Source organism: Microtus oregoni, unplaced genomic scaffold (genome assembly GCF_018167655.1).
Source record: "Microtus oregoni isolate MIOR12 unplaced genomic scaffold, Mior012 000006F_ref0000085, whole genome shotgun sequence".
Classification (NCBI taxonomy): domain Eukaryota; kingdom Metazoa; phylum Chordata; class Mammalia; order Rodentia; family Cricetidae; genus Microtus; species Microtus oregoni.
The window spans coordinates 49137829-49209917 of NW_024543065.1; the positions used below are offsets into that span (position 1 = coordinate 49137829).

General features: G+C 42.8%; 2 protein-coding genes across 3 annotated transcripts; one reads left to right on the forward strand and one right to left on the reverse strand.

Moving 5' to 3' along the window:
• Positions 1-11535: 11535 nt before the first annotated feature.
• LOC121449605 (carcinoembryonic antigen-related cell adhesion molecule 3-like) lies at positions 11536-24630 on the forward strand. Of its 2 annotated transcripts, XM_041654166.1 has the most exons (7): positions 11536-11602; positions 12695-13054; positions 14936-15292; positions 18504-18857; positions 20112-20471; positions 23012-23359; positions 24347-24630. In XM_041654166.1, the coding sequence occupies exons 1-7, from the start codon at positions 11539-11541 to the stop codon at positions 24628-24630; spliced, it is 2127 nt and encodes a 708-aa protein (XP_041510100.1). In that variant the 5' UTR covers positions 11536-11538. The 2 variants fall into 2 exon arrangements, with proteins under 2 accessions (XP_041510100.1, XP_041510101.1); XM_041654167.1 differs by lacking the exons at positions 18504-18857; positions 23012-23359 and having other exon boundaries at positions 11539-11602.
• Positions 24631-60475: 35845 nt separating this feature from the next.
• On the reverse strand, positions 60476-69600 carry LOC121449915 (pregnancy-specific glycoprotein 22-like). The gene is made up of 5 exons (XM_041654576.1): positions 69576-69600; positions 66737-67096; positions 65198-65557; positions 63971-64203; positions 60476-60514 (listed from the first exon to the last, which is right to left on the reverse strand). The coding sequence occupies exons 1-5, from the start codon at positions 69598-69600 to the stop codon at positions 60476-60478; spliced, it is 1017 nt and encodes a 338-aa protein (XP_041510510.1).
• Between the last annotated feature and the right edge of the window lie 2489 nt (positions 69601-72089).

Here is a 72089-nt window from a genome sequence, read left to right on the forward strand (position 1 = left end):
ACTTGATCATAGTGGATATTTTTTAAATGTGTTCTTGGATATGGTTTGCCAGCATTTTATTGAGAATTTTTGCATCGATGTTCATGGGTGAGATTGGCCTGTAATTTTCTTTCTTGGTTTAGTATTCATGTGGTTTTGATATTGGGTAACTGTAGCTTCATAAAAGGGGTTTGGCAATGACTCTTCTGATTCTATTTTGTGAAATACATTAAGGAGTATAGGTATTAGCTCTTCTTGGAAGTTCTGGTAGAATTCTGCATTGAAACCATCTGTTCCTGGGCTTTTTTAGTAGGAAGTTTTTGATAACAGTTTCTAATTCTTTGCGACTTACAGGTGTATTTAAATTGTTCACCTGGTCTTGGTTTAACTTTGGTATATGGTACTGATCTAGAAAATGTCCATTTCTTTTACATTTTCCACTTCTGTGGCATACAGGCTTTTGTAGTAAGATCTAACGATTCTCTGAATTTGTACTGTGTCTGTGGTTATGTTCCCCTTTTCATTTATGATCTTATTAATTTGCAAATTCTCTCTCTGCCCTTTGATTAGTTTGGATAGGGGTTTGTCAATCTTGTTGATTTTCTCCAGGAACCAGCTTTTTGTTTCATTGATTCTTTGTTCTGTTTTCTGTATCTATTTTGTTGATTTCAGCCCTCAGTTTGATTATTTCCAGTCTTCTACTTCTCCTAGGCGAGTCTTCTTCTTTTTTTCTAGAGCTTTCAGGTGTGCTGTTAAGTCTCTAATGTGTGCTTTCTCCGTTTTCTCTATGTGGGTACTTAGTGCTATGAATTTTCTTCTTAGCACTGCTTTCATAGTGTCCCATAGGTTTGAATATGTTGTGTCTTTATTTTCATTGAATTCAAGGAAGACTTTAATTTCCTTCTTTATTTCTTCCTTGATCCAGGTGTGGTTCAGTAGTTGACTGTTCAGTTTCCATAATTTTGTGGGCTTTCTGGTGGTACAATTGTTGAATTCTAAATTTATTCCATTGTGATGTGTTAGTACACAGGTGGTTACTTCAATTTCCTTTTATCTATGGATTTTTTTTTTACAAATTATGTGATCAATTTTTGAGAAGGTTCCATGCAATGCTGAGAAGTATTTATATTCTTTCCTATTTGGGTGGAATGTTCTATAGATGTCTGTTAAGTCCATTTGTTTCATTACCTCCATTAATTCTCTTATTTCTCTGTTAAGTTTCTGTCTGGTTGACCTGTCCATTGGTGAGAGTGGAGTGTTGAAATCTCCTACTATTAGAGTGTGGGGTTTGATGTATGCTTTGAGTTCTAGTAATGTTTCTTTTATATATGTGTATGTTTTTGTATTAGGGTCATGGATATTCAGGATTGAGACTTCCTCCTGATGTATTGTTCCTGTTATGAGTATAAAGTGTCCATCTCCATCCCTTCTGATTGATTTTAGTTTAAAGACAATTTTGTTAGATATTAGGATAGCCACACCCACTTTTTTCTTTTATCTAATGGATTGGAAAGCCTTTTCCCAACCCTTTACTCAGAGGTAGTGTTTGTCTTTGAGTTAGAGGCGTGTTTCTTGTAAACAGCAGAATGTTGGATCCTGTTTTTGTATCCATTTTCTTAACCTGTGCCTTTTTATAGGTGAAGTGTGTCCATTGATATTAAGTGATATTAATGAGCAGTGGCTGCTAACTCTGGCTATTTTTTCTGGTAGTAGTGTTTGCGTGTTTCCCTTCTTTGAGTTGTGCTGGTGGAGGGTTGTTAGATGCTTGTGTTTATGGTTTATGGTTTAGTTTGTGGTTTTCCTTCTATTATTTTCTGTAAGGCTGGGTTTGTGGCTACATAATGTTTAAATCTGTTTTTGTCCTGAAATATCTTGCTTTCTCCATCGATGGTGAATGCGAGCTTTGCTGGATATAGTAGTCTGGGCTTGCATCCATGGTCTCTTAGTGTCTGTAGCACATCTGTCCAAGACCTTCTGTCTTCCCTGGTTTCTATTGAAAAGTCAGGTGTAATTCTGAAAGATATCCTTTTATATGTTACTTGACCTTTTTCTCTTGCAGCTCTTAATATTCGCTCTTTATTCTGTATGTTTTGTGTTTTGATTATTATATGGTGAGGAAATTCTCTTTTTTGATCCACTCTATTTGGTATTCTGTATGCTTCTTATACCTTCATAGGAATATCCTTCTTTAGGTTGGGAAAGTTTTCTTTCTATAATTTTGTTGAATATATTTTCTGGGCCTTTGAGCTGTAATTCTTCTCCTTTTTCTACCTCTATTATTCTTAGGTTTGTTTTTTTCACGGTGTCCCAGATTTCCTGGATGTTTTGTGTTAAGAATTTGTTGGATTTGTTATTTTCTTTAATCAATGAGTTTATTTCCTTTATAGTATCTTCGGTGTCTGAGATTCTTTCTTCTATCTCTTGTATTCTGTTGGTTATGCTTGTCTCTGTAGTTCCTGTTAGTTTACCCAGATTTTCCATATCCAGCCTTCTCTCGGTTTGTGTTTTCTTCTTTATCTCGATTTCATTTTTCAAATCTTGAACTGTTTCCATTACCTGTTTGTTTGCTTTATTGTGGTTTTCTCAGATATCTTTGAGAGATTTATTAATTTCTGCTATCTTTTTTTTGTCCTCTCCACTTCTTTACAGCAGTTTTTCACATCCTGTTTAAGTTCGTCTATTATTTTCATAATGTTATGTTTAAAGTTGATTTCTTCTACTTCTTCTAGAGTAGGTTGTTCAATTCTTCTTCTTGCGTTATCCCTGGATTCTGGTGATGTCATGTTGCCTTTCAGGTTGCTGGAGGAATTCTTGCATTGATGCCTGCCCATCTCTTCCTTCAAATGCAGCCATGAGAGTCTTGGTGTCTTGGTCCAATCTTTGCTGTGAATGACTCTCTGGGTGGATCTCCTCAGTGCAGGAGTAGGAACTGTTCCTGGGCCACGGCCAGTCTGAATGGATCTCCTCAGCACAGGAATAGGGACTCCTAGGTAGTCCAAGGACCCCTGCAGACAAAAGGGTGATCTTGGGGGGAGGGCAGGGTCATGTGGAGCAAAGCAGATCCTGCAGCAAAAGCTGAAGGTGCCCTGCACTCCCTTGCGTGGACCTTCCAGCCTGCTGGGCTGTCAGACACTCATCCCTCTTGGTGGTTAGCCTTAGTGCAGAAGCAGGAACTGTTCTTGGTTCAAGGACCTTGCAGACAATAGGGCAGACTTGGGGGAGACAGGGTGGTGTGTAACAAAGAAGCTCCTGCAGCAGGACATTAGGGGGCCCTGTGCTCCCTTCTCAGACTATCTGACCTGGGATGGCACATACTCACCTTTCTGGATGGAATTCCTTAGCACAGAAACAGGGTCACCCAGTAGTCCAAGGACCCTGCAGACAAAAGGGCAAACTTGGGGGGAGGGCAGGGTCGTGTGGAACAAAGAAGACCCTGCAGCAGAAGCTGAAGGTGCCCTGCACTCCCTTTGCGGGGACCTTCTGGTCTGCCGGGCTGGCAGACACTCACCCCTCTCATGAAATTTTTTTAAATTTCTTTTCTTTTTTTATCTCTTTTCTATGTTCTCTTAAATTTTATTTTATATTAGGATGGAGGTTGCAGGGGTAGAGGGTGGAATAAAAGGGACAAGGAGGTGAATGAGATGAAGATGCATGATGTGAAAAGAAAATAGAATAAAAATAAAAAGAAAGAACACTTTTAAAAGCATTTGAAAAAGAGTGAAAAATAAGAGTGAGATAGGGAGAGTTAAAGAATTAGAAATAGCAGCCGTGATACTGATCACAGAGGGAGGCCAAGAAGCCTCTTCTGAGAGCACTCTCCATTTCTGAGCAAAATTATTGAGCAGTCGTTTCTGGATTTGTAGCACAGTGGAAAGGGCTGATCTTTAACTTTATAGGGGCCGAGCAAAGTTTCACACTGAAAGTTTATTTCAGTGTAGAGGAAGTCACAAGGAACACGGAGGAGCCAAGTTTTGTAAACTGAGTGTAGTTGAGCCACAGCTGAGACAGCTCCTATGCTCTGTCTTAGAATGAGCTACAGGAGATGTTTTCTTGACTAACGCTGTGTCCTAACAAAGGTGCAGAGACCATGATTTGACAGTGGAGGTGAACTCAGAGAATGACTGGATTCCCCTAAAATAAGAGCTTGAGAGGGGATTAGGGTTTGTGCTGTGTTGGTGTATTGAGGCAGAGAAGGATGGAGGCTCATCAGCAGGAAGTTCTCAGTGAACAGGACATGGGGAGGAGAAGGGGAAAGCCTACTTCAAGTTTTTATCATTGCCATTATATCCTGAAGACTGATGTTTTCACCTAAGACAGGGTGACTGTCCTAATTAAAATCAGGCCAGGGTGGGCTACCGAGATGGCTGATTGGGTAAAGGCACTTGCACCAAGGCTATATTTCTGAGTCAGTCCCTAAGTTCCACAAGGCGTAGGGTTAGTGTCAAGTTCCTCATCTTCAGCCTCCATATATGTATGTTATCTTTCCCTCATTGATAAATGTATTTGCAACCATACATCAATGTTTGTTCTCTCTCTGACATACACAAAAAGACTGTGGCATTAGGCTATTTTTGTTGTCTGTCAACATGAGATTCCCTCAAAAGGCAGTGTGCTATTACGCTCATTCATTCATTCATTCATTCATTCATTTGCTCACTCACTCACTCACTCACTCACTCATCTGTTCATTCAAAAGTGTCTGAGCCTTTTCAGTACCTTGACCTTCCCCCCAAAAAGCTAAATTCTGTCCCCTAAAGCTCAGGTTACCATGGACTGGAAGGCAGACTGGCATCCCGAAGGTGAAGTCAGGGGTGAACTGGAATCCAGTCCATCACATATGGAGACTGAGGATGGACACAGCTGCTGAGAGCACAGGGCACAGCTTTCCACCATATGTAAGGGGTACAAGATTCCTCTTTCTTTCATTCTAGCCTCACTTTTACTCCTTTAAAAGAAAATTTCAAAGTTTATCTATTTACTGGTGTTTTGTCTGCATGTGTGTCTGAATACAACATGTGTGCATGCAGTACCTGCAGAGTCCTAAAGAGGGCATCAGATCTCCCAGAAATGTAGTTACAGGCCATGGTGAGCAGCCATATGGGTGCTGGGAATTGAACCCAAGTCCTTTCAAGGAGCAGCCAGTGCTCTTAACCAATAAGCCTTCTCTCTAGCTGCTAGTCTCACATTCTTTCTCCCCCTGCTCTGTTTTTATTTAAATAACATTTTTCATTTATTTTATTTACCAACCAGTTTACCCTCCTTCTTTTTCTCCCATCTCCCTTTTTCCCATCTACCTCTTTCTTTTCCTCCAGATTCATTCAGAAAGGGACAGGCCTCCCATGGGCTTGCACAAAGCATGGATCATCAAGTTGAGGCAGGGTTGAACTCCTCCCCTCATGCTGAGTCAGGCCATGTAAACTAGCATGGGGAACAGGTTGCCAAAAGTCAGCTAAGCACCAGGGAGAGGTCCTGCTCTCACTGTTAGAAGCCTTACTAAGACACCCAGCTATGCGATTGTCACACACATGCAGAGGACATAGGCAGGTTTCCTGACTATTGGTCCAGAGTCAGTGAGCTCCTGTGAGGTCAGGGTTTCTCCAACAGGACCCCTGGCTAGTACAATCCCTCCTCCTTTTCACAAGACTCATGGAGCTCTGTGTAGTACTCGTCTATGGATCTCTACGTCTGCTTCCATCAGTTACTGGATAGAGTATCTCTGATGGCAATTAGGAAGTCACCAATTTGCTTACAGTAGATAGCCAGTCTAGGTACTGTCTCCCCCATTGCTAAGAGTCGTAGTAGGGGTCATCCTTGTGGATACCTGGGGGTTTCCCTAATCCTGAAATGCCCCCCATCAACATGTCTCTTTTGTTACTCTCCCCCTCCATCCTGCCTCCAAACTGCTAACCCATTCCCTCTAGTTTGCATCTCGTCATTCCCTAGCCCCCACTACCAGTTTACTGAGGAGATCTCTTCTATTTCCTCTTCCCAGGGGAATTTATGCATCCCTCTTTGGGCCCTCCTTGTTATCTAGCCTCTTTGGGGCTGTGGATTATAAGTTGGTTATTCTATACTTTACTCTTAATAATCACCTATGAATTAGTACATACTACATTGGTCTTTCTGGGTCTGGGATACCTCACTCAATGATTTTTTTCTAGTTCTATCATTTTGCCTGAAAATTCTTTGAGGTCATCACTCTTTAAAAATTGACTAATTATTTATTAATTAAAAATTTCCACCTCCTCCCTTCCTCCCATTTCCCTTCCCCTCCTCCCTCCCCCTCCCCCTCCCTCTCCAGTCCTAAGAGCAGTCAGGGTTCCCTGCCCTGTGGAAAGTCCAAGGTCCTCCCCCCTCCGTCCATGTCTAGGAAGGTGAACATCCAAACTGGCTAGGCTCCCACAAAGCCAGTCCATGCAGTAGAATCAAAACCCAGTGCCATTGTCCTCGGTTTCTCAGTCAGCCCTCATTGTCAGCCACATTCAGAGAGTCTGGTCTGATCACATGCTCTATCAGTCCCAGTTCAGCTGGCCTTGGTGAGCTCCCATTAGATCAATCCCACCGTTTCAGTGGGTGGCCATACCCTTTGTGGTCCTGACTTCCTTGCTCATGTTCTCCCACCTTTTGCTCCTCATTTGGACCTTGGGAGCTCAGTCCTTTGCTCCATTGTGGGTCTCTGTCTCTATCTCCATCCATCACCAGATGAAAGTTCTATGGTGATATGCAAGATATTCATCAGTATGGCTATAGGATAAGACCAGTTTAGGCACCCTCTCCTCTGCTGCCCAAGGAACAAGCTGGGGGACATCTCCTTGGACACCTGGGAACCCCTCTAGAGTAAAGTCTCTTGACAGCCCTAAAATGGCTCCCTTAATTAAGATATCTACTTCCCTGCTCCCATATCCACCCTTTCTCCATCCCATCCATCCCATTCTCTCAAGGTCTCCCCAATACTCTCCTTCTCCCTTCTCTCTCCCCATCTCCACTTACCCTCACCCCACCCCCATGCTCCCAACTTTTGCCTGGCAATCTTGTCTACTTCCAATATCCAGGATGATAACTATATGTTTTTCTTTGGGTTCACCTTCTATAATTTGTGATCCTAGAGAAGCTAAATAAGGAGGTCATCAGTTTTTAAGCTGAGTAGTACTCCATTGTGTGAATGTACCATGTTTTCCCTGTCCATTCTTCAGTTGAGGGACATCTAGGTTGTTTCCGGGTTCTGGCTATTATGCATAATACTACTATGAAAATAGTTGTGCCAGTGTCCTTGTGGTATGAATGCATAACCTTCCGGTGTTTGCCTAAAATTGATATAGCTGGGTCTTGAGGTAGATTGATTCCCAGTTTTCTAAGAAAATGTTATACTGTTTTCCAAAGTGGCTAGCCTTACTTTCAATCTTTTAGTTTCCTAAAATTGCAATATGGAATCACTGTTGAACAATGCAATTGAATGGCAAAATGTCTATTTGTTCTTAATTTATCAAAGCATATGCAAGTCTTTGATACAGAGCGGTAACTTTGGCTAACAGCTATCAACTGGTACAGTTTGTAATAGCCACCAGTCAAATTATTATGTGGCCTGCACACAGTGGCAGAGCGACAGGGTTCACCAATGGATCTCGGCTTTGGGAATGCCATCCAGGTGTATGCAGGATTTTTCACCTTACAAATCTGAAATACTGAGATTTAAACTGAAGAACATATGTATCACCATAGAAACAGTCCATCAATCTTTGTGACTGCTGGGTTGTATTTGGGGTTGTGTCCACTTTGAACACCCAGGAATGCCAGCTCTGGACCATACCTACTACCTGTCCTTATTGGGGTTTGAGCATTTATAGTGCAGGACACATACAGTGTATACGAACTGCAGTATCAGAATATTTGATGTGATTTAAGCCTGCTGAGATCAGCATGTGTGTGTGTGTAACATAAGCATGGATTGTGTGGGTCTCAATGTACATGTAGGCCCAATAAAAACCTTGGGAGTCAGGGGAGGTTCTGGTTAAGGAAACTATGGAATCTTACTGGAGCGGGCTCGGGGGAATGACCACCAGGAGGTTCTAGCTCCAGAACATTGTCCCAGAATCCTGACTCCAGGTAAGCTGGGGAGTGTGGACAGGCCACGAGAGTCACATTTAGGCTAGGTCACCTGGGCCTATCCTTCTGAGTCTCAGTATGGAGAGAATAGCTGCAGACGTGCTCAGGCTCTTAGTCAATTCTTCTGACGGGCTTATGGGACTTCACAGGAATGTCATGGTCCCCAAGAGGATACAGGTGCTCCTAAGGACTCTATGTCCTCAAGGATTAAGTGTAGCAAATTGTCTCCTGCAGGTAAATAGTAACAGAAGCTGCTGATCTGGACAGATGTCCTGTCCCAGTGTCAGGTCCCTCTTCATATTTAAGACTACCTTATAGGCATAGTAACATTCATTTTTGATGGGTATCATTGGAAAAATGAGGCAGAGCAAATACGGTGGCCATGTGAGGCTCACAAGGTCCGTGCTTGGCAGACATGGATCACAAGTTATCTGCCTGCGGCCAGGTGTCCACTGTCTCCACCCTGGAGGACTTCTTAGTCTCTGTGTTTCAGAGATGTTAGTCTTGATCATTCACAGCTTGAGGGGACATATTGTCCAGGACGTGAAAGCCAATGGACAGTTAGATTTGACTGTAGAAATAAGTCACCTGCCTCTGGAGAATTTCTGCAGAATTCCGGGCTCTGCAGGCCAGGAACTAGATAGCGAATCATGTGCTCTCTGGTGTGATACTCTCACTATTCCTGGAAGGTGAAGGACAGGGCTTTGTTTTTTCCCTTCCGATAGATCCTGCATCTAACACAGGGCTCTCTATTTTCAGGGAGTCACTAATTTCAAACAGCTTTAGCATCTGTCTGTCAACATAGCTCTTTGTACTCTTTAGAGAAATAATCCTTCCAGAGATTGGCCTTAGATCCTGGGAATTACTAACAGTGCTCTCATGGAGAAAGTCAGTGTCCCATATCCATAATCCAGATATGTCAAATACACCTGTCCCTTCCAGTTACGGTTTCTGAAAATTCTTGCTCTTTACCTTCTACCAGTCAGATCTGCCTCTGACAACTTCCACCTGAGAGGGCTACAGAGATGGTTCAGTGGTTAGAACACTGGATGTTCTTGTAGAGGACCCAAGTTTAGTTTCCAGGACACACAGAACAGCTCATAACCATCTGTTGTTCTAGTTCCTGGGGATCCTATGCCCTGTTCTGGCTTATGGGAGCCCCAGGCATACTCGTGGTGCACAGCTATACATGAAGTCAAAATAACAACATACATATTAATTTTAAATAAACATTTAAAGAAAGAAAAGAACCACCTGTGTATAAGGAAATATAACTGCATGGTCCTCTTCTGTGGGAGACAGGGCATTATAGGCCAAGACAAATAATGGTTTTGTTTGAAGCTCGCTTGTACCCCACACCTTTCATACTTCCAGATCATTCTGAGACACATACTTTGCCTTTGGGGACCCCGTGTCTCATGTCAGTCACCATCAAACACGTGGAAAGATTGGTCCTTGTTGTGGTCCTGCCTGGGTAGTTAGCTGAAATAAGGCCTGCTCCTGGTGTCACGTGTAAGATTTCTGTACAGACATCGAGTCCTGAGGACAGGCTGTGGATGTTTACTAGGGAAGTTCTATGGGAAATGTTATTCTGTCCTATCTGTAGGACATCCTTGAACAGCAAAGCCTTGGAAGGCACTGGCTCAGGATGAGCAGTGGAGGTCAGTGCAGCTGGAGAAACAAAGCTTTCTGCAGTTCCTGGAGGCCATGGGTCAGTGAAAACCAGGAGAGAAATGGGGCATCTGACTCCAGGTTCTAGGTCTGTACCATCAAGCTCTGCAGTTCAATTCACACATGGCAAAGACGTTTCTCCCATACAGCACAGGAGACCGCCATCTCTGAGCACTAAAGTCCTCCCGCATCTGCCTGTAAGACATCTGGCTCTCTAGTTAAGCATGGACCAGAGAGGGAGGAACAGGCAGCATGTTTTCTGCCCTGACTTCCTTCAGTGCTACACGATGGCCCAGATCAGAAAGAAAATGGACCCTTCCTCTAACTGCTGTTGCTTTATCACAGCATGAGAAAGAAACAGAACAGCATATGACATGGAAGAGCAGAGAACACATTCATTTGAATCAATGTTCTTTCTACCAAAGACAAGACCTTTCAGCTCCTGATGGGCAAGGAGAAGGAAGGATTTAGACATCAGTCATGGGGCAGAAAAATATGCCATCCCACACTGGTGTCCTGTCTTTTGACTCTTGAGAGAAATTTCCAAGGACTTTCTTCTGAATTTTTCTGTGGAGGATGCCTACCCTCTGTGCACACTATTTCAACTTAGTCAAGGACTTCCCAGGAAAGATCTGAAACCTTGCCTAGGCCTACTCTACCCTAGATGGAATTAGGAGTCCTGAAGAGCACAGTGAGCAGGATGACAAACCCCACATCCCCCCTGTGCTGAGGGTATTAGGCAGGCCACATTTGACTTGCTGACCTTGCCTGGTGTAGCCCTAGGCATGAGATTGCAGTTCTCCCAGTGATCCCCAGGGGGCAGTATCAGGACACACCCTCAACAATCAGAAAATTGTTTCCCTGAGTTATGACCTTGCCTAGGAGACTCATTTCCATCCTTGTTGCCACTAACCCAAAACTCCCCACCCAGAGCCTGCTGTTACCTACATGTTTGAGAACACCTTTCTGTACGGGGATTGCGAAGGTCTTCTCCCTCTTCATTTCTCATAGATGATTTCACTAGAGAATCACTTAGACAAAGGGCAAAGGTGACCCAGGAAGATTAGGGAGGACTTAGGCTCATCTAACACGCAGCTCAGCCAACACGTAATGCTGAAGGTTGGCCTTGAAACACTCCATTGAAAGAGAGAACCCACAGTACTTTTTCTAGGACACATAGGTCACTTCTGTCCCAACACTGCGGACATGAAACTCCTCAGACAATGGTTCCTGGGCCTCTCTCCTGGATCAGGAATTTGACTGGTGACATCAGTGATGCAGGATTGATCTTCATCCCTAGTCATCACTCAGCTGCTCCTTTTGCAGCCCTCAGAGACTGTCCCCTTCCTGCTGGGAGTAAATGCCACCTTCCCAGAGCACTGAGGATGCAGGGAAGACTGGGTGCTTAGCTCTCTGTGTCACAAGGATGCATAGGCAGGATGGAGGCTCCTTCTTTGGTGATGACATACCCAAGGCAGGCCATAGCAGTTGTCAGCCCTGGGATGAGCTGTTATTCTCTGAGGGCATGGGGATGCTTATCAGCATTGTTGTCCAGTGTGTTGCTTTGAGGTGAAACATAAGGAGAGAAAAGCTGAGAGGGTTGCAGAACAGCACTGAGAATGGAAGGGACAGAGACCCCACCACCCAGAGCCCATTGAACTCTGGAAAATGCTCCAGCCTGGGAGGTAGCTTGTCTCAGGAGGAAGGACAGCAGAGTCTGGGGACCAGCTGTATTGGAGCTAAAGCTCTTCTCATCAGAGGGAGGACGACACAGAGAGAAGAGAGATGGAGGTGTGCTCTGTGATTCCCTGCAAAAGCTGCACCCCTTGGCAGGGGCTCCTGCTCACAGGTAAGTGTACCCACTCTCTGACTGTGTGGGGGACGGGAACTCAGAGGCAGCCTGGAGTCTCCTAAAGATGAAAGACACCCTACAGGAGATTTGAGGTTTCTGTTTGCAGTTATAGAGCAGAAGGTACAGTGAAGGACAGGGGCTCAGCAGCCTGAAGCTCCCAGAAATGGGAGGTGATGAGGAGAAGAGAGAAGCCTCAAACACTCCCCGTTCAAAGTCAGTTATACTGGCTGTAATATTCTGAAGTGCGATTCTCCAAATAGAAATCAAACAGGGGTAGGCCAATGAGATGGCTCAGTATGGAGACATGACAACCTGAATTCAGCCCTCAGCTTCCACAGGGTGGCTTCTTCTCTGCAGGTTCTTCTCTGCCCTTCACACAGGTGTTGTGTGCACCCACACATGGGCACACTGAGACACTTTTGTCCATGCAGCTGCTGTGGCATACACGCACACTTGCACACACTGAAACAGATGCCTTCACAGAGACACCCATGTAGTACATAAGCAAATATAAAAAAAATCACACTTGAGTATAACAATTGTAATTTGATCTAACATGGGGAACTATGTAGCTAACCCCATGGAGACATATTTCTCCTATCCCTTTCCCCCCTTCCCTCCCTCCCTTCCTCCTTTCCTCCTTCTCTCCATTCCCTTCTTCCTTCTTTCCTCTCTCCACTTCTGCCTGAATATTTTCCAGGAAGTAAACCTAAAGAGGTCACACTAATCTCTGTTCTCACAAAGTCCTGCTTCAAGTGAACCTGATCTCTGAGCATCCAGAAAATAAAGTCATGGGCTGACTGGAGCACACAGGGAACAGAGAAAAAAACTCAGATTGAGAACTCTGTAGGGAAGTCAGAGAGGCACTGCTCCTCACACCAAATATACTATGTGAGGAGGTATATGGGGACACTGTGGGGGGGGGGGTGTCAGCTGAACCTGAGTACAGAATTCCACAGAGAGCAAATAATAGGCTCTGGGGGAATGGAGGTCATGTTGCTCACCTCCATCAAGGAGGTTGGACATATCCCTAAGGTGAGTAGTGTCACCCCTGCTCAATATTGGTGGCTTTTCTCTGTTCCCTTTTAGCCTTCCTTTTAACCTGTTGGCACCTGTCCACCACTGCCCAAGTCACCATCGAATTAGTGCCACCCCAAGTGGTTGAAGGAGAAAATGTTCTTCTACGTGTTCATAATCTACCAGAGAATCTTCTAGCCTTTGTCTGGCACAAAGGGGTGAGGAATATGAGCCTTGGAATTGCACTATATTCACTGGCCAAGGGTTTAAGTGTGACAGGGCCCATACACAGTGGTAGAGAGACAGTGTACAGCAACGGATCCCTGCAGATCCACAATGTCACCCAGAAGGACACGGGATTCTACACCTTTCGAACCATAAATGGACAAGTAGGAGTCTCATCAATAACAACCACGTACCTTCATGTGTACAGTAAGTGATTCTTGGTGAACTCTGGGTGCTGGGTGGGGCTCATTCCATTGGACACACGCAGAAATGTCAAATCCAATCTGTGTCTATTTCCCCTCTGCATGTGTCTCCCTTTTGGAGTTTGAGCATTTAGTGCAGGACACACACGGCGGAGCATAATGGCAATAGCTGAGAATCCTTCATTTGACTGCACTTTGCACACAGTTGGGTGTGTGGTGCATAATTCAGCCAAAGGTATCAGCCTTTGTTTTGACTTTAGGGGTTCTTAGCAGGAATGTGTCCCTGAGAAAGACCTAGTGATGACTGCAGTCAGGATGGATCTGTTCCCTTCCCCATGCATCACTCACCAGTCCCTTTGATGCCTCACAGACATCCCTGCCACCTTCCTGCTAAGAGGATATTCCATCTTTTCAGAGCATTGAGAACTCAGAGAAAACTGGGTACCCAGATGGGTTTCTGTGTTCCACAGGGAGTGCAGAGGCTCCCTCTTAGCTCTGACAGACTCAGGGCCAGGACACAGCAGAGGCAGCCCCAGGGTGATCTGTGTTATATTAAGGCACAGGGATGCTCATCAGCCCTTTTGATCACAAGGTAGTCTGGAGAACTGAAACATAGAGAGAGAAGTAGAGAAGGTTATGGGGCAGCACTGAGAGTAAGGGGGCAGAGTAGCGTTTTGAAAAGAGAACACCCACAGTCCATGGAACTCTGGGAGATGCTCCTGTCGGGAAGGAGGCTCAGCTCAGATGAGGAAAGGACAGCTGAGCTCATGTGTCACAAGGGGAGGACAGATGAGGCCACCGAGACTAGGGATGTAGCCTTGTATCCCTCTGCAAGGGGTCACTGACTCTCAGGGACTCTTGCTCACAGGTGAGGGGACCACAAGTTCACAGTGTGAGAGGAGAGGACTTCCAAAGACTGTCTTGAGTCTCCTAAGGGGGACAAGGACATGAGCGGAGTCTTGGAGCTCATATGAGTGAAGACCCAGGGAAGTCCAGAGGGTCAGCAACAGGAAACTTATTCTTATCCTTGATGAATATGAAAAAGTAATGGGATGGGGGATTGTTCTTACTCAAACTTAATCAGTATGACTACAGTATTCTAAAGACTGATGTTTTCAGCTTGGTGTCCCAAAGAAAAAAATTCAGCTGTTTTTAACATGTGGCTTAGTCGGCATAAGCATTTGTTTCATTGTCTGTAAAACTGAGACTAATGAACACAAGTCCTCCGACCTCCACCTAGGTACTGTGTACTGCAGCTACTCCCACACCTTGAGGCATGCTCTTATACACAAACTCACACACAAATATAAATGAGCCATAAAAATAAGAGCAAATGGAAAAATTCAACTCTATATTCCAAAGTTTATAAATTTCTTAAATAATCCATGGGCATACAGGGTCCTGCAACTTCATTCATTCTCCAAAGGTGTCTGAGTTTTTCTAGGCACCATTTCTTTAAAAAATGTAAGACAAATCCAGGCTCTCACAATTGCCTAGTACTAGTGGACTGGAAGTAAAGAAAACTAGAAGGTCAAGTCAGGTGTTCACTGGAACCACAAGAGAAAAAACATAAACAACAGAAGTCAGGTGTCAAGGTCTGTAGGGAAAGAGGTCAGGGAGACATGTTCCCAATACCAGTCTACACTGAATGTGAGCAAGGGTCTGAGGGTAGTGAGCCGGGGCCTTGTTGACACCTGAGCAGAGAGTGGCATACAGAGGAAATGACAAGTGCAGGAACATTGAAAACATGGAAGTCAGTACGCGACAGGAAGACACTCACCCACACACCAAGGATAAGTTATGGACAACCTGCTTAGGATACAGGGTCTTATCTTAGCCAAATACAAAATTCCAACTATTGAACGATCTCTATCTTCCCTTCTAGCCTCCATTTTGACCTGTGGCCGCCCCCCCTCTTCCCAGCTCACTATTGAATCAGTTCCACCCAGCGTTGTGGAAGGGGAAAGTGTTCTTCTAATGGTTCACAATCTCCCAGAGAATCTTCGAGCCATTTTCTGGTACAAAGGAGTGACTGTGTTCAAGAACCACGAGGTTGCTCGGCACATAATAGGCAAGAATTCAAGTGTGCTGGGCCCTGCACACAGTGGTAGAGAGACGGTGTACAGCAATGGATCCCTGCTGTTCCAGAATTTCACCAGGAATGACACCGGATTCTACACTCTACGAACTCTGACCACAGATCTGAAAGCTGGAGTAGCCCATGTGCAACTACTGTTGGACAGTAAGTGATTCTTGTGATCATTCAGTGGGTTGAGTTTAGACACACAGGACTCTCTTGCCTGACTTGTGCATAACTCCACTCTGTACTGTGTCTCCATGCTGGTGTTTGAAGATTTAGTGCAGGACAATCATGCTAGAGACAAACAGCTATAGATCTGGCTCTTGCCCTGACTCCACCCTCGGAGAGGAGTGTGTGTGTGTGTGTGTGTGTGTGTGTGTGTGTGTGTGTGAGATGGGAAAGGGCAAGTCAGTGCATCAGACTCAGTGTTGTCTTTGGGTTCTCACTAAGAACATGGTACTGAGAAGGACCCTGTTGGCATCAGGCATATCTTGGGATTCTCAGAGAGAGGTGAGCCCCAGAAAGCCCTGGTTCCAGACCTCTCTCTCAAGCTTGATTACAAGTGACCTTGGGGGGTATTTTTCCGGGTTTGGACTCTTACTTCCTTATGGAGATGAAAGGGAACAACGGTTTTTTGGCTGTCCATAGTTCATAAACCAACTAGTGCATTCATTTGAGAGCTGCATTCATGCTATCTCACCTTGGCACCTCCTTTGGAGGCTCAACATGGAGGGCAGAGCTGGATAGGTGCCTAGGTTATCAGCCAACTCTTCTGATGGGCTTTTGAGAATTCACAGGAAGATCAGGTCCCCAAGATGAAGAACAGAGGACACAGGTCCAGCCCAGGGAATTCCCTCAAGAAGTCAAATGGTAAAAGGATCTGATGATCTTGGCATCTCCTAGGCATGAGTTACAGTCATCCTATTGCTAATATCTCACAGTCAAACCCCGAGATGGTGGTTTCCTGGAGAAGATGATAGAAACTTGTGTGATTTCCATTTCTTTCCCAAAAGACCCAGAGAGCCCCACACAAGGCCATTCTGACCTACTGGTGCTTCCTTTGTCTGAGAATAGTACTATGCTAGGGGAGCACGTTCAGCCTCCTTCCTTCTAGCATATTCCACAGGGAAAGAGAGAGTGACCATAGAGGAGTTACCAAGCAAAGGATAGAAACACCCCTAAAATGTCAAGGCAGACCTGAACTATACCTAAGTCGACAAAAGAGGCTGGAATTCAGGTTTCCACCTGAAACTCTCCACAGAAGGGTGAGACCACACCTCTCCAGGACACAGGGGACCTCCACATACAGGACTTGGATCTCCTGATACAGCTGCTCCTGGATGTCTGTCCTGGATCAGACCTTGAACAGTGACACTGGTGACAATCACTGAGTGTCTTTCCTCTGACATCACTCAGATGGTCCCTTTCCAGCCCTCACAGACATCTGCTACCTTCTGGATGAGAGCAAATTCCACCTCCTGAGCACACTGAGGACTTGAGGACAACCAGGTTCACAGCAGAGTTTCTGTGTCAAAAAGAATGTATAAGAAATGGGAGGATGGGAGGAGGTGGAAATTTTTAATAAATAAAAAAATTAAAAAAGGAGAGAGTCCCCCTCTTTGGTGCTACAGAGCCAAAGCCAGAGATACAGCTGAGGTTAGCTTTAGGGTGAGCTGTTAGACTTTGGGGCACAGGGATGATAATTGGCAGGTTGTGTTTGGTCTGGAGGACTGAAACATAAAGAAAGAGATCGGAGTAGAGAAACACCAAGCAATGCCAAGGAGAGGAGACAGCAGTGCCTTGGACAAGGACCCACCCACAGTCCGTCATGGGTCTGGGACAGCAGAGTTGACTCTGGGAAGAGGAGCTGACTCTGGGACTGCAGAGTGTAGTAGCAGTGCTGGAACTGAAACTCTTCTATGTCCTTGGAGCATGGCACATGAGCCAGAGTCTATGGAGCTCCATTGTTCCTCCCTCCAAAGGGCACCATGGACAAGGGCTAGTCTCATAAGTGAAGAGAGAATTGACTGCAGTGTGTGGGAGTGGGGAGCTCAGGTCCTGGCTGGAGTCTCCAAGGAGGACAAGAGTCTGAAGGAGAATCAACGAAAAGACAAGATTCTCCTTCAGACTCTTGTCCCCAGTGGAGATGACACAGAGGTGGACAAGAGGGCCAGCAGCAGGAAGTTCTCAGTGAATAGGAAATGGTAAGGGGTAGGAATGAACGCCAGATTGTTCTCTACTCAGTGGTGATCGTGTTGGTTACTATATTCTGAAGAAAGATGTTCCCAACTATAATAGCGTGACACAGAGAAGAATCTGACCTGGGTGGGTCAGTGAGGTGTTTCAATGAGTGAAGACAAATTCTGTCAGGCCCAGTAACCTGAGTTTAATCTTCCATTCCATGTGATGGAAAGAGAGAACCCTCTTACTCCTCAAAGTTGTCCTTTGCTTCATGTATAAGTACTGTGGCACAACCTGGCCATATATACATATATGTAGTAATACACATGTGCTCACAACTGCATGCATTCACACAAACATAAAATGGAAATAGTTGTAAAAAATTAAATCAAACTAGGCTATCCATGTGGTGATATTTTGTTTGTGATTTAACAAATGAAGCTTGCCTGAAAATCAGAGTGAGGAGCTAAGCCACTAGTTAGCTGAGGAGACCAGGTAGTGATGGTAAACATCTTTAATACTAGCATTCGGGAGGCAGAGGCAGACAAATCTCTGTGAGTTCAAGTTTACCCTGGTCTACACTAGATTGATCCAGTCTCAGAGAGAAACAGAACTCATGTCTTGGATCCCAGCACTTGGGATCACTTGCTTTTAATCCCAGTACTAGGGAGGTGGAGATAAGAGTGATATGGCTGGGCAGAAGAGGTGTCAGAACCTTTTCTAGGTAGCATGCCTTCAAAAAAATGAGATTAACCTTGGTCTTAACAAAAGCCTATTCCAAGCGGACTTCAAGATGGGCCATAAAATAAAGCTTGAATGTGAAGTCAGGTGCTGATTGGAGCCACAAGAGGAAAGAACATAAATAACAGAAAGTCAGAGAGTCAGGTGTCAAGGTCTGTAGGGAAACAAGCCAGGAAGTCATCCCCCAACACCAATCTACACCAAATGTGAGCTGGAGTTCGAAGGCAGCAAACCAGGGCCATGTTGACAACTGAGCAGATAATGCCATACAGAGAAAATGACAGGTATGGGGACATTGAATGCATGGAGGTCATGTGCTATCCTCCACTCAGTAGGACAGGGAGACACTTACACACCTAAGCTGAGCAATGGACATACCTGTTCAGGACACAGGGCTCTAATTTAGGCAAATACAAAAGTCCTAGTATTAATGATCTTTCTTCCCTTCTAGCCTCCCGTTGTAGGCATCATCTTACCTCTTCCCAGCTCACTATTGAATCAGTTCCACCCAGTGTTGTGGAAGGGGAAAGTGTTCTTCTAGTGGTTCACAATCTCCCAGAGAATCTTCGAGCCATTTTCTGGTACAAAGGAGTGACTGTGTTCAAGAACCATGAGGTTGCCCAACACATAATAGGCAAGAATTCAAGTGTGCTGGGTCCTGCACACAGTGGTAGAGAGACGATGTACAGCAATGGATCCTTACTACTGCAGAATTTCACTAGAAATGACACTGGAATCTACACCCTACGGACTCTGACCACAGATTTGAAACCTGGAGTAGCCCATGTGCAACTACGGTTGGACAGTAAGTGATTCTTGTGAATATTCAGTGCCATGTGGCATTTGAACACACAGCACTGCCTTTCCTGTGCATAATGTCCCTATGTTGATGTTTGAGCACATAGTGGCAGACACACATAATGAGGACAAAGAGTAATAGAGCATACTTTATCATCTAACACCCCCCTGTATCAAGAAAGCCCTGGACACAAAGTAACTCAGTCTAAGACATCAGATTATGTCCAGTCTCTTGGGGATCTAAACTCACATTTCAGTAAGAAAGACCATGTAGGCATCAGGCAATTGCTGCTTGAGGAAATTATGGCATCTTAACAGAGAGGGGAGTACCAGGAAGCCTTGGCCACACTTCTCTATCCTAGGCTCAACTACTAGTGATCATAGGAACATTTCGCCAGGGCTAGACTATTCATGCCTCTCAGAGCTGAATGGGAGCAATGTTTTTTGGCTGTCCATGTCAGACTGAGGTAATTATTTTCTCCTAACATGAGTTTCATAAATAAAATCTAGCGACTGTTGCAGAGACAGTGGAGGAGTGATTCCTATTAGTTTGTTCTTCATTGCTTGCTCAGCCTGGTCTCTTATAGCACTCTGGAGTACTTAGGACAAGAGTAGAACTGCTTTTAGGGGGTGGACTCTCACACATCAGTCACTATTTTAAAACATTGTACTATAGACTTGCCCACAGATCAATATGGTGGTGGCATTTTCAATTGAGTCCTCCCCTTTCAAACCACCTGTACCTTGTGTGACATTAACATAAAATCAGTCATCTTGGCATCTAAGTATTTTTTAATACATAAGCTTTGCAAGAATATCCAACATCTCCTGGCCTTCATCCAGTCCTAGACTTGTGGACTTCGGGGAAGAGCAGTAAGGGCATCTAGAAGGTGAGGTCAGGGATTGAAACCACAAAGGAAACTTAGGGAAAATATGTAGAATGAAGTTGTGCGGTTTATGGAGGAAAAGTTCAGAGAAGGCATGATCTCAAACTCAGTGTGCATGAGTGGGAGCAGTGCTTGACTGAGGGAAGGGAGGGTCAGTTATGGAGAGACTCCAGGAGAGAGGTCCATGCAGAAGAAGTGACATATTAGGGGCACTAGTGGAATGCAGGTAATGTTGACATCCACCAGGAAGATTAGACATAGCCACCCATGCATCTTTCGGCTGAATGATGAATCTACCTTTTTAGGATGAAGGTTGCTACCTTTCCATCAAGCACGATGATCTTTGTGCTGACTGTTTCCCTTTTGTCTTTCAGCATCCCTTTCTACATGCTGCAACCTTTTCACTTCTGTCCAACTCATGGTAGAGCCAGTGCCACAGAATCCTGTTAAAGGGGAAAGCATTCTTCTCCTTGTTCATAATCTGCCTAAAGATCTGCAAACCTTTTCCTGGTACAAATCATTTTACAGCACCCAGAGTTTTAAAATTGCAGAATACAGAGGAGCCATGAATTCCATCACCTGGGGGCCTGCCTACAGCAGAAGAGAAATAGTGTACATCAATGGATCCCTTCTACTACAGGATGTCACGGAGAAAGATGCAGGATTCTACACACTACAAACTTTAAACAGAGATTTCAAAACTGAAAACACACATATACAATTCCATGTGTACAGTAAGTAATTCTCTTTGGCTCCCAGCTGTTGGCTGTGGCTTATCCTACTTTATACACTGAACTGTCAGGATTGGGCTGTGCCTCCTCTCTCCCCCACTGCATTGTGTTTGGACTTTTACTGCAGGACATGCATGGGGTAGATAAATTTTAATTCAGCAGAACTTCTAACCTGTCTTTATCTGCAGAGAGGAGGTCCTGTGCTGGGTAAACTCAGCCCTAGGATGTCAGCCTTAGCACAGACACTTGGAGCTCTCAGTATGCACATGTCCCCAGAAAGACTCTGTGGGAGTCAGGCAGGCCCTGGCTAAGGAAGTCATGGGATCCTCACAGAAAGCACCAGGAAGCCCTGGCTGAAAATCTCTACCTGTGGCTAGACTCTAGATAACACTGGGGGAGCTTTTTTGACTTCCTGTTAGAGCTGACAGGGAACAAGGCTCCATTGTTATTTGGAACCAACTGGTGCACTGTTGTGAGAGCTAAGGTTAGCTTAGGTCACCTAGATATCTTCCTCAGAGACAACACAAGGAGAGACTAACTTGTCAGGTGCCCAGTCATTAAATAACTGTCTTGATGGATGATGGAATTATGAGACCTCACAGGAAGGTGAGGGTTCCCAAGGGGAGTAACAAAGGACAGATTTTTTTTTGCAAGTGATTGTCCTCTGTACTCCAGCCCTTGAATGCTCTCCTGCAGGAAAGTAGTAATATTTCCTCTAGTAATCATTAGGTGGCTAGAGAAGAACACACAATCAATAAATACCTCAAAAAGTATTTCCAGGAGCCATGAGCTTAATTGTAGCCTACATTCCAACCATGTCCCTATGGATGTGGAGGTCACCGACAGCTTTCTTAGACCTACTGGTTGCTTCCTGTGTTTCTAAGCATGATTCTCTGCCAGAAGATCCTATGTTATTACCCTCTACCTCCTGGCACATCCCATGAGGACTTGACCTAGATAGATGTCAGCTACATCCCCACAAAGACATTGAGAGATCCAAGGCACAGCTCAACCATCACAGGAAGATGGAGGTCCCCCTGAAATCCTTCCTAGGATGATGGAGCCTCTGCTCTCTCTCCAAGACTCAGGTCACCTCCTGTTTCACATCCTCATGAATCTCCTCCTGGGTTTTATGACAATGTATCTTGACTAGTGACCCCACTGAGAATGGAGTCCGCTCTTCAAGGCATCACTTAGATGGTTCCTTTATAGCCCTCAAAGACATCACTGTCACCTTCTTGTGGGGAGTAAACGCCAACTTTTCAGAGCATTGAGAACACAGGGGAGACTAGGCGCTCAGCTAGGATTCTGTGTCATAAAGGACACATTGGGAGAACAGAGCAGAGACAAGTCCTGGGGTAAGCTTTTGTCCTAGGGCACAGAGATGACTATCAGCCTTGTTGCTCACTGCATGTTATAGAGGAATGAAAAATATATAGAGAATCTGACTGTGACACCAGGCAGGCCTAAGTGTTTAAGGGACAGAGCATGGTCTTGGAAATCATCCTGACAACAGCCAGCATGTCAGCATTAACCTGAGATATGTGCCTGCCTGTTAGAAGGCTGAGCTCAGAGGAAGGAAGGCTGTAGGGATCGAGGGCAGTGCTGGAACCAAAGGTGTTCTTCACAGAGGGAAGGCAGAGCAGGAAGCAACCTCCATGAAGGTACACTGTGTATTTCTCTGCAAAGGGTGCAGCCCCTGGTAGTGGCTGCTGCTCACAGGTGAGGAGAATACAGTCTGATAGTATGTGGGGGAGGGGAGCTCAGAGACTGACTGGAATCTCCTAAGGGGGAAAGACAGGAAAGGCTCCCTCAATTTGTCCCCTGACTTCCATGTAGGTGCTGTTATCTCTGTCCATCCCAAGACACAGGATGGCATCCACCTGCTTCTGCACAAACACCCACACTCATACCCGCTCACACCCACACACCGACTCCCCACACATGCACAAGTTCATATAAGCTGGAGTTGTATCTGGTGTCAGTAGCTTCACACATGAACATTTCATAAACATCTGGACATGAATCCATGTACATTTGATCTTCCATCTGCCCACATGTATCTGAGCCTGAACAGGCATTCAGCCTTCCAGAAAAATCACATTAGTTTTCCTAACAAGGGCCCGACTCTAGTGGACTGGAAGACAGACCAGGAGGCCTATCTTTAAGTGAAGTCAGGGGTTGACTGCATCCAGAGAAGGGAGAGATGTAAGGGGTCAGAAGGTGAAGACTGGGAGCCCGTAGAGTATGAGGTCAGGGAAGGCATCCTACCTCCACGTTTTCCGAGTGTGAACAGGCATGTGAGAACAGTGAGTGCGGAAACATGTGTGGAGACAGTTCTCCACACAGGAAGTGATGCATTCAGGTGCACAGAGGTCATGGAGGTCATTTGCTTACTTCCCCCCCTCTGAGTTTGACAAACACTTTCATCCACCTCAGCTGAGTGATTACTGAGCTTCTCAGTAACCAGGCCCCTTCTTTTCATCAAAGATAAAGGTCTCAGTATTGATTTGTCTTTCTTCCCTTGTACTTCCCCTTTTTAGACTGCAGGCTTCCTCCCACCACTGCCCAGCTCACTATCCAGCCAATGCCACCAAATGCTGTTGAAGGGAAAAACATTCTCCTAGTTGCTCATAATATCCCAGAGAATCTCCGATCATTTGTCTGGTACAGAGGGGCAACCACTGTCAACAGACACGGAATTGCACAGAGTGTTAGAGCCACTAACAGAAGCTTGCTGGGGCCTGCACACAGTGGTAGAGAGGTTGTGTACCCCAATGGATCTCTGCTGCTCCACAATGTCACCCAGAAGGACACTGGATTCTACACCCTAAGAACCTTAAATACACAGTTGGAAACTCAAGAAACACAAGTGTATCTCCACACATTCAGTAAGTCATTTTTTGTGACCTCTGGTTCTGGTGGGGTTGATTTCCCTGTGCATACCCAGGACTCACCATTGTGGAATGACTGTGCCCTCTTTACATTTTGTCTCCACATTGGGGTTTGAACACTTAGTGCAGGATGCACATCGGGTAGACAGTAATGGAGACCAGAATCCTTCACCTGACTCCACCTACAGAGGATGTCATTCAGCCTCAGAATCTTGAGGCTCTCACCATGAACATGGCCTTGAGCAAGACACTATGGGAGTCAGGCATGAACTATCTGGGAAACCACGGTTTTATTACAGTGAGGGACTCTGGAAGCTCTGACTCCAGACCTGTGTTTCAGGCTCAGCTCCAGGTGATCACTGAGAGCTTGTTTCCAGTGCTAAAATTTACTTCCTGCTGGAGCTGATAGGAAACAAGTCTTTACTGACTGTCCAAAACCCACAGAGTGTAAAACCAGCTGTGCATTGCCACTGCAACTGTAGTTATGCATGTCATCTGGGCTTCTCCTGCTCATAAATCTCAGCACACAGGTGCAAGGATGTAAGTCAATGCTTCTGATGTGCTTAGGATACTTCAAAGAGGGTCAGGGTCCCCAAGGGGAAGGACAGAGGAGAAATTTATTTCAGGCAGCTGCTTTTCCTCAGGGATCTAACCTAGGGAACTGTCTCCGGCAGGTAAATAGTAACTGATGCTTCTGACAGGAGGAGCTTCCCTGTCTCAAGGGCAGGCCATTGCTCATATCTAAACGACTCAAAGATACAATGATCATGTATTTTGTGCACTAGTGAAGGGAAACAGAGTCCCAGGAAACACAGATTGAATCAGGGTCACACAGGTCATGGGTGACAGATCCAAACCACAAGAAATCTGTCTGTTGTCATAGCCTGCATGTTTCCACCCTGCAAGTTTTATTAAGTTTCTGTCGATTACAGAGGGGCTGATTGAGATATGTGAAGGGCTATTGTCATTTTTTTTGCTTCACAGAGCCTGTAACACAGCCTTTTATCCGAGTCACCAATACCAAAGCTATAGTACAAAGCTCTGTAGTTCTCACCTGCCTCTCAGCTGACACTGGTATCTCCACCCGATGGATCTTCAATAACCGGAGTCTGCAGCTCACAAAGAGGATGACGCTGTCCATGACAAAGTGCCAACTCAGAATAGATTCTGTCAGGAGGCAGGATGCTGGAGAGTATCAGTGTGAGGTCTCCAATCCAGTCAGTTCGAAGACCAGTCTCCCAGTCAGGCTGGTTGTGATGAATGAGTGACCCCTCTCCTTTTATCTTACAGCAGAGTGGATGCATTTTTGTCAATGGGGTACAATAAGGAACAAAGTTTTGTGGTGAAAATGATCAGTTACTACTCAGGTAAAGCCAGCATGTTGACTTATGATTGTAATTCTGGGATAAAGGTGTATCCAAGGACAGGCCAAGATATCAAGAGAGACTTGTTTTCTAAAAGTTAAAAGAAGACATTAATATAGTAATCAGAATTGCAAAGGAATTAAGAGCTTAGGTTGTGTATCAAATACAGATAATTTTCAGAATCTGTGAAAATCAATTTCATGAGCTCTAATACTTCTGGATGTTCCAAGACTCTTGTTAACATTGTGTAGTATTTGTGTGGAGATACACGCATCCTCTTACATGTTCAAATGTGTTCCATGTATAACTGATTCACATCATACCAGTGCTGCCTCAGCACCAGTCGTCCATGTGAAGTGAGGGACAGTGACAGGAGAAGCGACTGCTCTTCTTCCCTGTGTACATAATTGTTTACTAAATAGTTTTGACCCACAGTTTGTTTGTTGCACAGAAGTGAAAAACTATGGCAAAAGACTGAACTGGACTGTTCTATCCCTGTCATTTACAGGGTGGCTTTTGACAAGATTCTTTTTCCTGTTAATATTTTCTGAGACATATATGGGATTTCTCATTTGGCCATTTTGAAGTTTGCAAATAAATGACATTTGCACATTCATATTTTTATATGGTGGTCATCATTTTCCATCCCCAAAGCATTCCTAATCTAGTCCCATTCCCTCCAGCCCTGTGAAACCCCATATATTTATTTTTCTATGCATGTGACAACATAGGACACTTAACTGTTTGTGGTCAATATTAATTTACAGAAGTTTGTTATAGAGGCCACTTGTTCATTTCCCGGCCACCCAGACTCCCAAAATAATCACACAGAAACTGTATTAATTAAATCACTGCTTGGCCTATTAACTCTAGCTTCTTATTGGCTAGCTCTTACATCTTAATTTAACCTATTTCTATTAATTTGTGTATTGCCATGTGGCTGTGGCTTACTGGCAAGGTTCTAGCACACTTGTTCCTGGCAGCAGCTACATGACATCTCCCTGACTCTGCCTCCTTTCTCCCAGCATTCAGTTTAGTTTTCCCCACCTAGCACTTTTCTGCCTTGCTATAGGCCAAAGAAGTTTCTTTATTAACCAATGGTATTCACAGCAGACAGAGAGGAATCCCATATTACCTCCCCTTTTCTGTCTAAATAAAAGGAAGATTTTAACTTTAACATAGTAAAATTACATAGAAAAAACCAACTATCAAGCAAGACTTACAGTTACAATATTTATATTTACTTTATCTTTTATCATAACTAAGGAAAACTATAATTATAACTATCTATTCTTCAACTCCATCAAAGACTCCAGATAGAAATAATATTGCCTAAGGAAACAGGAACTGTATTGTAAGAAAATTCCAAACTCTAGAATTGACAGAGACATCTTGCTGTCTGGATAGTCACTCAAAGTTCTTCTGTCTTATTGGGGCATTCAATATTTTCCATGAAGCAGGAAATTTGAAGTTATGTTTTGCCTTGTAATGGCAAAGTTCAACAGCTTCTTTCTTCTGTGTCCTGCAGAATGTCTGGCAGACTCTTTCATGAAGCAGGAACCCCGAAGGATCATCTCACCTTTAGGCCAGTTCAGCAGTCATTTCTCTATGGGTTCTGCATGTCCATTCATACAGCATAACATCAAGCAGTCCAAGCAAGAGCAGTATCTTGCCAAAATAGCTAACAAACTTCATAACAAGCCTCTTTGATGCCTGTCATACTTTTGAAGTAGATTGCTGCTGCCAGGAGGAAATGTCATGAAAAGTCCTAGTTCTTAAAACATTTTAAATGCTATATTCCATAGGTCTTTGAAAGGTTTGAAGAATATCTATCTAACTAAAATATATCTGTATATATCTAGAAAACCTAACTAACATGACTACATGCTTGACTATTATAGATGACTTTCTTTTTTTTTATTTTATTTTTTTTTTGAGAAAAGAAGAAAAAAAACATAAACAAAAAACAAGTTTCCACCTCCTCCCAGCCTCCCATTTCCCTTCCCCTCCTCCCACCCTTCTCCCCCTCCTCCCACCACGGATGCAAGCCCAGACTACTATATCCAGCCAAACTTTCATTCACTATAAATGGAGAAAACAAAATTTTCCAGGATAAAAACAAATTTAAACAATACGTAGCCACAAATCCAGCCTTACAGAAAATAATAGAAGGAAAATCACTAACCAAGGAGTCCAACAATGACCACAATAACTCAGACATCTAGAGACTCTCCACCAGCGCAAATCAAAGAAGGAAAACACACAAACCCTACTACTAAAAAAGTGACCGGAGTTAACAACCACTGGTCATTAATATCACTTAATATCAATGGGCTCAACTCACCTATAAAAAGGCACAGGCTAAGAGATTGGATAAGAAAACAGGATCCAACATTCTGCTGTCTACAAGAAACACACCTCAACTACAAAGACAGGCACTTACTCAGAGTCCAGTTTTATCCCATGCTTTTTAAGTCACAGTCCAGCTGGTCTTGCTGAGCTCCCAATAGATCAGCTCAACTGTCTCAGTGGGTGGGTGCATCCCTCGTGGTCCCGACTTCTTTGCTCATGTTCTCTCTCCTTCTGCTCCTCATTAGGACCTTGGGAGCTCAGTCCAGTGCTCCAGTGTGGGTTTCTGTCTCTATCTCCATCCATCACCAGATGAAGGTTCTTAGCCAAGAGGATAACTATATGTTTTTCCTTGGGTTCACCTTCTTACTTAGCTTCTTTAGATTCACCTATTGTAGACTCCGTGACCCTTATTTATGGCTAGAAACCAATTATGAGTGAGTACATCCCATGTTCATATTTTTGGGTCTGGGATACCTCACTCAGGATAGTGTTTTCTATTTCCATCCATTTGCATGCAAAGTTCGAGAAGTCATTGTTTTTTACCGCAGCGTAGTACTCTAATGTGTAGATATTCTATACTTTCTTCATCCATTCTTCCATTGAAGGGCATCTAGGTTGTTTCCAGGTTCTGGCTATTACAAATAATACTGCTATGAACATAGTTGAACAAATGCTTTTGTCATATGATAGGGCATCTCTTGGGTATATTCCCAAGAGTGGTATGGCTGGGTCCAAGGGTAGGTTCATCCCGAATTTCCTGAGAAACCGAAACACTGACTTCCATAGTGGTTCCACAAGATTGCGTTCCCACCAGCAATGGATAAGGGTACCCCTTCCTCCACAGCCTCTCCAGCAAAGGTTATCGTTGCTGTTTTTGACTTTAGCCATTCTGACAGGTGTAAGATGATATCTCAAAGTTGTTTTGATTTGCATTTCCCTGATTGCTAAGGAAGTTGAGCATGACCTTAAGTGTCTTTTGGTCATTTGAACTTCTTCTGTTGAGAATTCTCTGTTCAGTTCAGTGCCCCATTTTTTAATTGGGTTAATTAGCATTTTAAAGTCTAGTTTCTTGAGTTCTCTATATATTTTGGAGATCAGACCTTTGTCTGTTGCGGGGTTGGTGAAGATCTTCTCCCAGTCAGTAGGTTGCCTTTGTGTCTTAGTGACAGTGTCCATTGCTTTACAGAAGCTTCTCAGTTTTAGTAGGTCCCATTTATTCAATGTTGCTCTTAATGTCTGTGCAAACCGAATCCAAGAACACATCCGAAAAATTATCCATTATGATCAAGTAGGCTTCATTCCTGAGATGCAGGGCTGGTTCAACATACGAAAATCTATCAATGTAATCCAGCAAATAAATAAACTGAAAGAAAATAACCATATGATCATTTCATTAGATGCTGAAAAAGCATTCGACAAAATTCAACATCCATTTATGTTCAAAGTCTTGGAGAGATTAGGGATACAAGGGTCATACCTAAATATAATAAAAGCTATATACAGCAAGCCGACAGCTAACATCAAATTAAACGGAGAGAAACTCAAAGCCATCCCGCTTAACTCAGGAACATGACAAGGCTGTCCACTCTCGCCATACCTCTTCAATATAGTGCTTGAAGTTCTAGCAATAGCAATAAGACAACATAAGGGGATCAAGGGGATTCAAATTGGAAAGGAAGAGGTTAAACTTTCGTTACTTGCAGATGATATGATAGTGTGCTTAAGCGACCCCCAAAACTCCACCAAAGAACTTTTACATCTGATAAACAGCTTTAGTAATGTGGCAGGATACAAGATCAACTCCAAAAAATCAGTCGCCCTCTTATACACAAAGGATATGGAAGCAGAGAGGGAAATCAGAGAAGCTTCACCATTCACGATAGCCACAAACAGCATAAAATATCTTGAGGTAAATCTAACCAAGGAAGTGAAAGATCTATTTGACAAGAACTTTAAGGCATTGAAGAAAGAAATTGAAAAGGATACCAAAAAATGGATGGACCTCCCTTCCTCTTGGATTGGGAGGATCAACATAGTAAAAATGGCAATTCTACCTAAGGCAATTTATAGATTCAATGTAATCCCCATCAAGATCCCATCAAAATTCTTCACAGATCTGGAGAGGACAATAATCAACTTTATATGGAAAAACAAAAAACCCAGGATAGCCAAAACAATCCTATACAATAAAGGATCTTCTGGAGGCATTACCATCCCTGAAACTAGACTTCAAAATGCTAATTAACCCAATTAAAAAATGGGGCACTGAACTGAACAGAGTTCTCAACAGACGAAGTTCAAATGGCCAAAAGACACTTAAGGTCATGCTCAACCTCCTTAGCAATCAGGGAAATGCAAATCAAAACAACTTTGAGATATCATCTTACACCTGTTAAAATGGCTAAAATCAAAAACACCAATGATAGTCTTTGCTGGAGAGGCTGTGGAGGAAGGGGTACCCTCATCCATTGCTGGTGGGAATGCAATCTTGTGCAACCACTTTGGAAATCAGTGTTTCGGTTTCTCAGGAAATTCGGGATGAACCTACCCCTGGACCCAGCCATACCACTCTTGGGAATATACCCAAGAGATGCCCTGTCATATGACAAAAGCATTTGTTCAACTATGTTCATAGCAGCATTATTAGTAATAGCCAGAACCTGGAAACAACCTAGATGTCCTTCAATGGAAGAATGGATGAAGAAAGTGTGGAATATATACACATTAGAGTACTACTCAGCAGTAAAAAACAATGACTTCTCAAATTTTGCATGCAAATGGATGGAAATAGAAAACACTATCCTGAGTGAGGTAACCCAGACCCAAAAGATGAACATGGGGTGTACTCACTCATAATTGGTTTCTAGCCATAAATAAGGTCACGGAGTCTACAATTGCTGAACCTAAATAAGCTAAATAAGAAAGTGAACCCAAGGAAAAACATATAGTTATCCTCTTGCCTATGGGAAGTAGACAAATTGCCGGGGAGGAAAGTTGGATCTTGGTGGTGAGGTGGGTTGGGGGTAAGGGGAGATGGGGAGAGAAAAGTGAGAAGGGGAGGATGGGGGGACTTGGGGAAAAAGGATGATTGGGATAAAGGAAGGCTGGATGGGGAGCACAGCAGCACAATTCTTAGTTAAGGGAGCCACCTTAGGGCTGGCAAGAGACTTGAACCTAGAGTGGCTCCCAGGAGCCCAAGGCGATGTCCCCAGTTAGTTGCTTGGGCAGATGAGGATAGGGAACCTGAAATGACCCTATCCTATAGCAATACTGACGAATATCTTACATATCACCATAGAAACTTCATCTGGTGATGGATGGAGATAGAGACAGAGACCCACACTGGAGCACTGGACTGAGCTCCCAAGGTCCCAATGAGGAGCGGAAGGAGGGAGAAGATGAGCAAGGAAGTCAGGACCACGAGGGGTGCACCCACCAACTGTGACAGTGGGGCTGATCTATTGGGAGCTCACCAAGGCCAGCTGGACTATTACTGAAAAATCATGGGATAAAACCGGACTCTCTGAACATGGTGAACAATGAGGGCTGATGAGAAGTCAAGGACAATGGCTCAGGGTTTTGATCCTACCTCATGTTCTGGCTTTGTGGGAGCCTAGCCAGTTTGGATGTTCACCTTCCTAGACATGGACGGAGCGGGGAGGACCTTAGACTGTCCACAGGGCAGGGAACCCTCACTGCTCGTTGGATTGGAGAGGGAGGGGGAGAGGAGTTGGGGAAGGGGAGAAGGGTGGGAGGAGGGGGAGGGAAATGGGAGGCTGGGAGGAGGGGGAAACTTTTTTTTTCCTGTTCTCAATAAAAAAATATTCTATGTGATGAGTGATATGGGGACACTTATGGGGGATGCAGACAGACACCTGAGCAGAGGATTCCTAAGGGAGTTGGTCATACAGTGTGAGGCTCTGAGGGAATGAAATTCATGTTGCTCACCAAGAAAGATGGACACATTTCTTTCCCCCCATCTAAGCTGAGCGATGGTCAAATAAACTCAACATTGATGGTTTTTCTCTGCTCCCTTCCAGCCTCCCATTTAACATGCCTGACCTGCCCACAGCCATCAACGTCAGAATTGAATCTGTCCCACCCCAAATGGTTGAAGGAGAAAACGTCCTTCTTCTTGTCAATGGTCTGCCAAAGAGTTCTAAAGTTTTCGTCTGGTCCAAAAGCGTGGAAAATATGGACCATGGAATTGGAACGTATTTCCTGGACAAAGATTTAAGTGTACCAGGGCCTTTTCACAGTGGTAGAGAGACACTGTACAGCAAAGGATCCCTGCTGCTGAGAAATGTCACCAAAAGGATACAGGATTCTATACCCTGCGAATCTTAAATAGACATGTATTTATTGTGTCAACAGCCACCATGTACCTTCATGTCCACAGTAAGTGATTCTGTGAATTTTGGGTTCTGGGTGGATTTTATTTTACAGGACACACACAGTAGAGTTGCCTGTGCCTCCCTCCCCTGTTCACTGCAATCCAATTTTGTGCTTTGAGTATTCAGTGTAGGATATGCACAGTGTAGAGTAATGACAATAGATCACAGTCCTTCATTTGACTTCTCATTACTGGCAGGTGGACAGATGGTGGGTAACTCAGTCTAGGATAACAATAATAGGCTATGTCTAGACTCCCGGGGTTCTCAAAAGAGTGTGTCCTTGAGAAAGACCCCAAAGGAATCAACATTGGGTGCTTACCTCCACTAAGAAGGACAGGGAGAAACTCACATACCTAGGTTGAGCAGTGGACATGGGGCTTCATCTTAGTCAAATTCAAAAGTTAAAATTTGGTTGGATCTCTCTCTTTCCTTCTAGCCATCTTTTGGACTTGTGGGCACCATGTCACCTCTGCCCAACCCACTACTGAATCAGTGCCACCCTGCATTACTAAATGGGGGAGTGTTCTAATCGTTCACAATCCACCAGAAAATATTAAAGCCCTTGTCTGGTTCAAATGGTTGACTGCGTCCAAGAATCTTGAGGTTGCCCGATATATACCAGGCAGGAAAGCAACTGTGTGGGGGCCTGCATACAGTGGCAGAGAGACGTTGCACAGTGATGGATCCCTGCTGCTTCATGGTGTCACTCAGAAAGACCCTGGACTGTACACTCTAGCTATTCTGAGAACAGATTTGAGAAGTGAAGAAGCACAGATACAACTCCAGGTCCACAGTAAGTGATTCTCTGTGATTGTTGAGTACCTGGTAGGCCTTAGACATACAGGACTGCCATGGCTGTCCTAGCTGCCCTTCTCCTCTATATTGTGTTCCCAGGGGGAGATTTGTGCACTTAATGTAGGTCACACCGGTAGAGACAAATGGCCACAGCTCACCTTCCATCTTCTGAGTCCATCTGCATCAAGGAAGACATTGATGGAAAACAACACTGTCTAAGATGTCAGAGTCAGACCAGTCTCTTGTGAATGTAGATCAGGGAGCCCTGAATTCTGTCATCTTTCCAAGATTGGACTAAAGTGACACCGGGGAGCATTTTCTAGTGCTCTACACTTACATCCTTTCAAGGCTGATAGGGAAAATGGTTTTGGATCATCCATGTCATGCTAGGGTATTTATTAGCTCCAAATTGAGAGTGTCATGAATAAAATCCAGGTACAGAGACCATGGGGGAGTGCTTCCATTTGGCTTGCTCTTCATGCTTGCTCCAACAACTCTCTGATATCACCCAAGATTCCTTGCCCGATGCTTGAACTACTTGTATTGGTCTGATTTCTTTTGAATCAATTCCAAATTTAAAAATATGTCCTATTGCTTTGCCCACTAGCCAATCTGGTGGTGGAGTTTTCAACTGAGACCTTTTCTTGCCAAATGACTGTAGCTGTGTCAAGTTGACATAAAACCTTTCAGCCTATTGCTCAAGCATTTTAAAGACCTGAACCTGCCTTGAAGATCAGACTGCTCCCCAGGTTCAATATAGCCCCAAACCTAATGGATACTTGACAGAGCAAGCACATTTATTATTGAAGTCATGGGTTGAGTGTTGCTTCAAAGTAAACCAAAGAAAAATCCTACAACGTGAAAGTTCCAGGCCTGTTGAGTTCAGAGGAGTCATCATCTCGAACCCCAGTCTTCATGTTTGTGCACAGTGTCTGAGGGCAGTGAGGGAGCAGCCATATACACACCCCAGGGGCAGTTCCATGCATAGGACACAACGGTATCAGCGGCACTGTTGGAAAGTGGAGGTCATGTATCTACTCTCTATTAAGTTGGATACACACACACACACACACACACACACACACACACACACTTGCAACTCTAGGTTGAGTGATGAATCCATCTGATCAGGATGGAGTTTAACATCTTTTCACCAAGATCAATGATCCCCATGTGATGGTTTTTTTTTCTCTTTTCCCCCCAAGCTTCTCATTCTCAGTTCTGCAACCTTTTCACTTCTTCCCAACTCAGGATCCAACCAGTGCCTCGCTACGCAGCAAAGGGGAAGGTGTAGTTCTCCAAGTTCATAATCTTCCAGAAAATCTGAAAGCCTTTTCCTGGCATAAATCAAAGTATAGGAACCCGTTACGTAAAGCTGTAGAATATAGGAGAGCCACGAATTCCATCATCTGGGGGCCTGAAGCCAGAAGAAGAGATATAGTGTACAATAATGGATCCCTGATGCTCCAGGATCTCACTGAGAAAGATGCAGGAATCTACACACTAGCAGTTTTAAAAAAGATTCCAAAATTGAAAAAGCATACGTGGAATTTTATGTAAAGAGTAAGTGACTCTCTATGGTCTCCAACTGCTTAAAGAGTCTGATCCCACTTCATACACTAACCTGTCAGGACTGGTCTGTTTTTGCACTCTTCTCCACTGCATTGTGTCCCTGCACTGGGGTTTGGGTCTCTACTGCAGGACACACATGGGGTAGACAAACTGTAATAGATCAGAACCCCACAATTGTCTTTTCGTACAGAAAGGAGGAACTTTCGTACAGAAAGGTGTCAACTCAGCCCCAGGATATCAGTTTCAGTCCAGACACCTGGAGCTCTCACCACGCACATGTCCCCAGAAAGATTCTGTTGGAGTCAGGCAGTCCCTGAATAGTTAAATCTTAGTGTCCCCACACCGAGAACCAGAAATCCCCAACTCCACAACTTTGCCCCAGGCTGGACTCAAGGTGATGCTGGGGAGATTTTTGCAGCTGTTTGTCTAGATTTTCATCAGAGTCACAGGGAACAAGGCTTTACTGACTGTCCAAGTCATGGGACCTACGATCCTAAAGTGTAAAACCAGCTGTCTACTGCCATGACAGCTGCAGTTTGGTCGGTCACCTGTGTGTCTCCTTTTCATATGACTCAGTGGACAGGTGTCTGGGCCATTAGCCTAATGTTCTGAAGGGTTTATGAGACCTCACTGGAAGTTCAAGGCACCAAGGGAAGAAATCAAAGAGGTAGTTACTCTCGATTTCTCCTTCACCTCAGGAATCCAGACTAGGGAATTGTTTTTCAGCTAAATAGTAACAGATGCTGTTGATGTCACCAGCTTCCCCATCCAAGCTCAGACCATTGCGCATAACTAAGCTTAACTCATGGACATGGCAAAGATCATGCATTGTGTGTCCTATCCCAGTGAAATGGAGACACAGGAAACAGTGCCTGAATCAGGGTCCTACAGTCCCTGGGTGGCAGATCCAATCCTCAAGCTATGTGTCTAACCACAGCTCCAAATTCTTCTCCCTGGAAAATTTATAAAGTCTGAATTAAAGAGATCCTGGTTGGACTCTCTGGATGACTGCCATTTGGTATTCTCTGTTGCTTCACAGAGTCTGTGACACAGCGCTTTGTGTATATCAGTGACAGCACAGTCACAGGAGGTACATCTGTGATCTTCACTTGCATTTCACCCGACACTGATGTCTCCATCCGTTGGATCTTCAATAACAAGAGTATGCCTCACCTAGAGAGGATGACTCTGTCCCCAACAAAGTGTGGACTCAGAATAGATCCTGTCAGGAGAGAGGATGCTGCAGAATACAAGTGTGAAGTCTCCAACCAAGTCAGTATTAAGACCAGTCTCCCAGTCTCTTGGCCGTGATGAGTGAGTGACCTCTCCTCCCATTCCAGGGTAGAATGCTGACATTTATTTAATCTATGTGTACAAATGTAGAAAAATTATGTGGTGAAAATGATTAGGTACTGCTCAGGTTTAGCCAGCATGGTGTCTCACGCCTATAGTCCTGGGATACATGTGTGTACAAGGGAAGGCCAGGAATTCTAGTGATGTTGTCTTTTTTTTTTTTAAAATATTTATTTATTATGTATACAACATTCCTTCCATGTGTGTGGGCAGGCCAGAAGAGGGCACCAGATCTCACCACAGACGGCCTCGAGCCACCATGTGGTTGCTGGGAATTGAACCCGGGACCTCCGGAAGAGCAGCCAGTGCTCTCAACCGCTGAGCCATCTCTCCAGCCCGTGATGTTGTCTTATATAGAAATAAAGATATCAACATGGTAAACAAAAATCTAACACTTCAAATGCTAAGATTATATTTCAAATATATAACAATCTCTCAGAATTCATGCAAACTAATTTCAGGAGCCCTAAAGCTTTTGGATGCTCTAAGTCTGCTCTGAATGTGATGCATTGTTTTCTTTGAGAAAAACATCCTCTCATATGATCAAGCACATTCCTCATTTCACTAGTTCACCTAAACCCAATTTGCCTGCACACCAGCCAGCCATGTGAAGTGAGGAAGAGTGACAGGAGAAGGGTCTGTCTATTTTCACTGTGGTCATCGCTGGTTTCTAAACAGCTTTGATCCATTTTGTTTGATGCACAGAAGTAACATCCTTCACATAAGGGCAGATCACACTGTTTTCATCCTGAATTTGGCCTTCACAGTGGGATTTTGAACATAAGTGTTTTTCTGTTAATATGTATTTCTTTCCCTTTTATTTTCCTCTCATATATTACATACTGACCACAGTTACCTCCTCCACCCACTCCTTTTTAAATTCCACTTTTCCTCTACCCCAGATCCACTTCTCTTTTCTTTCCCTTCAAAAATGATAGGGATATCTACAGAACATGGCATATCATGTTATGTTAGACTTGCCACCATCCCTCATATCAGAGCTTAGAGAGGCAACCCAGTAGGAAGAAAAGGGTCCAAAGGCTGGCAAAGTGTCAGAGATGTCCCCTATTTCCACCTTTAGGAGTTCCCGAAGAATCTGCATTACCATAACTTATATTCTAAGGACCTAGCTCAAAGTCATACCGGGTCTGTGATTATCACTTCGGTCTCTGTGATCCTCTATAAGCCCTGCTCAGTTGTCTGTGGTCCATGTTTCATGGCATCCTTGACCTCTCTGGTTCCTATGATCCATCCTTCCACTATTCTTTGGGGTTTCCCAGGTTCTGCCAAATGTTTGTCTGTATATCTCTGCATCTGTTTCATATTTTTCTGGATGATGGTTCTCTGATAACCATTAGGCTGGACACTGATCTTCTAGTAGAACAAAAGTTCATTAGTAAGCATTTCATTGAAATATTTTTCTAGTCATGTTTGTTTCTCTCCTCAATTTCTGGGCTGTCCAGCTTCTGTCTGGTTCCTAGCCATCCAGTCAAGATCAGGTCTGGTCTCCCTCTTATGGCATGGGCTTTAATTTTGATCAGTTATTAGTTGGCCAATTCAACAAGTTCTTTTCAAATGTCCTGTATATATTTCAGGAAGGACCGATTGTAGGTCAATGTTTTGTGGCTGTATTGGTGTCCCAGTCCCTTTGTTAGAGTATTCTGTGGTTACAGTAGATGACTGGTTCAGGTTACCTATGCCTCAGTACCCGGAGTCTTTATAGGGTTACTCTTGTATCTTCCAGGGAGATTACACCTGCTCTTATCCCAACCTGCCCACCTATATCCACAAATCTTTTATATTTCTTTCTCTAAGGGAGGTACAGTTGTCCTAAATTGAGTCTTCCTCGTCACTTAGCTTCTCTATGCATGTGACCAAACAGGGAATCTATTGGTTTTTGTGCAATATTAGTTTACAGTAGTAGAGCTCAGATGGGTGTGTTTGTTCACCAGTTTCAGAAACTACTGTATAATCTTTAGGATTAAAAAAATATGCTCATGTTATCTGCAGATCTATTATACACACAATTATTTGTCCAAATTTCATTTATTTGTGCCATGTAATTGTTTTGTCTAGGACAGCTAAGAGAATACTGAAGAAAAGTGGCCGCCATGGCATCCTTTTGTTGATTCTCTTTTTAGAATGAAAGTTATCTGTGTCCCCAGTGAGTACCGAGCTGGCAGTGGTTTTTCACATATGCCTCCAATGCACTGGCCTCTCTTATACCCTTCATTTATCTGTTTTCATCATTAAAAATTTTCACTTTTGTCAAACTTCTTTATTGATTCAGTCTTAAGAGTTATTTATGTCATCTGTATTGTGTTTCATCATGTATCCATCTCTGTAGGTTATGGGCTTCCGGGTATTTGTCTGTTTCATGTAAGTCACTATTACCCCTATCACTGTTGAGTAGTCATGAAAATTTTAGTAATCTGAAAAATTGACAGCAAATTCTCAAATTTTATTACCAGTGTTAATAGTGTTACTACTTTAAATAAACCTTTATCCAATTAATGTTTGAAATGCCATTAATTACTTTGAAGAATGAACATTTTTTCCTTTTATTGAAATTATATTATTATTATTATTTATATTTTTTTATATTTACTTAAAAATAAAATTTCCACCTGGTTCCCTCTTCTTATTTCCCCCCTCTCCCATCCCCATCCCCCATCCCCTTGCTCCCCTTCCCCAGTCCAAAGAGCAGTCAGGGTTCCTTGCCCTGTGGAAGTCCAAGGTTCTCCCCTCTCCATCCAGGTCTAGAAAGGTGAGCATTCAAACAACTAGGCTCCCACAAAGCCAGTTCATGCAGTAGAATCAAAACAAGTGCCTTGTCCTTGGCTTCTCAGTCAGCCCTCCTTGTCTGCTATGTTCAGAGAGTCCGGTTTGTTCATTTGCTCCATCAGTCCCAGTCCAGCTTGCTTTGGTGAGCTCCCATTGGATCAACCCCACCGTCTCAGTGGGTGGGCGCACCCCTTGTGGTCCTGACTTCCTTGCTCATGTTCTCCCTCCTTCTGCTCCTCATTTGGACCTTGGGAGCTCAATCCGGTGCTCCAATGTGGGTCTCTGTCTCTAGCTTCATCCGTTGCCAGATGAAGGTTCTATGGTGATATGCAAGATATTCATTAGAATGGCTTAAGGATAGGGCCATTTCAGGCTCCCTTTCCTCAGCTGTCCAAGAATCTAGCTTGGGATATGTCCATGGAAACCTGGGTACTCCCCTAGAGTCCAGTCTCTTGTCAACCCTAAAATGGCTCCCTTAATTAAGATATATACTTCCCTGATCCTATATCCACCCTTCCTCCATCCCAACTGTCCCATTCCCCCAAGCTCTCCCGATCCCCCTTCTCACTTTTTTCTCCCCATCTCCTCTTACCCCCACCCCACCCCGAAGTTTCCAATTTTTGCCTGGCAATCTTGTATCCTTCCAATATCCAGGAGGATAACTATATGTTTTTCTTTGGGTTTACCTTCTTATTTAGCTTCTCTAGGATCACGGATTATAGGCTAAATGTCTTTTATTTATGGCTAGAATCCACTTATGAGTGACTAGATACCATATTCATTTTGTGGGTCTGGGTTACCTCACTCAGGATAGTGTTTTCTATTTCCATCCATTTGCATGCAAGATTCGAGAAGTCATTGTTTTTTACGGTTGAGTAGTACTCTAGCGTGTATATATTCCACGCTTTCTTCATCCATTCTTCCATTGAAGGGCATCTAGGTTGTTTCCAGGTTCTGGCTATTACAAATAATACTGCTATGAATATAGTTGAACAAATGCTTTTTTAGTATGATAGAGCATCTCTTGGGTATTTTTTCAAGAGTGGTATTGCTGGATCCTGGGGTAGGTTTATTCCGAATTTTCTAAGAAACCGCCACACTGATTTCCAAAGTGGTTGCACAAGTTTACATTCCCACCAGCAATTGATGCGTGTTCCCCTTACTCCATATCCTCTCTAGCAGAGGCTATCATTGGTGTTTTTGATTTTAGCCATTCTGACAGGTGTAAGATGGTATCTCAAAGTTGTTTTGATTTGCATTGAAAATATATTATTTTATATTCGGTTTTATTGAGTTTTACATTTTTCTCTGCTCATCTCCCCACTTCTAACCTCCTTGATTCAACCTACCCAAGGTCCCGGTGCTTCCAATTTATGCAGGAAATCTTGTCTTCTCATGTAGATTAGATCTATGTAAGTCTCTCTTAGTGTCCTTATTGTTGTCTAAGTTCTCTGGGATTGTGGTTTGTAGGCTGTCTTTCTTTGCTTTATTTTTAAACAACCTATGAGTGAGTACATGCGATAATTGTCTTTCTGTGTCTGGGTTCCCTCACTCAAAATAATGTTTTCTAGCTCCATCCATTTTCCTACAAAATTCAAGATGTCATTATTTTTTTCTTCTATGTAGTACTCCACTCTGGATATGTACGACATCTTCCTTATCATTTCTTCAGTCTAGGGGCATTTAGGTTGTTTCCAGGTTCTGGATATGGCAAAACATGCTGCTATGAACATAGTTGAGCACATGTCCTTGTGGCACGATTGAGCATCATTTGTATATACACTGAAAAGTGGTATTAATTGGGTCATGAGGAAGGTTGTTTCCTAATTTTTTGTGAAATCACCACACTGACATCTGAAGGTGTTGCATCAGCTTGCATTCCCACCAGCAATGCAGAATTGTTTCCTTTTCCTCACAACCTCTCCAGCATAAGTTGTCATCAGTGTTTTTGATCTTGGCCATTCTTCCAGGTGTAAGATGGAATCTCAGAGTTGTTTTTATTTGCATTTCTCTGATGACTAAGGATGTTGGACATTTCATTAAGTGTCTTTAAGCCATTTTAGATTTCTCTGTTTAGGTCTGTACTCAATTTTTTATTGAATTATTTGTTCTTTTGAAGACCAGTTTCTTGAGTTCTTTGTATATTTTGGAGATTAGACCTCTGTCGATGTGGGGTTAGTGAAGATCTTTTCCCATTCTCTAGGCTGTCGTTTTGTCTTGTTGACTGTGTCCTTTGCTTTAAGAAGCTTTTCAGTTTCAGGAGGTCCCATTTATTAATTGTTTCTCTCAGTGTCTGTGCTGCTAGGGTTATACTTAGGAAGTGATCTCTGTAGAATGAACAGCAGACTGCGTTCCTGCCTACCGGCTCTTGGCCACTGGCTAGCTTTACCCAAAATAATTACATGGAAACTGTATTCTTTTAAACACTGCCTGGCCCATTAATTTCAGCCTCTTATTGGCTAATTCTCACATCTTGATTAACCCATTTCTATTAATGAGTGTAGCACCACGAGGTGGTGGCTTACCAGGAAGGATCTTAACCTGCGTCTATATTGGAGAGGGGAGCTATATCATCTGCCTCACTTTCCTTCTTCCCAGAATTCTGTTCTGTCTACTCCACCTATCTTAGCTGCTGTCCTATCAAAGGCCAAGCAGTTTTTTTATTAATTAACCAATGGAAGCAACAGATAGACAGATGACCCACCTACATCATTTCCCCTTTTTCTGTTTCAAAAGAAAAGCTTTCACTTTAACATAGTAAAATTACATATAGCAAAACAGTTATAAAGCAAGAATTATAGTCACATTATTTATATCTATTTTGTCTTTTATCATAACTAAGGAAAACTATAACTAACCATTCTTCAACTCCATCAAAAACTCCAGAAGGATATAATATTACCTAAGCAAACAAGAAATAAGCAACTTCCAAACTCTAGAAATGACAGAGACAACTCGCTGCCTGGACAGTTACCCAAAGTTCCTCTGTACCGTTGGGGCATCCATCTTCAGCCTTCGGGCCCATAGTATCCAGCAGACTTTTCCATGAAGCAGGACATTTCAAAGACAGTTCAGTCTTTTTCTGCTGTGTCCTACAGAATGTCTCGCAGACTCTTTCATGAATCAGGAACCCCAAAAGAACGCAGCCTGCAGCTCCTTCTACAGAGCGCCTGTGCCAATGTGTTCAAGTGTACTTTCCACTTTCTCTTCTATAAGGTTCAGTGTGGCTGCCTTTATGTTGAGGTCTTTGATCCATTTGGACTTGAGTTTTGTGCATGGTGATAGATATGGGTCTGTCTATTTTCATTCTTCTACATGTTGATATCTAGTTATGCCAGTACCATTTTTAAATATGCTTTCTTTTTTCACTTGATATTTTTTGTTTCTTTATAAAAAATCAGGTGTTCGAAGGAGTGTGACTTAATATCTGGGTCTTCTATTTGTGTCAGTTGGTCTTCCTGTCCATTTTTATGCCAATAACAGGCTGTTTTCAGTACTGTAGCTCTGTAGTAGAGTTTGAAGTCAGAGATTGTGATGCCTCCAGAAATTCTTTTATTGTACAGGTTTTTTTTTTGGCTATCTTGGGTTTTTTCTTTTCAATATGAAATTGAGTACCGTTCTTTTGACATCTGTGGAGAATTTTGCTGGGACTTTGTTGGGCATTGCTTTGAATCTGTAGATTGCTTTTGTTAAGATTGCCATTTTTATTCTGTTAATTTTGCCTACCCAAGAGCATGGGAGATCTTTCCACTTACTTGTGTCTTCTTCAATTTCTTTCTTCAGAGATTTAAAATTCTTGTCATACAAGTCTTCCACTTGTTTGGTTAGAGTTACTCCAAGATATTTGTGGCTATTGTAAAGTGTGTTGTTTCTCTGATTTCTTTCCCAGCCCCTTTATTATCTGTGTACAGGAGGGATACTGATTTTTTTCAATTAATCTTGTATCCTGTTACATTACTGAAAGTGTTTTTGAGTTGTAGAAGGTCCTTGGTAGAATTTTTGGGATTGCTTATGTAAACTATCATATCATCAGCAAACAGTGTGAGACTGACATCTTCTTTTTTGATTTGTATCCTCTTGATCTCCATTTGGTGTCTTATTGCTCTATCTAGGACCTCAAGAACTATATTGAATAGATATGAAGAGACTGGACAACCTTGTCTTGCTCCTGATTTCAGTGGAATCACTGGGAGTTTCTCTCCATTTAGTTTGATGTTGGCTATTGTCTTGCTGTGTATTGTGTTTATTATGTTTAGGTATGTTCCTTTATCCCTGCTCTCTCCAAGGGATGTGAAGGGATGTTGTATTTTGTCAAAAGCTTTTTTCGCATCCAATGAGATAATCATGTCATTTTTATTTTTCAGTTTATTTATATGGTGGATTACTTTGGCAGATTTTCATATATTGAACCATCCCTGCATCCCTGGAATGAAGCCGACTTGATCATGTTGATTGGTGGTTCTTGATTCTATTTGCCAGTATTTTATTGAGTATTTTTGCATCAATGTTCTTGAGTGAGATTGGTCTGCAATTCTTGTTCTTAATAATGTCTTTCTGTGGTTTGGATACCAAGGTAATTGTAGCCTCATAAAAAGAATTTGGCAATGTTCTTTCTGTCTATTGTGTGGAATAATTTGAGGAGTATTGGTATAAGTTCTTCTTTGAAAGTCTTGTAGAATTCTAAGCTGAAACCATCTGGTCCTGGGCTTCTTTTTGTTGGGAGACTTTTGATGACTGTTTCTATTTTTTTTTCATTAGTTATAGGTCTGTTTAATTTGTTTATCTGGTCTTGATTTAATTTTGGTAAGTGATATTTATTCAGAAAGTTACCCATTTCCTTTAAGTTTCCAATTTTGTGGAGCACAGGTTTTTGAAATATGACCTGGTGATCCTCTGTATTTCCTAGTGTCTGTTGTTATATCCCATTTTTCATTTCTGATTTTGTTAATTTGGATATTCTCTCTCTGCCTTTTTGTTAGCTTAAATAAAGGTTTGCCTATTTTGTTGATTTCCTCAAAGAACCAGCTCTTTGTCTCATTGATTCTGTGTATTGTTTTCTTTGTTTCTTTTTGTTGATTTCAGTTCTCAATTTGATATTTCCTGCCATCCAGTTCTTTTAGGTGAGTTTGTTTCTTTTTGTTCTAAAATTTTCAAATATTCTGGTAATTCACTAATTTGGGAATTTTCCATCTTCTTCATGTAGGCATTTATTACTCTGAACTTTCCTCTTAACACTGCTTTCATTGTGTCCCACAACTTTGGATATGTTGTGTGGTCATTTTCATTGAATTTTAGGAAGTCTTTAATTTCCTCCTTTATTTCTTTCTTGAACCATTGATGATTTAGGTGAGTGTTGTTTAATTTTCATGTGTTTGTAGGCTTTCTGGAATTAGTATTACTCTTGACTTCTATTTATAAAGCATGGTGATCTGATAAGATACATGGGGCTATTGTAATTTTTTTTTTTTTATTTTTCGAGGTTTTTTTTTTTTTTTTTTTTTTTTTTTTTTTTTTTTGTTACCGAGTATGTGGTCATTTTTGGGAAGGTTCCATGAGATTCTGAGAAGAGCTATCCTTTTATGTTTTATTTTGTAGTTGTTTTTTAAGTCCATTTGAGCCATAACACCTGGTAGTTCCCTTATTTCTCTGTTAATTTATTGTCTGACTGCCCTGTCCAATGGTGAGAGTGGAGTGTTGAAGTCTCCCACTCTTAGTGTGTGGGGTTTAATGTATGGTTTAAGCTTTAGAAGAAGGATTTCTTTTACATATGAGGGTGCCCTTGTATTTGGGGCATAGATGCTCAGTGTTGAGATTTCCTCTTGATGGATTATTCCTGTGACTAATAAGAAATGACCTTTTTTGTGTCATTTGACAGTTTTTAGCTTGAAGTCTATTTTATTAGATATTAAGATAGCTACACCCACTTGTTTCTTTTTTTTATTGAAGAAAAAAAATTTCAGCCTCCTCCCAGCCTCCCATTTCCCTCCCCCTCCTCCCACTCCTCTTCCCCTCCCCCCACTACTCTCCCCCTCCCTATCCAGTCTGAAGGGCAGTCAGGGTTCCCTGCCCTGTGAAAAGTCCAAAGTCCTCCCCCCTCCATCCTGGTCTAGGAAGGTGAACATCCAAACTGGCTAGGCTCCCACAAAGCCAGAACATGAAGTAGGATCAAGACCCAGTTCATTGTCCTTGGGTTCTCAGCAGCCCTCATTGTCTGCCATATTCAGAGAGTCCGGTTTTATCCCATGCTTTTTCAGTCACAGTCCAGCTGGCCTTGGTGAGCTCCCAATAGATCAGCCCCACTGTCTCCGTGGGTGGGTGCACCCCTTGTGGTCCTGACTTCTTTGCTCATGTTCTCCCTCCTTCTGCTCCTCATTGGGACCTTGGGAGCTCAGTCCGGTGCTCCAGTGTGGGTCACTGTCTCTATCTCCATCCATTGCCCGATGAAGGTTCTATAGTGATATGCAAGATATTCATCATTATGGCGATAGGATAGGATCATTTAAGGTTCCCTATCCTCAGCTGCCCCGGGAACTAACTGGGGACATCGCCCTGGGTACCTGGGAGCTCCTCTGAGTCCAAGTCTCTTGCCAACCCTAAGATGACTCCATTAATTAAGATATGTGATTCCCTGCTCCCCTATCCAACCTTCCTTTAACCCAATCATCCCCTGTCCCCAAATTCCCCCCCATCCTCCCCTTCTCACTTTCTTTCCCCATCTCCCCTTAACCCCTTCCCACTCCACCCTCAAGATCCCAATTTTTTGCCCGGCAATCTTGTCTACTTCCCATCACCAGGAGGATAGGTCTATGTTTTTCTTTGGGTTCACCTTCTTATTTAGCTTCTTTAGGATATCATATTATAGACTCACTGATCTTTATTTGTGGCTAAAACCAATTATGAGTGAGTACATCCCATGTTCATCTTTTTGGGTCTGGGTTACCTCACTCAGGATAGTGTTTTCTATTTCTATCCATTTGCATGCATAATTCGAGAAGTCATTGTTTTTTACCGCTGAGTAGTACTCTAATGTGTAGATATTCCACACTTTCTTCATCCATTCTTCCATTGAAGGACATCTAGGTTGTTTCCAGGTTCTGGCTATTACAAATAATACTGCTATGAACATAGTTGAACAAATGCTTTTGTCATATGATCGGGCATTTCTTGGGTATATTCCCAAGAGTGGCCTTGCTGGGTCCAGGGGTTGGTTGATCCCGAATTTCCTGAGAAACCGAAACACTAGTTTCCAAAGTGGTTGCACAAGATTGCATTCCCACCAGCAATGGATGAGGGTACCCCTTCCTCCACAACCTCTCCGGCAAAGGCTATCATTGCTGTTTTTGATTTTAGCCATTCTGACAGGTGTAAGATGATATCTCAAAGTTGTTTTGATTTGCATTTTCCTGATTGCTAAGGAGGTTGAGCATGACCTTATGTGTCTTTTGGCCATTTGAACTTCTTCTGTTGAGAATTCTCTGTTCAGATCAGTGCCCCATTGTTTAATTGGGTTAATTAGCATTTTAAAGTCTAGTTTCTTGAGTTCTTCATATATTTTGGAGATCAGACCTTTGTCTGTTGCGGGGTTGGTGAAGATCTTCTCCCAGTCAGTAGGTTACCTTTTTGTCTTGGTGACAGTGTCCTTTGCTTTACAGAAGCTTCTCAGTTTCAGTAGGTCCCATTTATTCAATGTTGCCCTTAATGTCTGTGCTGCTGGGGTTATACCAAGGAAGCGATCGCCTGTGCCCATATGTTGTAGGGTACTTCCCACTTTCTCTTCTATCAGGTTCAGTGTGTTCAGACTGATATTGTGGTCTTTGATCCATTTGGACTTGAGTTTTGTGCATGGTGATAGATATGGGTCTATTTTCATTCTTCTACAGGTTGACATCCAGTTGTGCCAGCACCATTTGTTGAAGATGCTTTCTTTCTTCCATTGTATACTTTTAGCTCCTTTATCGAAAATGAGGTGTTCATAGGTTTGTGGGTTAGAATCCGGGTCTTCTATATGATTCCATTTGTCAACTTCTCTGTTTTTATACCAATACCACACTGTTTTCAATGGTGAAATCTAGTTTTGTCATGGAATATCTTGTTTTGTCCTTCTATGGTGATTGAAAGTTTTGCTGGTTATAGTAGTCTGGGCTGACATTCATGGTCTCTTATTGTCTCCATAACACTTGACCACGACCTTCTGGCTTTCATTGTCTCCAATAAGAAGTCAGGTGTAATTCTGATAGTTCTACATTTATATGATACTTGGCTTTTTTCCTTTGCAGCTCTTAATATTTTTATTAACTCTGTATGTTTAGTGTTTTGATTATTATGTGGTGAGTGGACTTTTTTGATCCAGTCTATTTGTTGTTCTGTAAGCTTATTGTACCTTCATAGGCATATCTTTCTTTAGTTTGGGAAAGTTTTCTTCTATGATTTTGTTAAATATATTTTCTGTGCTTTTGAGTTGAACTTCTCCTTCTTCTATGCCTATTATTCTTAGATTTGGCCTTTTCATGGTGTCCTATATTTTCTGGATATTTTGGGGTAAGCTTTTGTTAGATTTAATGTTTTCTTTAAGTATTGAGTCTATTTCCTTTATTGTGTCTTCAGTGCTTGAGATTCTCTCTTCCATCTCTTGTACTCTGCTGTTCATGATTGCGTTAGTGGTTCGTGATCTTTTTTTCATGATTTCTGTTTCTATAATTTCCTCAGCTTGTGTTTTCTTTATTGTCTCTATTTCAGTTTCAAGTTCTGAATAGTTTCTTTCATATGTTTGATTTCTTTTTCTTGTTTTTAAAAAGTAATTTGCTAGTGTCTTCTAATTTTTTGTTTGTCTTTTCCTCCATTTCTTTAAGGGAATTTCTCATTTCCCCTGTAAAAGTTTCAAAATTCTCTTGAAGTTATTTTTTAAGATCATTTTCTTTTGCACCATCTATATTTGGTTGTTTAGGTATTGCTGTTGTAGGATCTTTATATTTTACTGGTATTGTGTTGCTATTTGTAGTGTTGCATGAATTCTTAAATTTTCTTTTTTTATTTTAAACATATAAATTACTTATTCAAGTAAGTGTTTAGTAACTAATTTTCTATAACATTATACAGATACTTCACCCACACTAAAGCAAACGGAGACATCAGCTGATCGTCCATCTGACAAGCATGCTGTCCTTTTATCTAGTCCCCAGAGCTTAGCTCTCACTAAATATATCATTATGGTCATATGAAGCAGTCGGATATCTTTGCTTACACTTGAAGGCAAACTTTGTGCCAGGCTGTGAGTCTGTGGCATTGCTCTGGTCCTCTGGGCATATTTCTTTCCTTCTTTTTTTTTCTTTATTGAGAAAAGAAGAAAAAAAACATAAACAAAAAAACAAGTTTCCACCTCCTCCCAGCCTCCCATTTCCCTCCCCCTCCTCCCACCCTTCTCTCCCTCCTCCCACCCTTCTCCCCCTCCCCCCACTCCTCTCCCCCTCCCTCTCCAGTTCACAGAGCAGTCCGGGTTCCCTGCCTGTGGTAAGTCCTAGGTCCTCCCCCCTCCGTCCATATCTAGGAAGGTGAACATCCAAACTGGCTAGGCTCCCACAAAGCCAGCACATTAAGCAGGATCAAAACCCCGTGCCATTGTCCTTGGTGTCTCATCAGCCCTCATTGTTCGCCATGTTCAGAGAGTCCGGTTTTATCCCATGCTTTTTCGGTCACAGTCCAGCTGCCCTTGGTGAGCTCCCCGTAGATCAGCTCCACTGTCTCAGTGGGTGGATGCACGCCTCATGGTCCCGACTTCTTTGCTCATGTTCTCCCTCCTTCTGCTCCTCATTGGGACCTTGGGAGCTCAGTCCAGTGCTCCTGTGTGGGTCTCTGTCTCTATCTCTATCCATCACCAGATGAAGATTCTATGATGATATGCAAGATATTCGTCAGTATTGCTCTAGGATAGGGTCATTTCAGGTTCCCAATCCTCAGCTGCCCAAGGAACTAACTGGGAACCTCATATTGGGCACTTGGGAGCCCCTCTAGGGTCAAGTCTCTTGCCCACCCTAAAGTGGCTCCCTTAACTAAGAATTGTGGTTCCGTGCTCCCCTATCCACCTTTCCTTTATCCCAATTCTCCTGTTTCCCCAGGTCCCCCCTCCTTCCCTTCTACCTTTTATCTTCCCATCTCCCCTTACCCCCATTCCACCCCACCCCCAAGATACCATTTTCTCCCCCGCAATTTGGTCTACTTCCCTTAGCCAAGAGGATAACTATATGTTTTTCCTTGGGTTCACCTTCTTACTTAGCTTCTTTAGGTTCACCTATTGTAGACTCCGTGGCCCTTATTTATGGCTAGAAACCAATTATGAGTGAGTACATCCCATATTCATCTTTTTGGGTCTAGGACACCTCACTCAGGATAGTGTTTTCTATTTCCATCCATTTGCATGCAAAATTCGAGAAGTCATTGTTTTTTACCGCAGCGTAGTACTCTAGCGTGTATATATTCCATACTTTCTTCATCCATTCTTCCATTGAAGGGCATCTAGGTTGTTTCCAGGGTCTGGCTATTACAAATAATACTGCTATGAACATAGTTGAACAAATGCTTTTGTCATATGATAGAGCATCTCTTGGGTATATTCCCAAGAGTGGTATTGCTGGGTCCAGGGGTAAGATGATCCCGAATTTCCTGAGAAACCGAAACACTGACTTCCACAGTGGTTGCACAAGATTGCATTCCCACCAGCAATGGATAACGGTACCCCTTCCTCCACAGCCTCTCCAGCAAAGGTTATCCTTGGTGTTTTTGACTTTAGCCATTCTGACAGGTGTAAGATGATATCTCAAAGTTGTTTTGATTTGTATTTCCCTGATTGCTAAGGAAGTTGAACACGACCTTAAGTGTCTTTTGGTCATTTGAACTTCTTCTGTTGAGAATTCTCTGTTCAGTTCAGTGCCCCATTGTTTAATTGGGTTAATTAGCATTTTAAAGTCTAGTTTCTTGAGTTCTTCATATATTTTGGAGATCAGACCTTTGTCTGTTGCGGGGTTGGTGAAGATCTTTTCCCAGTCAGTAGGTTGCCTTTGTGTCTTAGTGACAATATCCTTTGCTTTACAGAAGCTTCTCAGTTTCAGTAGGTCCCATTTATTCAATGTTGCCCTTAATGTCTGTGCTGCTGGGGTTATACCAAGGAAGCGATCTCCTGTGCCCATCTGTTGTAGGGTATTTCCCACTTTCTCTTCTATCACGTTCAGTGTGTTCTGGCTGATATTGAGGTCTTTATTCCATTTGGACTTGAGTTTTGTGCATGGTGATTGATATGGGTCTATTTTCATTCTTCTACAGGTTGACATCCAGTTGTGCCAGCACCATTTGTTGAAGATGCTTTCTTTCTTCCATTGTATACTTTTAGCTCCTTTATCGAAAATGAGGTGTTCATTAGTTTGTGGGATAAAATCCGGGTCTTCTATACGATTCCATTGGTCGATTTCTCTGTTTTTATGCCAGTACCACACTGTTTTCATTACTGTAGCTCTGTAATAGAGTTTGAAGTCAGGGATGGTAATGCCTCCAGAAGATCCTTTATTGTATAGGATTGTTTTGGCTATCCTGGGTTTTTTGTTTTTCCATATAAAGTTGATTATTGTCCTCTCCAGATCTGTGAAGAATTTTGATTTGATCTTGATGGGGATTGCATTGAATCTATAAATTGCCTATGGTAGAAAATATACTTAATAAAATTATAGAAGAAAACTTTCCCAACCTGGAGACAGATGTACCTATGAAAGTTCAAGAATTCTTACCTTTTCTAATCATCTTTTCCTCTAATAGGTGTGGTTGGGACTGCCTGAGATTCTGTTGAATAATCTTCTAGGTGACAGTGAATCCAAAGCTCATGGAACAGTATGTGACACAGTTCTACTTATCTCATTAGGTACTCTGTGTTCCTGGAAATAGCTCAGCCCTCTGTTCTTTGATCTGCTCCCTTTGGGTTTGCTTCCCAGGCTTACTTTGGCCTAGGTTACCAGCTTTGACTTTTTTCTATAAATCCGGTGCTGGATTCCTCCCTGCAGAAGTCCTTGACTTGGAGTTGGTCCTGTAGATGTTTCTGCCTCTGGTCTACTGGCTCAGCATTCCCTGGCTTGGGGGTACCCAGAATTACAGAAGACATGGCTCAGGCTTATTCTTTCAGAGGTCCCAGACTCATGCTCAGAACCAGAGAGGTTCCAGTTTCCTGCCTAATCCCTTTGATGTCCCAGACCAATTCCTGGATCCACAGAGGTCGTGGCTCAGGCCTACTCCCTCTGAGGTCCCAGACTCCCCCTCCCCCTTGTTCTCCAATCCTAAGAGAAGTCAGGGTGCCCTGTCCTGTGGGAAGTCCAAGGCCCTCCCCCTCTATCCAGGTCAAGGAAGGTGTGCATTTAAACAGACTAGGTTCCCAAAAAGCTAGTACATGCAGTAGAATCAAAACCCAGTGGCATTGTTATTGACTTCTCAGTCAGCCCTCATTGTCAGCCATATTTGGAGAGTCTGGTTTGATCACATGCTCATTCAGTCCCAGTCCAACTGGCCTTGGTGAGCTCCCATTTGATCAGTCCTACTGTGTCTGTGGGTGGATACACCCCTCGTGATTCTGATTTTCTTGTTCATGTTCTCCCTCCCTCTGCTCTTCATCTGGACCTTGGGAGCTCAGTCCAGTGCTCCATTGTGGGTCTCTGTCTCTATCCATTCATTGCTAGATGAAGGTTCTATGATGATATGCAAGATATCACTGTGGCTATGGTAGATAGGAAGTCTTCAAATTTCTTAAAGACCTTCTGAATATGGCATTTAAAATGCTTTAAGGACTTAGACTTTTTATAACAATGAGACACATCTGTTTCTGGCAGTACCAATATCTTCAAGAGGAAGATGGGCACCAAAGAAGCTCCTTAGGGAGGTTCCTAGCTATTTGGGCAAGAATCTGCTCTTGCCTGGACTGCCTGATGCTATGCTGTATGAATTGGACATGCAGGACCCCAGGAAGAATGACTGCTGAACTTGCCTAAAGGTGAGATGTTTCTTTGGGGTTCCTGTTTCATGAAAGCATCTGTTAGACATTCTGCAGGACACAGAAAAAACTGACTGTCAAACTTTTGATATAGGCAGAACTGTATTTGAAATTTCCTGCTTTATGGAAAAGTCTGCTAGATACTATGGGCCTAAAGGCTGAAGATGAATGTTCCAGTGGTACAGAAGTACAGACTGTCAAGGAATCAAGATTGTCTGTGTCAATTCCAGAGTTTTGGAAGTTGCTTACAATGTACTTCCTGTTTCCTTAGGTTATATTTATATCATTCTGGGGTCTTTGATGGAGTTAAAGAATAGATAGTTATAGTTTTCCTTAGTGATGATAAAAATTAAGTAGATATAAATATTGCAACTATAACTCTTGCTTGATACTTTTCTTGTTATATGTAATATTACTATGTTAAAATTAAAACCTTTCTTTTTATTTAAACAGAAAAGAGGAGGGGATGTGGGATTCCCCTTTGTATGTTGTGAATACAATTGTTTAGTGAATAGAGAATCTGCCTTGGCCTGTGATAGGATAGACAATAGCTAGGTGGTAAAACTAAACTGAATGCTGGGAGAAAGACGGCAGAATCAGGATAAGCCATGTAGCCCCACAGGAGACAGATACCAGATGGAGCTGTTCTCAGTAAGCCACAGCCATGTGGCAATACACAGATTAGTAGAGCTGGGTTAAATGAATAGTTAAGAGCTAGCCAATAAGAAGTTAGAGCCAATAGGATAAGCATTGATTTAAATAATATAGTTTCTGTGTGATTGCTTGGGGAATCTTGGTGGCTGAGAAATGGATAAGCATTTTCCTACAACAAATCTGCTTATATCACCCTGCAGAAAATACAAATTCACATCCTGACAGAAGAGAAAACGTGAATTAGCTTTTCACGCATTTGAATAGGAAACTACATCCTGAATAAAACACCAGTAGCATAGACACTTGAGATCAAAAATCAATAAATGGGACCTTATGAAACTGAAAAGCTTCTTTAAGGCAAAGGACTCTGTTAATATGACAAAACAGTATCATACATAATGGTATAATATCATCACCAAATCATGGAGGTGGGTCATGTATCTATGTGTTACTTCATTGGTTAATAAAGAAACTGCCTTGACCCTTTCTTGGACAGAAAATTAGGTAGGCAGTGTAAATGGAACAGAATGCTGGGAAGAAGGGAAGTGAGGCAGATGCTATAGCTCTCCTTTCCAAGATGGATGCAAGTTAAGATCCTTCCCGGTAAGCCACCATCTCGTGGTGCTACACTCATTAATAGAAATGGGTTAATCAAGATGTGAGAATTAGCCAGAAAGAGGCTACAGCTAATGGCCCAATCAGTGTTTAAAAGAATACAATTTGTGTGTTGTTATTTCAGGTATAAAGCTAGCCGTGTGGGAGCCATGTGGGAATGCAGCCTGCCGCTCCTTCTACAACCAAATCAGCATCTTACAGAGGGCTGATCTCTAAATATTTAAAGATCTCCAGAAGGTAGACATCAAACTACCAAATTATCCAATTAAAAATGTTGTACAGATTTAAACAGAATTCTCAATAGAAGAATCTGAAATGAGTGAGATGCACTTAATTAATTATTCAATATCCTTAGCTATCAGGGAAATACAAATCAAAATGACTCTGAGATAGGCTCTTACACCTGTCAGAATGGCTAAGATCAAAAACGCTAATGACAGCTCATGTTGGAGAGGATATGGAGTAAGGGGAACACTCCTCCACTGGTAGTAAGAGTGAAAATTCATATAGTCACTTTGGAAATCAATGTGGCAGTTTTTCAGAAAATTATGAATCAATATACCTCAGGACACACCTATACCAATCTCAGGCATGTACTCAAAGGATGTGCAATCCTACCGCAAGGACACTTGCTCAACTATGTTCACAGAAGCAGTATTCATAATAGCAAGAAACTAACAACAACCTAGATGCCCATTAATTAAGAATGAGTAAAGATAATGTGGTAAATGTGGTATATTTACACAATGGACCATTACTCAGCAGTAAGTAACAATGACATCATGAACTTTGAAGACAAATGGATGGAAGTAGAACAAAACATCCTGAGTGAGGTCCAGAAAGACAAAAACACTATGTACCCATTCATAAGTGGATATTAGATGCAAAGCAAAGTATAACCAGGCTACAATTCCCAGCCCCAGAGAAACTAGATATCAGCAAGGACCATAAAAGGGACACATGTATTGCCCTGGGAGGGGAGATATGAGATCTGCTGGGCAAAGTGGGCACAGGCAATAGAGAGGAGGAGATGAGGAATGTGAACATGAAGGATCACGATGGTCGATTTGGGGAAAGGAGGCCGAGGGAGAGCAACGAAAGCAATATCTTGATAGAGGGGACCATTATGGTGTTAGGGAGAAACCTGGTACCATCAAACCTCCCAGGAATCCAGGACGATATCAGTAAAGGCTCCTAATGATAGTGGAGGGAGTACCTGAACTGAACTTTTTCTTCTTTTTAAAAATATTTTATTTATTTATTATGTATAAAATATTTTGTCTGCATGTATGCTTGCAGGCCAGAAGAGGGCACCAGACCTCATTACAAATGGTTGTGAGCCACCATGTGGTTGCTGGGAATTGAACTCAGGACCTTTGGAAGAGTAGGCAATGCCCTTAACCGCTGAGCCATCTCTCCAGCCCCACTTTATTATTCTTGAAAAATATTAAATTATCTAATTCATTATACTTGAAATATTTTACAAGTACTTGAACCTTTATTGTCTGTACTTAAAGAAGAGCAAGAAAACACAAAACAGGTAAAATCCTGGGGCATGAGGACAATTCATTTCAAAAGCTTTGTCTGCTTCTTGCTTGTTGCTTTAAAAACAAAGTGTGGTGTAGCCTTGATGGGCAATCTTCAGGATGAAACAAAATCAAAAACAAAAAATGAAAACTAAAACAACGAAAAGCAAGTAGAACAATATCTTTTGTTCATCTTTCTTGATTCAGCTTGAAACTATGTGTAAAAATGATCTTTCTCTTTCCTCCCATCACCCTTCAGTCAGGTAACCTAATTTAGGACAAGGCAGAAGTCTCCTTTCTTTTTAGTTGTTGAAAAAAAATTTCCGCCTCCTCCCCATTTCCCATTTCCCTCCCCCTTTTCCCCCTTCCCCTCCCCTCCCCCCTCCCCCAACTCCATTCTCCCTCCCTCTCGAGAATGAAGAGCAGTCCAGATTCCCTGCCCTGTGGGAAGTCCAAAATCCTCCCACTTCTATCCAGGTCCAGGAAGATGAGCATCCAAACAGGCTAGGCTCCCACAAAGCCAGTTCATGTATTAGGATCAAAACCTAGTGCCATTGTCCTTGGCTTCTCATCAGCCTTCATTGTTTGCCATGTTCAGAAAGTGAACTGAACTTCTATAATCAGATTGGTACCTACCCTAATTGTTACCATATAGCCTTCATTGAATAGCTTACGGAAGCATAAGCAGAGATCTACAGGCAAGCACTGGACTGAGCTCTGGGAGTTCAGTTGAAGAATGGGAGAAGGGATTATATTGGCAAAGGGAGTCAAGATCATGATGGGAAAACCCAGAGAGACAGCTGACCTGAGCTCATGGCAGCTTATGGTCTAGACAAACAGCTAAGGGGCCTGCATGGGACAGACCTAGACTTTATGCATATGAATGGCAGCTGTGTATGTGGTTCTGTTGTGGGGCCCCTAGATGTGACACCAGGACCTATCCCTGGTGTATGAGCTGGCATGTTAGAATATTTACTATGGTCGGATGCAAAACTCAGCCTTGATGTAGGAGGGAGGATCTTGGTCCTGCCTCATCTTGCCTTGCTTTGTTGACTTACATAGGAGGCCTTACCCTTTCTAAATGGAGATGAAAGAGGAGCATATGGGGATAGAAGGGGGTGGTGGGAGGGAGTAGGAGTAGAGAAGGGAGGGGAAATGGTGGTTGGTATGTAAAATAAGTTTAAAAATTTAATAAAATATTTTATGTGTATTCCATTTTTGGCTTCATGTATATCTGTAATCACAAGCATGGCTGGTGCTCATAGATGCCAGAAGAGGACACTGGATCCCCTGGAAGTGGAGTTATATACGTTTATGAGCTTCCATGTGTGTGCCAGGAGCTGTACTTTGCTCCTCTATGATGGCAATCATTGGTTTTAACCATTGAGACATAACTCCAGCCATCCTAGGTGGATGTTTTCAGAGGCAGATCTGACTGGTAGAAGGTAGAGAGCTAGAACTTGCTGGAACCCTAGCTGAAAGGGACAGTTTTGTTTGTCAGATCATGCCTACAGATTTGGGATGCTTACTTATTCCATATGAGACCATTGTTACTAAATCCTGTGATCTAAAGCCAGTCACTGCAAGGGTTATTTCTACAAAGAGCACAATAGGGTAAGATGAGAGGCAGATGCTAAAGTGGTTTTAAATATGAGACTTCTTCAACAGAAAGTCCCTGTGCTAGATACAGTATCTACTTGAAGGGACAAATAAAGATATGTGTTTTACCTTCAATATTAGCCATTATGACACGCAAGAAAACACATAATGACCTACCCAGAGGGGTGAGTGTGTGCCTGCATGGCCAGAAGTTTCCCGGAAGGGAGTGCAGGGCACCTCCAGCTTCTGCTGCAGGAGCTTCTTTGTTACACATCAACCTGCCCCCCACTCCAAATTAGCCCTTTTGTCTATGGGGTCCTTGGACTTCCAGGAGTCCCTGTTCTTGTGCTGAGGAGTTCCATCCAGATGGGTGAGTGTGTGCCATCCCTGGGCGTACTCCTCTCCAGTTCTTGCTGCAGGAACTTCTTTGTTCCACATGACCCTGTTTCCCTCAATCATGCCCTATTATCTGGGAAGTCTTTGGCCCAGGAACAGTTCCTGCTCCTGCACTGAGGCTTTTTACCCAGAGGGGTGAGTGTCTGCCTGCAGGCCAGAAGGTTCCCAGAAGGGAGTGCAGGGTACCTCCAGCTTCTGCTGCAGGGGCTTCTTTGTTCCACATGACCCAGCCCCCCTCCAATTTTGCCCTTTTGTCTGCGGGGGTCCTTGGACTTCCAGGAGTCCCGGTTTCTGTGCTGAGGAGATCTATCCAGACTGGTGAGTGTGTGCCATCCCAGGGCAGACGGTCAGGGAAGGGAGCACCTTGCCCCTCCAGCTACTGCTGCAGGGGCTTCTTTCTTCCACATGATCCTGCCTCCCCAAAGACTGCTCTATTGTCTGTAAGGTCCTCGGCCCAGGAATAGTTCCTGCTCCTGCACTGAGGAGATCCACCCAGAGAGTCAGTCACAGCAAAAATTGGATGGAGATGCCGAGACTCCTCTGGCTATATCTGAAGGAAGAGATGGGCAGGCACCAATGCAAGAATTCCCCCAAAAACTTGAAAGGCAACATGACAACACCAGAATCCAGGAATCACGCAAAAAGAAGACTTGAACACCCTATTCCAGAAGAAGTAGAAGAAATCGACTTTAAACATAACATTATAAAAATAATAGAGGACCTTAAACAGGATGTGAAAAACTGCTTTAAAGAAACGGAGAAGACAAACAAAAAGTAGAAGAAATGAACAAATCTCTCAAAGATACCTAAGAAAACCAAGAAAAAGCAATCAAAAAGGTAATGGAAACAGTTCAAGACTTGAAAAATGAAATGGAGATAATGAAGAAAACACAAATCGTGGGAACGCTGAATATGGAGAATCTGGGTAAACAAACAGGGACTACAGAGACAAGTTTTAGCAACAGAATACAAGAGATAGAAGAAAGAATCTCAGACGCTGAAGATACTATAGAGGATATAAACTCATTGATTAAAGAAAATAACAAATCCAATAAATTCTTAACACAAAACATCCAGGAAATCAGGGACACCATGAAAAGACCAAACCTAAGAATTACAGGGGTAGAAGAAGGAGAAGAATTACACCTCAAAGGCCCAGAAAATATATTCAACAAAATTATAGAAGAAAACTTTCCCAACCTAAAGAAGGATATTCCTATGAAGGTACAAGAAGCGTACAGAGCACCAAATAGACTGGATCAAAGAAAAACATGCCCTCACCATACAATAATCAAAACACAAAACATACTGAATAAAGAACAGATATTAAGAGCTGCAAAGGAAATAAGGTCAAGTAACATATAAAGGGAAACCTATGAGAATTACACCTGACTTCTCAATGGAAACCATGAAAGCCAGAAGGTCTTGGATAGATGTGCTGCAGACACGAAGAGAACATGGATGCAAGCCCAGACTACTATACCCAGCAAAGCTTGAATATACCCTTGATGGAGAAAGTAAGATATTCCAGGACAAAAATATATTCAAACAATACATAGCCACAAACCCAGCCTTAAAGAAAATACTAGAAAGAAAACCACAAACTAAGGAAACCCAAAACACTCATAATAACACAGACATCTGACAATCCTCCACCAGCACAACTCAAAGAAGGGAAACAGACAAATATCTCCACCAAAAAAAGATAACCGGAGTTAACAACCACTGGTCATTAATATCACTTAATATCAATGGACTCAATTCACCTATAAAAAGGCACAGATTAAGAGAATGGATATGAAAACAGGATCTGATATTCTGCTGTTTACAAGAAACACACCTCAAACTCAAAGACAGACACTACCTCAGAGTAAAGGGTTGCGAAAAGGTTTTCCAATCAATTGGACCAAAGAAACAAGCGGGTGTGGCTATACTAATATCTAACAAGACTGATTTCAAACTAAAATCAATCAGAAGAGCTAGAGCAGGACACTTTATTCTCATAACAGGAACAATTGATCAGGAGGAAGTCTCAGTCCTGAATATCTATACCCCTAATATAAAAGCACCTACATATGTCAGAAAACATTAATAGAACTCAAAGCATACATCAAACCCCACACTCTAATAGTAGGAGATTTCAATAATCCTCTCTCACCAATGGAAAGGTGAACCAGACAGAAACTCAACAGAGAAATAGGAAAACTAAGAGATGTAATGAACCAAAAGAACTTAACAAACATCTATAGAACATTCCACCCAAACAAAAAAGAATATACCTCTTCTGAGCATCTCAGGGAACCTTCTCAAAAATTGATCACATAGGTTGTTTCCAGGTTCTGGCTATTACAAACAATGCTGCCATGAACATAGCTGAGCATATACTTTTGTTGTATGATAGGGCCTCTCTTGGGTATATTCCCAAGAGTGGTATTGCTGGATCCAGGGGTAGGTTGATCCCGAATTTCCTGAGAAACCGAAACACTGCTTTCCAGAGTGGTTGCACAAGTTTGCATTCCCACCAGCAATGCGTGAGTGTACCCCTTTCTCCACAACCTCTCCAGCAAAGGCTATCATTGGTGTTTTTTATTTTAGCCATTCTGACAGGTGTAAGGTGGTATCTTAATGTTGTCTTGATTTGCATTTCCCTGATCGCTAAGGAAGTTGAGCATGACCTTAAGTGTCTTTTGGCCATTTGAAGTTCTTCTGTTGAGAATTCTCTGTTCAGATCAGTGCCCCATTTTATAATTGGGTTGATCAGCCTTTTACGGTCTAGTTTCTTGAGTTCTTTATATATTTTGGAGATCAAACCTTTGTCAGTTGCAGGGTTGGTGAAGATCTTCTCCCAGTCAGTGGGTTGTCTTTTTGTCTTAGTGACAGTGTCCTTTGCTTTACAGAAGCTTCTCAGATGCCCTTCAACGGAAGAATGGATGAAGAAAGTATGGAATATATACATATTAGAGTATTACTCAGCAGTAAAAAACAAGGACTTCTTGAAGTTTGCATACAAATGGATGGAAATAGAAAACACTATCCTGAGTGAGGTAAGCCAGACCCAAAAAGAGGAACATGGGATGTACTCACTCATATTTGGTTTCTAGCCATAAATAAAGGACATTGAGCCTATAATTCATGTTCCTAGAGAAGCTAAATAAGGTGAATCCAAAGACAAACACATAGGCATCCTCAGGAATATTAACCTTCATCAGGCGATGAAAGGAGACAGAGACAGAGACCCACACGGGAGCACTGGACAGAAATCTCAAGGTCCAAATCAGGAGCAGAAGGAGACGGAGCACGAGCAAGGAACTCAGGACCACGAGGGGTTCACCCACACACTAAGACAATGGGGATGTTCTATTGGGATCTCACCAAGGCCAGCTGGCCTAGGTCTGAAAAAGCATGGGATAAATCCGGACTAGCTGAACATAGCGGACAATGAGGAATACTGAGAATTCAAGAACAATTGCAGTGGGTTTTTGATCCTACTGCACGTACTGGCTTTGTGGGAGCCTAGGCAGTTTGAATGCTCACCTTACGAGACCTGGATAGAGGTGGGCAGTCCTTGGGCTTCCCACAGGTCAGGGAACCCTGATTGCTCTTCGAGCAGATGAGGGAGGGGGACTTGATCGGGGGAGGGGGAGGGAAATGGGAAGCGGTTGTGGGGACGAGGCAGAAATCCTTAATAAATAAATAAATTTAAAAAATAAAAAAAAATTGATCACATATTTGGCAACAAAGCAAACATCCATAGATACAAAGAAATTGTAGTAACCACCTGTGTACTATCAGATCACCATGGAACAAAGTTAGAATTCAACAGAAAGCCTACAAACTCATGGAAATTGAACAGTCAACTACTGAACCACCCCTGGGTTAAGGAAGAAATTAAGAAAGAAATTAAAGTCTTCCTTGAATTTAATTAAAATAAAGAACAACACACCCAAACCTATGGGACACTATGAAAGCAGTGCTAAGAGGAAAGAAAGTACATAGTACTAAGTGCCCACATAAAGAAAACAAAGGAAGCTCACATTAGAGACTTAACAGCACACCTGAAGGTCTCGAAAAAAAGAATCAGACTAACCCAGGAGGAGTAGAAGACTGGAAATAATCAAACTGAGGGCTGAAATCAACAAAATAGAAACACAGAAAACAATCCAAACAATCAATGAAACAAAAAGCTGGTTCTTGGAAAAAATCAAGAAGATTGACAAACCCCTATCCAAACTAATCAAATGGCAGAGAGAGAACGCCAAATTCACAAGATCAGAAATGAAAAGGGGGACATAACCACAGACACAGAGGAAATTTGGAGTATCATTAGATCTTACTACAAAAGCCTGTATGCCACAAAATTGGAAAGTGTGAAAGAAATGGACATTTTTTGATAAATACCATATACTAAAACTAAATCAAGACCAGGTGAACAATTTAAATATACCTTTATGTCATGAGGAATTAGAAGCTGTCATCAAAAACCTCCTTACCAAAAAAGAAGCCTAGGACAAGATGATTTCAATGCAGAATTCTACCAGAACTTCCAAGAAGAGCTAATACCTATACTCCTTAATGTATTTCACAAAATAGAATCAGAAGAGTCATTGCCAAACTCTTTTTATGAAGCTACAGTTACCCTGATACCAAAACAACACAAAGACTCAACCAAGAAAGAGAATTACAGGTCAGTCTCACTCCTGACCATCGATGCGAAAATTCTCAATAAAATACTGGCAAACAGAATCCAAGAACACAACAAAAAATTATCCGTTATGATCAAGTAGGCTTCATCCCAGTGATGCAGGGCTGGTTCAACATACGAAAATCTATCAATGTAATCCATCATATAAATAAACTGAACGAAAAAAAACCCCTCATGATCATTTCATTAGATGCTGAGAAAGCATTTGACAAAATTCAACACCCCTTTAGGATAAAGGTCTTGGAGAGATCAGGGATACAAGGTTCATACCAAAATATAATAAAAGCAATATACAGCAAGCCGACAGCTAACTTCAAATTAAATGGAGAGAAACTCATAGCCATTCCAGTAAAATCAGGAACAAGGCAAGGCTGTCCACTCTCTCCATATCTCTTCAACATAGTGCTTGAAGTTCTAGCAATAGCAATAACACAACATAAGGGGATCAAGTGGGTTTGAATTGGAAAGAAAGAAGTCAAACTTTTGTTATTTGCAGATGATATGATAGTGTACATAGTGTACATCAACTGGGTGTGTTCTGAATTGACTGTTCAAACCCTTATGTGGGCAAGAAATAAAATAAAATGAAATAAAACATTTTAAAAATCATGTATCTATCTGGATGTTGTTCAAAATAGCAAAGATCCATTGGTACACATTGTCTCTCTCCCACCGTGTACATGAATCAGTAATCTTTAGTGATAGCTTTATAGCTCTGAGGGTGCATGACTATCAACCACGGTTACCACTTTTCATCAGTAAAAGTTTCTTTAAAATGGTAAAAGTTAAAAGGCTTTTTTCTTTTTTATTTCTACTGTCATTCCCTGGCACATTAATAACAAATGTAACAGTGAAAAGTGGTGTCACATGCCTTTAATCCAAGCAATCAGGAGGCAGAGGCAGGTGGGTCTCTATGAGTTTGAGTAATAGCCTCAGTAATAGTGTCATGCCCAGGACATCCAAGGCTGTTGTAGGAGGCTGCTTGTTTGTTCCTAGCTGCCCAGACTCCCAAAACAATCACTCAGAAACTATATTGTTTAAATCACTGCTTGGCCAATTACTTAAGCATATTGCTAGCTAGTTGTTAGATCTAGAATTAACCCATTTTAATTATTTTATATTTTACTACAAGGCTTGTGGCCTACAGGCCAGCTATGTGGCATCTCTCTGACTCTGCCTTCTTTTTGAAGCAGTTAGTTTAGTTTTCCCAGCCTAACTCTGTTCTGCCCTTCTTTAGGCTCAAAGCAGTTTCTTTATCTATTAACCAATAAAAGCAACACATTTGGTATTCCACTGACTCTGCCTACTCTCTCTCTGTCTCTCTGTCTCTGTCTCTGTTTCTCTCTCTCTCTCTCTTCTAGCCTGGCTATATTCTGTTAAGCCGTTGGCTGAAAACAGCTTCTTTATTAACCAATTAAAGCAACACATATACAGAAGGCCTTCCCACATCACAAGGCTGCACAGAGAAACTGTGTCTTGAAAAACTAAGAAAGAATATTCTGACCTTCAGTTGTGTGTGCAACAGTGATTGTATAGTGAGTTCAACAGTATGCAGAGGGTACCAGCAGGTCTGGAAAAGAATTTCCAATCAAATGGACATTAGAAATAAGCTGGTGTAGCTATTCTAATAGCTGCCAAAATAGACTTCAAACTAAAATTAATCAAAAGAGATGAAGGACGTTTCATCTGAATCCATGAAGAATAAAATCCATTAAGATGAAGTCTCAATTCTAAAATCTACCAAATACAAGGGTATGCACATTTGTAAAATAAACATTACTAAAGCTTAAATCACAATCAAACCCCACAGGATTGGAATGGTGGGGCATTTTGGGAGTGATTTGGAAGTGTACTACAGTTGAATCTCTCTGGAATCTACAAGAGTCACCCTAAGAATCCTAGTAGTGAGGCATAGGTAACCTGAACCAGCCATCTTCGACAACTACAGAAAACCTGTAGCAGTAGGACTGGGGCAACAATCCAGCCACAAAATAGTTGACCTACAATCTATTCTTCATGAAACATGTACTGGGGCAATGGGGGAACAGATTTTGTGGGATTGGTCTACAAATAACTGGTCCAAATTAAAATTCATGCTTTGAGAGGAAGCCCTGACCCGATTCTGCCTTGGATGTCCAGGAACCCGAGACTGGACAGATAAGAAATTCAGGGTAGAATCAAACATGACTCGGAAAACATTTCAAGGAAATGATTACTAATGAAATTATGTTATACTACTAGATCAGTTTTCAGCCTAAAATACATCAGTGAGGCATCATCCAGCAACATATGGGAACAAATGCATAGACTTACTGCCAAACACTTGGCAGCTCCTGGGGAATCCCATAAAATAGAGGAAAGAAGGATTGACGGAATCAGATGAGTCAAGGACACCGTGAACACATGAAACACAAAAACAATTAAGCATGGTTTATAAAGAATCACAGAGAATGAGGTGATAATCTTTGACCCTACATGGATTTGAGCTAGGGCCTTAGAATATAAGTTATGGTAATGCAGATGGCTATTCCTCTGGAACTCTTAAACATAGAATAGGAAGACACCATTGACTCTTTTGCATGCCCTTGGACCCCTTTCTTCCTACAGGATTGCCATTCCCTGCTCTGATATGAGGGATGGTGGCAAGTTTAATATAACTTGCTATGCAATGTTCTGTGGATATCTCTGGAAGCCTGCTCGTTATTTAAAGGCAAAGATGTGTGGCTCCGAGGTAGAGGTGAAATGAGGTCTAGGGAGAGGTGCAGAGAAGGGTACTGTGTTGGTGATGTAATATGAGAGAATATAAAAGGAAATAAATACATATCAACAAGAAAGAAGACTCAGGTGCAAGGTCCCACTGTGAATGCCACTTTCAGGGTGAAAAGAGTGTGATCTGCCCTTAGGTGAAGCATGCTACATCTGTGCATTTAGAAACCAGCGATGTCCACAGTAAATCATGGACAGTCCATTCTCCTGTCTTTACTCTTTCTCACTTCACATGGATAAATGGTGTGCAGGCAGCACTGGATTTAGGTGAGTTAAAAAAAATGTATGTGAGCATACAAGAAGGTGTTTTTCTCAATGAAAACAATGCACCAATTTCTAAGCAGACTCCAAGCATCCAAAGTTTGAGGGCTCTAGAAATTAGTTTCTATGAGTTCTGAGGGATCACAATATATTTGACCCGTAACAAAAGTTCTTAAAGTCTTTGGATTTTTGTTTATCATATTGCTGTCTTTATTTTCCTTTTAAGACAACATCACTTTTATTCCTGGTCTTTTTCTGTACTCTTGTGTATCCCAGTATTATAGGTATGAGTCAGCATACTGGCTGTATCTGAGTAGTAACTAATCATTTTCAACACCTAGTATGTCTCCATTTTGTACCCCATTGATAAAGAAATATCTAATCTCTGGTGTGGGATGAGAGCAGCGGTCACTCATTTAATCCCCCAGGAAACTGGGAGACTGGTCTTTGAACTGACTTGGTTGGAAACCTTACACTGATACTCTCCAGCATCCTCACTCCTGACAGGATCTATTTTGAGTCCACACTTTGTAGGAGACTCAGTCATCCTCTCTGTGAGCTGAAGATTCTTCTTATTGAAGATCCAACGGATGGAGACATCAGTGTCAGGTGAAATGCAGGTGAAGATCACAGATGTACCTCCAGAGACTGTGGTGTCAGTGATTCGCACAAAGGGCTGTGTCACATTCTCTGTGAAGAAACAGAGGAGAATACCAAATGACAGTAGTCCACAGAGTAAACCAGACCCTCTTTAGTTCACACTTTCTAAAACATCCAGCGGGGAGAATTTGGAGCTGTGACTATAGACATAACTTGTGGTTTGGATTTGCCACTCAGGAACTGTTTTTCCCAGATTTAGGCACTGTTTTCTGTGCCTCAGTTTCCCTGTAATAGAACACATAGTGGCTGGTCATTGCTGTGTTCATGAGTTGAACTTAGTTATGAGCAATGATCTGAACTTGGGGTCAGGGAGCTGCTCACATTAGCAGCATCTGCTACTGTTTTCTTGCAGAAGAGAAGTCCCTAGGTTGGACCCCCTCAGGGTGAGGGATCTGGAGCAGCTGCCTCCTCAGTTTCTTCCCTTTGTGCCTTGACCTTCGTGTGAAGTCTCATCAGCCCATCAGAGTAATAGGCTAATGGCCCAGACACCTTCCCACTGAATCTCAGAAGGAGTTGCACAGGTGACCTACCCAACTGCAGCTCTCATGGCAGTAAACAGCTGATTCTACACTCTATGGGACAGTCAGTAAAGCCTTGTTCCTGTTGATTGTAACAGGAAATCTGACCAAAACAGTGACATAAACTTTCCACTCTCACCTACTGTTTAGCAAGAGGCAAAGATTTGGAGTCCAGGCTGACAGCTTCTGTGAGGACCCCATGGTTTAACTATTCAGGAACTGCCTGACCCCCTCTTTCTGAGGACATGTGCATGGTGAGAGCTACAGTTGACATCCTGGGGCTGAGTTTACACAGCGCAGTTCCTCCTTTCTGTATGGAAAGGCAAGTGTGGGGTTCAGATCTATTACAGTTTTTCTACCCCATGTGTCCTGCAGTAGAGACCCAAACCCCAGTGGGGGGACACATCCAGTTGAGGAGAGGGCACGCACAACCCAATCCTGACAGGTTAGTGTATGAAGTGGGATCAGACAGTTCAAGCAGTTGGAGACCATAGAGAGTCACTTACTCTTTACATAAATTTCCACGTATAGTCTTTCAATTTTGAAATCTTTTTTTAAAACTGTTAGTGTGTAGATTCCTGCATCTTTCTCAGTGAGATCCCTGAGTATCAGAGATCCATTATTGTATCCTGTTTTTTTAATTCTTTGTTCAGGCCCCCAGGAGATGGATTTTGTGCCTCTGGTGTATTTTACAATTTTCAAGACCGGAGTTCTGTATGTTGCCTTGTGCCAGAAAACGGCTTTCACATCTTTTGGAAGATTATAAACTTGAAGAACTACATCTTCCCCTTCAGTTGCATATCGAGGCACCGGTTGGATCATGAGTTGGGAAGAAGCGAAAGGGTTGCAGAACTGAGAATGGGAAGCTGGGAGAGAAAAGAGAAAAAATACCATCACATGGGGATCATTGTGCTTTGTGAAAAGATGGTGAACTCCATCCTGAGAAGATGGATTCATCACTCAACCTAGAGTTCCAGGTATGTGTGTTTCTCTTCCTCTTAAAAAAGGGCTGAATCATGACCTCCTTCTTTCCAACAGTGCCCCTGAAGGTGTCATGTCCTCTGTGGAATAGTCTCTTTGGGTGTCTACATGGCTGCTCCCTCACTGCGCTTAGTCAGATACTGTACAGACTCATGAACACTGACATTTAAGATGATACCTCCCCTGAACTCAACAGGCCTGGAAATTTCACTTTCTAGGTTTTTTCTTCTGTTTTTTTTAAGCACATTCGACCCCTGACTTCACCTTATCGAAGCAATTCCTGTTGTGACATACAGCCCTTAGGTCTGGGACTGTATAGGGGCTTGGAGCAGTCTGATCTTCAAGGCATGCTCCATTCACTAAAGGCTTGGCCACTAGACTGATTTTTTTTTATTTCAGCTTGACACCAGCTACATTCATTTTTCAAGAAAGAACTCAGTTGAAAATGCCACCACCAAATTGGCCTTTGGGCATAACTTTAGTACAGTTTTTAAACTGGGGCTGATGTAAGAATTTAGACCAATTCAGTCAGTTTAAGCCCTGGGCTGGGACTCCTGGGTGACATAAGAGAGCTGACTGAGCAAGCAAGTAGAGCAAGCCAATAGACAGCACTCCATTGTGGTCTCTGTACCAGGTCCTGGATTTTAGTTATGACAATCTCAGTTGTAAGCTAATAAATACCACAGCTTGACATGGGATTCTAACACCATTGTTCCCTATCAGTTTTGAAAGAATAAAGAGAAGAACAATAGAAAAATGTTCTCCTGGGTGACTTCGCTCCAGTGTTGAAAAGATGACAGTACTCAGGGCTCCCTAGTCTAGAGCTCCAAGAGAGTGGGCTGAGGCTGACATCTTAGGCTGAGTTACTTTCCATCAAGGTCTTCCTTGATGCAGGTGGAGTCAGATGACGGAAGCTGATCTATGGCCATTTGGCTCTACCAGTGTGTCCTTCACTAAGTGCTCAAACCTCAACATGGGGACCCAGAAGGGATGCTAGGCCAGCCACGGCAGTCCTGTGTGTCTAAGCCCCACCCAGCACTGAACAATCACAGAGAATCACTTACTTTCCAGCTTGAGTTGCACTTGTGTGTATTCACTTCCCTTATCTGTTCTCAGAATTTTTAGAATGTACAATCCACAGTCTTTCCGAGTGACACCGTGAAGCAGCAGGGATCCATCACTGTGCAATGTCTCTCTGCCACTGTATGCAGGTCCCCACACAGTTGCTTTCATATCTTGTATAAACCGGGTGGCCACAATATTCTTGAAATCAGCCCTTCTCTTGAACCAGACAAAGCCTAAAATATTCTCTGGTGGATTGTGAACGAGTAGAAGAACACTTTCCCCTTCAGCAATGCTGGGTGGCACTGATTCAATAGTGGTCTGGCCAAAGTTTGCAAGGCGTCCGCACTTCCAAACGAAAGCTAGAAGGAAGAGAGAGATCCATCGAAACTCGAAGTTTTGTATTTGACTAAGGTAAGGCTTTGTGTCATGAGCAGTTGTGTCCCTTGCTCAGCCTATGTTTCTGGGTGAGTTTCTCCCTGTCCAACCAAGCTTACAGCTGACTGCTCACACTTACAGTGGATTTGTGTTGTGGCGATGCATGCCCAACCTCTTCCCCTACAGACCATGTGTCTTCACTCTCTGGCTTTGTTGCTGATTTGTTCCTCTTGGGTCTGTAGCCAACAATAGAATTCATCTTTCAGCTTTTTTTTCTTCAAGTCCACTCAAACTGGGACATCATCATAAGAAGCACAAGTTTTCTTGGCTTTCTTCTGTTCATTTGTCTGAGTTTGTCAGACAATGAAGCAAATGCCTGTTTATATTGGATCATGTTGTGATCCACACCAGCTTGAATTTTTATTCATACTATCAAGTTGAGAGCATCAGACCTCATGAATATGAACTTGATGGAAGAATAATGTCTCCCCCACTCTTACTGTTTAATATTCTATGAGGATATCTTAATGCTCAGCCTCTCCCTCACTCTGCATCTTCTGACCTACAAATACCGAGGCTCCTCTCATGTCCTTGTGCCACTCAGGAGACTCCACAGTATGTCAGTCCCTCCTCGCACACACTGGTCTCATCTGTGAGAAGAAGCCCTGGCATGTGGTGACCTTTTTCAGAGGAGTACAGAGAGGCCCACCATTGTCTCAGTCATCTATCTGTCTCTATGAGGAACTTCTGCTCCACCACAGCTCCCAAGCTCTGCTGTTCTTCCCCCTTCTCAGCTGAGTCTCTTCCAGAAAGGAGCTCCTCCCAGAGTCTTATGGGCTGAGGGTGGATGATGTGTTTTCAAGCACTGCCCTTGTGGTTTCAGTGCTGCCCCACGTTCCTTTCCCATTCTCTCCTCTAGAACAGAGTGAGAGTCAAGGCTACTGACCATCCCTGTGAGGAGAGATAATAGCAGCTGACTCAGGAACTGCACTCTGCTGTGTGCTGGTCTAGGCTCTGGCAGCTTGAAAAATGGAAAATCTGCATAACTGTGTGACAAAGAAACCCAGCTGGGCATCCAATCTGCCTCGTTTTCAATTCTCTGGAAACCTGGAATTTCCTCTCGGCAGGAAGGTGATAAAACTACCCTTGAGGTACAAAGGGACCAGGTGTGTGATGTGTGCAGAAAAAATGAATCTATTCTCCCTAGACTGACTATCACACTAGGTTCTGACCGAGGTCAAAGGTATAGGATGTGTCATTTGTAATGAGTCTCACATCTTTGGTGTGTGGGAAGAGGTGATTCTGGGAAAAATGCTGCTAGATCCTTCAACCTGTGGATGATTTTCGACATGATTCTCCCACTTCCTCTGTTTGCTGAACTGTGTAATGGGATTGCTCATGTGATCGATGGTCTTTCTGAGAGGCCTTGAACCTCTATCTAGTTGATTGCCCTTGGATACCATGGGTTTTCCAAAGGAAACACATGACGTGGGAAGAGAGAACATGGTCTCCCGGCAGTGTAGTAGACACATTAAATAGCCAGTAGCTCTGAGAATGTTGAGACAATGATTTTCTGGTCTGTTAGAACAGGGGTGAAACCAGGTTCCTAGGCTAGTTCCTGGTTTAGGCAAATATTTTTCTGCCAGTTCATTGTGTATCCTGATGACATCCCCGGTGATCACCAGGGGAACTACAGCTCAAGTCTGCAAAGCTGTCAGATCAGTGTAGCATGTAGCCATTTGCCTGAAGGAGAGAATTCCCCTAGTTGGACCTAGAGGACAGGCCCTGGTAGGAAGAATCTGTGTCCTGAGTCCCTCTTCTTGGGGACCACAACCTTCATGTGAAATCTCACATGCCCAATGGGACAGTTAGCTAATGGCCTGGACACCTGTTGAGCTATGTTTCCCCACTGACTCTCTGAAGAAGATGGCCAAGGGATGAAACCCAGCCAAGGCTCTCAGGGCAATGCACTCTCTAATCCCTCACTTCACAAGTTTTCATCTACCAGGAGGCACTCTTTCCTGCCATGTGAAAGCCAAAATCCTACACTTAGAAAATGTTCCTCGTGGATACCTAGAGTTGAGTTGGGACAAAAGTCTTGAGTCAGGGTGTCCTGGTGCTCACATTTCTGAGGATTCTATGTTTCCCTCCACCAGGTACAATGCTAATTCTCTCAAAGTCTTTCTCAAGGAAACAAACCTGTGAGAATCCCTAGACTCTAGACAGAGGCTGTATCTTTGGCTGAGTTACCTACCATACATCCACCTGTGTCAAAGTGAAGTCAAATGAAGGATCCTGATCTCTTGTCATTATTCTCCACCATATGTTTCCCACTTTAAATGTTCAAACCCCACCATGGGTATACAATGCACAGGGAAGGAAGGTAAGCAGAGGCCACTCTCCTGTTTGTGTCCAGTGAAATGAACCTCACCTAGCTCACAGAGTTCTCAATGAATCACTTACCATGTACGTGGAGGTATATGGGCATTGTTGATATAAATTTTCTTCCTCTACTATAGGTTCGTAGGGAATAGAATCCTGCATCCTTCTGGGTGACCTTTTCAAGAAGCAGGGATCCATTGTGATATATTATCTCTCTCCCGCTGTGTATAGGACCTGGCATACTTAAATTTTTGTGCAGTACATACACTGCAATTTGTTGTTTCTCTTTTCCCCGCCCTTTGAACCAGGTAACATCTATAATATCCTTTGGCAGATTGTGGACAAGGAAAAGGACGTCATCTCCTTCAGCCACTGGAGTTGGCAGTAATTCAATGGTCACACAGGCAGTGGAAGACAGGTGCCAGGAGGTTAAAATGGAGGCTAGAAGGGAATTGAGAAAAAGCACCAATATTAAAGAGGTATGATCATCTCTCATTTTGGTGTGTAAGTAGGACTGTGCCCACCCCCCCTTGGTATACATCAGCACCATGACTTTCCTTGATTTAGAGTGTCAGAGTGTGTCATTTACCTTCTCAGGAATTCTCCGCTCAGGTGTCTTCCTAGTTCCCCCTCAGTGTCCTATACCGCCTTACGTAGATTATCTGGTGTGAGGAGCAATGCCTCTCTGAACTCCTCCTCTGGAGACTCCACACTTTCTCATTTTTTTTTCTCTGATCCCTTAGTGATTCTAGTCAACCCAGGGTTTCTCATTGGATATGCTGCCATCAGGATGAGAACCAGGACTTTTTTATTTTTTATTTTTGGTTTTTTGAAACAGGGTTTATCTGTGTAGCTTTGACTTTCCTGGATCTTGCTATGTAGACCAGGCTGGCTTTCAACTCACAGAGATCACCTGCTTCTGCCCCACGAGTGCTGGGATTAAGGGCTGAAGCAGAACTGCCAGTTCAGAACTAGGGACTTATAAAGACAATATTACTCTGAATTTTTGGAAGGTTCAGTTCCTGGAAGAGATTCAGACACAAATAAAGGAAAAATGGAAGGAAGGAAAGAGGAATGTGCCCCCATGGATTTCTCTTCATAGTTCCTAAGTTTGGAACTTATGACAGTACTTATATTTTAGTGTGAAATAAATGATTTTAGATTTACTAATTTAAATATGTGTGTGCATTTGAGCAGGCTGCTGTCTTCTAGTGTACATCTGAAGATGTATGCCCAAAATCTGTGGGAAGGCACATGTTCCAGGGTGTATATATGTGAGTTCTAACCAGAGCTCCTATGTGGATGGAAGATAGAACCTGCTGGAACCTGTTCTCTCTGTCTACTGTGTGGGAGCAGAGGATTAGTTTCAGGTTACCATATCTTCACACTCTGAAACATTTCACTAGCCCTCCCCTGTTTGATTTCTTTTTGGAGGGCCATACTGTCACAGTGGGAACATCTGTCTTCAGAACATTACAGCCAATGAAATTCACTGTGAATATGAAGTGCTTCAGGCTTTTCTCTTGCCATAATCACCTCCTATCCTCTGAGAGCTTCTGGATGGTGAGCCTCTGTCCCTCACTGTACCTTCTGCTCCGTGAGTGCACACAGTAACCTTGAGTCTCCTCTCAACATCTTGGACTCTTTAGGAGACTCCAGCCTGCTTCTAAGTTCCCCTTCCAACAGAGTCAGAGAGTAGGTACAATTACCTGTGAGCAGAAGCCCCTCCCAGAGGGTACACCTCTTGTAGAGAAGCACAGAGAACTCCATCAGTCTTCTCACTCGTTGTTCTCCCTCTGAGGAGAAAAATCTCAGCTCCAACACAGAACTCAGGCTGTGCTGTTCTTCCTCCTTCTGCTCTGAGATTCTTCTCAGACAGGAGACTGTTTCAGGATCCAATGGGATATGAGTGGTGGGGTTTGAGTCCAAATCAATGCTCAATCCCGTCCACTCTCAGTGTTGCCCTGCATGTCACTCAACTTCCCTTTATGCTTCTTCTCCAAGCAACATATTGAGCAACAAGGCTGATAAGCATCCCTACGCCCTCAGAGAACAATGACTCATCTTAGGGCTGACACATGCTGTGTCCTTGCCTTGGGTCTGTCAGCACCAAAGAGGGAGCTTCCATCTTGTCTATGTGTCCATATGATACAGAGACCAAGCTGAGCACGCAGCCTACCCTGTGTTCTCAATGCTCTGGGAAGATGGTATTTACTTAATTCTTGCAAGTAGTTGACAGAAATGTCTCTGAGGGCTGGAAAGAGGCAGGCTGAGTGATGACTAGGGATGAAGATCAATCCTTTATCACTAATGTCACCAATCACATTAATGATCTAGAAGAGAGGCCCAGGGACAGTTGTGTGAGGAATTTCATGTGCTCAGTGTTGGGGATGAGGTGACTTGTGTGTCTTTGAAGGGACTATGGGATCCTTCATTCTATGTTTCAGGACAACATTTTTCCATTATGTGTCGGATTTGCACGCGTCCTCTCTGATTTTCCTGGGTCACCTTTGCTCTTTCCTAGATGACCCCTTGGTTGTAATCAAGTCTTCCTCTATGAGAGAGGACAGGAGGGAGGAGACATTCACAGTACCC

Bases quoted from the DNA above. Each gene is read 5' to 3' on its own strand.
- LOC121449605 (XM_041654166.1), top strand. From the start codon at position 11,539: ATGGAGGTGTGCTCTGTGATTCCCTGCAAAAGCTGCACCCCTTGGCAG. The intron at 13,055-14,935 runs GTAAGTGATTCT...CTTCCCTTCTAG, and splicing joins CACGTACCTTCATGTGTACA to CCTCCATTTTGACCTGTGGC. The intron at 15,293-18,503 runs GTAAGTGATTCT...CTTCCCTTCTAG, and splicing joins TGTGCAACTACTGTTGGACA to CCTCCCGTTGTAGGCATCAT.
- LOC121449915 (XM_041654576.1), bottom strand. From the start codon at position 69,600: ATGCCCATATACCTCCACGTACATG. The intron at 67,097-69,575 runs GTAAGTGATTCA...TCTTCCTTCTAG, and splicing joins CATATACCTCCACGTACATG to CTTTCGTTTGGAAGTGCGGA. The intron at 60,515-63,970 runs GTCAGTTCAAAG...TCTGTTTGCCAG, and splicing joins AGTGTAAGGTTTCCAACCAA to TATTTTATTGAGAATTTTCG.